Source organism: Phocoena sinus, chromosome 8, assembly GCF_008692025.1.
Source record: "Phocoena sinus isolate mPhoSin1 chromosome 8, mPhoSin1.pri, whole genome shotgun sequence".
NCBI lineage: Eukaryota > Metazoa > Chordata > Mammalia > Artiodactyla > Phocoenidae > Phocoena > Phocoena sinus.
In genome coordinates, this window is record NC_045770.1 from 75,829,985 (window position 1) to 75,902,073 (window position 72,089).

Genomic DNA, 72,089 nt, shown 5'->3' on the forward strand with positions numbered 1-72,089 from the left:
TTAATTAAATGGGGTTCATTGACTCAAAAATTTGGAAGATCAGTCTAGTTAGAGGGCAGGTTTCAGGTATGGTTTGATAAGAGCTCTGACTCTGCTTCTCCACAATGAATGACCGAACGTATTGGCACTCTGTATCCAGAGTCTCAGTGAATGACCACAGCCTCTCCATTTTACACAATAAAACCTACCCACTGTGGTTCTCACCACGGTATAATGGTGTATTTACTGTTATTATAATCCCACTGACAAGCACAAAAAATTGTGTAAATTGCACAATTATTCAATCCTGATTTATCAGTGCCCTTTTATTCTTTGTATTAGGAAAAAAGCCATACATATAATATAAATATTATTTGAAGCATGTTTTCCTGCTGACTTTCAAAAAATTAAAATCAACTAGCTGTAGATTAGCCTTTTTACGTCAAAGAAAATTTTCTATTTGATCACTAGAGGGCAGCAGTTCGAAAACATTTATAGCTGCCATTGCATTTCATTACATTTTTGTTGTTCCTTCTCCAAAATTATGATTAGAGTATGCTTATAGCAGTTAAATATTCTGTATTTTAAATATTCTATCCTATTATCAAACTATGTATTCAGATATTTACTCTGGAAAGGGTAACTTTAAATATTCTAGAAATGAAATTTTTTACCTTCTGCCTCTCACAGTATGACTTAGAAAACAGTGTGAAGAAGTTAAACAGACAATCTCTAGGTGTTTGCAGCCAAGTGGGTAATTTCAATAATGTTATGTGCTTTCTTCCAAGGAATACCATATTCCACAATCTGGAATGATAAGCATAATGGTACCCAAAGGGAATCAGTAACCCAGGATGATGAAAGCAAAATAGCATCCCTATAGGACTCAAAGAGAGCGAGCGAGCGAGAGAGAGATTTCAATTAGGTAATATTTCATCAGACCCGAAGAACATTACATATTACTTGTCATTTAATCTATTTATTAGTCTGTAAAATACCTTAAGTCAGGGTGATCTCTGTTTTAGGCTCCTTCATGTTGAAGTGTGTATTTCTTTAATTCTCTTTACAAGTTGCATCTCTTTTCTATTAATTTTTTTCCAGTATTCTCTTATACAATCACAGCTTTTACTTTAAGAAAAATATTTTTTGAGAGTTTAAAGAGGCTAATACTTTCAAAGTCCTTTTGTAATTTATCGCATTGCTCTATGTATATAGTGTGGGATTCAAAACTAGGAATACTTTTCTGGCATTAGAAGAGAAATAGTTGGTCTTCATTCACTTTAACACTTGGGTTTTTCCAAGGGACAATGTTGTGTAAGTGAATGAGAATTTTTTCCTCTTGGGTACACGAAGAAAGAAATGGAATAAAATGTATACATCTTTCTAATGGTAAATTATAAAGAGTAAGATGCACACAAAAAGGACACATTACGTATATGACTATATACATGTATTTTGGTAGTTAATTATATATACTTAAGATTACAGTTTATTTAGAACTCCCTACTTCCAAATTTTAAATCAGACAGACCACAGGTAAATCAAAAGATAATTTATATTAGGCCATTGAATATAGCAGTGCAAAGTACTGAGTTATGTACACAGATGTGGGTAAGACAAACTAAATTATTTCTTCTATCTCTGTTTCTCTAGAAATTGTATAATCATAATTTCTTGGAAATGTCTCTGAAGCTAACACTGCAAAGTCAAATAAAGCTGAACTAAAATCCATCCACTTAAAAACCCTTGGTAAGAAAAAAGTCACAGATGAATCCTAGGGCTTATTTGTATAGCCTCAACCTGAAAGAAGGGTGTAATTAGAATGAACATTGGTTTAAGTATTCAAAGTCAAATAAAGCCATACTATAAAATACCTTTCCAACGCAGTTTTCTCTTTAGGAATGTGCACGCTGTACAACTGCTATGAAAAGCTATAAAACTGTGCTGAGTCAACTGGTTTACTACATCCTAGAGAGAACCTAGCCCACAGTGAGTGCAAATATCTGTTGAGTGAATATTTGTTGATAAATATTTTTTGAAATAAATTTGCCTTAAAAACACCTTACCAGTGATTTATAAATAGCCCTAATTATAATGTCTTTAAGTATATATAGTATATATATATATATATATATATATGCATATTTGGTGATGAGAAAGGAAGCTTATCAAACTTATATAACTATTTCAAAATACTTATAAAATTATCACAATTTATTCTGTTGGGACTGAAAACATTAACCCATTTTTACCCCATGATTACCACGTCATTTCTAAATCTTAACAGAGTGAAGTTTCTTTATAATGACTCTTTCATTAACTGAGGGACTCCCAGACAACCAAGTTATTTCTAAGGACATTTAGTATTTTGTCAGGTAATTGCAAACATATTGCCCACAGAGGATGCTTCATATTTTTAGGTGTAGATTTTAATTTAACAAGTGCCAAGAAAGAAGGAGAAGGAGGAGGGAGAGGAAGAGAAGAAAAGAAGAAGAGGAGGAAGAGGAAGAGGAAGAAGAAGGAGGAGGAGAAGGAGAGAAAGAAGGAAGGAAGGAAGGAAGGAAAATAGGAAGGAAGGAAGGAAGGAAGGGAAGGGCAAGGATGAAAGAAAGAAAAAGAAAGAAAGAAAGGAAAGAAAGAAAGGAAGGAAGGAAGGGAAGGGAAGGGAAAGGAAGAAAGAAAGAAAAGAAAGAAAGAAAGAGAGAAAGAAAGAAAGGAAAGAAAGAAAGGAAGGAAGGAAGAAAGGGGGAAGGAAGGAAGGGAAGGGAAGGGAAAGGAAGAAAGAAAGAAAGAAAGAGAGAAAGAGAAAGAAAGAAAGAAAGGAAGGAAGGAAGGAAGGAAGAAAAACAGTTTTAATTACATAATTAAAGACAATTGCTTCTAAAATAATAACATATCCTTCCACCAGAGGGCAACATTTGCAAGACATTTAAATGATCTCTCAAAAGTATTTCCTACCACAAAGATATAAACAAATGCAAACGTAACATTGCTATTGGGTAATATCGTATGTAAATTTCAAAGACTACTATGATGACAATTATTTAAACAATTGCTTATAAAACTTAAAAATACTCAGTAAAACACAAACAATAAATTGACTTCTTTAAATATGTAAGAACTTTCAGAAAGGAACATATTTCTCTATATCATTGGCATTTTTTTTCAGTTCATTATTAGCTGTTTAGTTCAAATACAATAAAAAAAATCTTAGGGTGGAAGAAATGAAGAAAATAGTGTTCTACATCAATGAATAAATTAATGAAAAAGTCAGAGACTTTTATAAGTGGAAGGGCTGATAGAGATCACTTACTGCAAGCCTTCATTTGTACAAATAAGGAAACCAAAGTTTATTAAAGTTAAGTAATTGATTCAAAGTTGCAGGGATGCTAATCAGCAGAGCCAGGACCCAAACGCAGGTCAGTTGATTTCACATTTCATAATCTACACCATTGATATTCAAATCGTGATCCACAGATGCAGCCCTGAACTTGTTAGAATTGCTGAATTTTGGGCTCCACTGTAGAGCTATGGAATCAGAATCTGTATTTTAACAAAATCTTAAATGGTGAAAAACTACTCTAACCCATACTGCTTCTTCATCACTGGTTGCATGACTTCAGGCAATTCATTAAATCTCATTTCCCTCCTCAATAAACTGGGAATGAAATTAGTTATTTTGAAGAATCATTCCAAAGAATAAATGAGATAATGTAAATGAAAGTCATTCATAAATTGTAACACTACACATGTTAGTTATAGTCAATGAAACCTTCTCCTTTTATTGCTAAGAGTGCTTGGATAAAGGGGACAATTCTACCAGAGAAAGAATTGCCTAATAATGTAATTTAAGGCTAAAATTGGATGGAAAATATTAACAGTAAGGGAAGGTGTCCAGAGAATGGAAGACTTTTTCAATGTCCCTAAATGAATGCCATATGTATAACTACTAATATTTCCTTGCATAAAGATAAATCTGGTGAAAGTAAGGTCACAAAAGTACATGTTCAGTGTTTGGATTTGGGGACCATGCATGAAGAAAATATGTTGGATTAGTAAGTAATATGTAAATATGTGTCTCTAATATTGGGTGTAGCTGTTAAGAATAGCCTAAATTGTAGCCTAGCAACAATTCTTGTAATTTTTCACATACAACATTTTCCCCTTGTTTATGACTTTGCTCAAGATGTCTCTCCTCTGGCTGGGATCTCCCCAAGTGCCACCATCATTCCCCACCCAATTTCCTGGGCTGTCATCATTTTTACAGGACTAAGTTTCTCTTCAAGTCTTAAGACAGACAAGGAAATATCACCTCCTGAAATCTTTTCTGTACACTTTATACTCCCAGGCTGGGTTACTTAACTTGTCCAGTTTCACCCAGAAGTATCTGTCATTGTATTTATGTGTCTATTTCCCATGCAGCTTGTGAGATCTTTCAGGGAACAGCCTCAGAACCTAGTGAAATTTTTAGCACTAAATAAATATTTTTAGTATGAATAGATTAATATTAGCAGTAATTCTGATTTAAACACTCACACTTTTATCAAGAGAATGGAGGAGAGAGCCAAATGACATTGATTTCAATAAGATGAATGTAATTATTTTACTCTACAAACAATGCTTTTGTGTTGGATTTGTATCATTCATATATATGTGCATATATGAATATACACACACACATACACACACACACATGACTTAGCAATCAAGTTTGCCAGTGGTTTAAATCTCTAATCATTTTGGGTGAAACTTAGGCAGGAATGCTTGGAAAAATCATTTTTATGTCACCATCGTAGCTTCACAGATATCTGTTTGACTTCTATTTTTTATATAACTTTCTGGAATTTCAAAATAATGGATATCCCTAAATGAATTAAATTTAATGAACTTGGTCACTAAAGATTTGAAAAACTTAGATATTTTGAAAAACACTTGATGAGTCAAGTCCTGACTAGCTTGAATCTTTTGTTTGGAGGAAGGTAGTTTAATGAGTTTTCTTTTTTCCCTTTTTACAGTTGATCACCTTGGGGGTAGATACTATTTCGAGGCATTCCAGAGTTTTAGAAAAATCTTGTTCAGTATTGTAATAGGCAATATATATTTTAATGCATAACAAAATAAGAGAAAGATGCTTCCGGTATCCTTTTCTTTATTATAATTCATAGAAAATATAATTTGATAAATATTAAATTTAGTAATGGTAGTTTTAGCTACTTTTGAAATTTTTTTCAGCTATCCATTCAGTGTATGCATATTCATTGTATTATTTGGCCTATTTGGGTAATATTCTTACATGTTTCTGTACTTGGATCCATACTTCTGAGATATGGTAACAGAATCCCTAAGAAAAATCTACTCCCCCTGTTGGCTTAAAGGAAATTCAAGGATTTTGACTTTGCGAATGTGTTTCAAGGACAATCTGTTTTGTAACTATTTGCCTGAATTTCATCTAAGAGGTCCGTGATTCATGTCAAATGCATTAATAATTAACATTAAGCTTGCATTGTTTTCTTGCTTTGCTTAATGAAATAGATTCATTGATGCTATTCCTATATATGTGAAAGCAAATATCTTACATGAATTTCTCTCTGTAGTTCTGCTTTAGGAGAAGATGGTACAAAATAAAAATTACATTTTAAACGATTATAAATAATTTTAAATAAATCTTGAAAATATCATCAATGATAATTTGTTAACAAGCACAAGGTATAGCCACAAATTTCATCAGTATATTGGTATTTCAGTAGTGTGCTGAAAATTAGTTAAGTGAAGAAGTATACAATTCCAAGGAATTTATATTAAACTGCTTTTCTTTTATTTAACCAAGAACACAGGAAAACTATTCTTTTTTTAATTATTTCTCTATTCCCTCCCCCACCTCCCTCCTTCCCTCTATCCCTCTTTCTTGCTTCCTCCTTCTCTATCTTCCTTTCTTCCTTCCTTTTTTTCTTACCTATCAGGGGTTAAAACAAAACACAGGAACAATATAATTATGCACTTTGTATACATATATTTTATATTCAAGGGAGCCCCGGTGCCCCGAATAACACAAACATAAGTAAAATGTGCTGTAATCTTCCTTCCCTGCAACACTGTCAGAGCTGGCATCAGCGTGCTGGGCAAAACATAGGAAACTAGAAGTAACTTGTCAATTTTTAATAAAGTCTTTCTCTTTTGCAGAGCTAAATGCACCATGCTCCCTGCAAACCCTGGCGATGATGACTTCTTCTCACTTGGTTTCCATAGCATCCATTCCTGAAGATCCCCAGTATAGTCTTTGGTCAGGGCCATCCTCCCAGTTCCCCTAGAAAGTTGGCAACCTGGCCAGCCAAAAGAAACCTCCCCTTTTCCTGAAACTTACTCTGTCCTTGGTGCTGAACCATTTTTCCGAGAAGCGCCCAGACGGGCTCTGTCAGCGGTGCTGAAAACAAAATCTTCCCTGACGCTGCCCAAATCAGAACAGTGTATCTGTTATTTACTCACGTCCTCAAAGAGCAGCAAGCTTTCTCCATCTTAATTCGACACTACCGCAGAGCGGAGTTTGCGCCGGCGTGATGGGAGGAGATCGTGGGCAAGGAGGAAAAACTAAAGCAGTATCGCTCACTTGAGACCTAAGATGCTCCCATGAGTCTTGGAATTGCTCTGCTCCTTACCGCAAAGGCACCATTTTTAAAAGTACTATTCTTTTGACTTTGTCCTTACACAAGGGTTCTGTGGTATTTCCGCCCACGTTTAAAAGGCAGAAGATTTGACAGCAACAAGGCTTTCAAAACCGGGAATTTACATTGTTTTCCAGTGGACTGACTTCCAGGACAAGGACTCATCTGCACCCGCCCAAATACCATGGCACTGCGTGCGCCCTTTGCCACCGGATCCTCCCCTTCCAATGAGACTTTCTGATTGTGTCTACCAACTCTCCTATTAGGAAACCCGTGGGTTGCATGCAGCTATTCTGTTGTATTCTCATTCTCACTCTCCCTCCCCTCTCACTCGCACTCTTGCAAGAGGCACACCGATACCGTTCTGCTGAGAAGAAAAAACCTACAACTACCTTAAGCGATTAAGACAATATGCGCAACTCTCCCCTTTCCTAGCGATTTCTATTTAAATCTGGCAAGAGCCGACACCACGCTTTGCAGGAATGGAGTCGGTAAAACAAAGGATTTTGACCCCAGGAAAAGAGGGACTAAAGAATTTTGCTGGAAAATCCCTCGGCCAGATCTACAGGTAAGGAAAAGCAAACCTCTGTTTGCCTGGGACTCAGCCTGAAAAAAAAATCTGCAGAGCTATTTCCTTAAATCCTGGTTGCTTAGAGAGATTGTAATATGTTCGGAAAATCTTTTTTGTTGCTCATTGCTGAAGCGGGGCTGCTCTGGAAACCTACTTAGTAATTCAGGAATGTTGCACTAAATTAACCTGTCTGGTGTGTGTGTGTGTGTGTGATTTTTGTTTTGGTACCTGCAGATTCTTATCCTTTCCTACCGAGGATTTATCCTCTTTACAATTAAGAAATGACCTGCACCTGTTCAAAGAGCCTTTCTTGTGTTGCTTATAGTGACACCAAAGTAAATTCCTTTAATGCAGAAAAATGAATAAAAAACACAACCACCTAAAAAATTAAACAATAAAATTCCGAAGAGTAGTGGTGAAAAGAAAGCTGGGTCTCAGCTTTAAAACCACTTGAGTAGAGAATCCCCCAGTGGAATCTTCCTTCTGTACTGAAGGAAGAAGAATCAAAATATATCAATAATTGATAGCTGAAACAGTTCCTCTCTTTAAATCTGAAACAATGTATATGCATTTTTAATTATTTGACCTCTCCTAGAAGTCTATTTCTTGCATGGGAAATGTCACAGTGCTTTTAAGAAAAGCCATAATAATAACCAGCAAAATGACTTTGGAAGTACTAGAAATGATTTAAAATTTTAATCTTCCCTGTAGTCACTATACTAATTATTCTGTAAATTTTACAACTTTAAATTTTTTCAAGAATATTAAATGAATACACATTTTCTTAATAATGTGAAAATCAAGAAGAAGGGGCAGAAACAAAAGGATAAATGATTCTAAGAGAGCGCTAATATTTGCATTTGAGAAATTGAAGCCTTTGGAAATGTATAGGATATGTAAAGAAAATGACCAAGGCACCTCCCAATTTTCCAAATCTCTCTGGTCCTGGTGGGCTTCTTGTAGGCACCATCATGCACCTATGCGGCAGTAGATACTGCAAAGGCCCTGCAGTCCCGCAGCTACCCTGGAAAGAGCTGTTCTTTCCCAGCTCAACTGCCATCAGGTGGGGAGTTCAGGTGCAGAGTTTAACTTTGCATATATGAGCACATGAAGCCAATATGAAAAAAAATCACATTTGTTGAATTTTTCTCTCTTAGAATAAATTGCTCTGTACGCTAACATTGGAATTGGGCTTTAGGAATAAGTATTAACATAACCGCAAATACAGTTATGATGTTTCCCCAGTTGGTATTTTGTAGAATTTGGAAGTTTGACATTTTTTTTCTGGTAGTCTCAGATTGCTTGACAGCTGTCTCCCAAGCTATGCATTCTTGAAATTGATCTAAAATTTTCATTCGCTTTACCTGCGGGTATGAAAACAATTGTGTGTGGATATAATCATTTAAAGGGGCACACATAGAAAAAAGATATATGGTGGATTGGAAAACATCTACAAATCGTAAACAGAGAGGTTCTTTGTTTAAATATCCATCTCAAGGGTCCACGGTGTGTTACCCTTCACATTCCTCTTCTTTTAAACAGAAATTTCGCTGATATATTGCGGACCAAAACAACACTATCAGCTTTTAGTAAAACCATTCTATCACTCTGCTTTCCCCTTTCCCCTCCCCACAAGGAAGAAAGCCTAAAAGCAACTGAATCAGTGGGGTGAAATCTTAGGAAATACTATGCAAGTTAAAAAACACAAAACGAAACATAAATGTGAGATCTTCTACCTTGGTGTGGAACATCTTACCAGAGTTGATTTGCGGGTGCATTGGTATAATCTGGGAGTCTCATTTTACTTCTTTGGAAATGGGTCCATGACATTTTTCGGTGTTTGTAACTGAGATAGTAGTGACACAAGATTGTGAATAATTAATTATTCATGTTCTGGCAGTAGGAATCTTAGGTGTCGGCCATATGTTGTGGAGGCCTTTGTTTCAAACTCAAGTAACAAGGGATAAAAGAGTAAGCTGTGTAACAGGAGAGTAAATGTTGAACTGGCATCCTAGGAGCTGGAGGAGGGGAAAGGAGAGTGCGTGACACTGAAAGAGTGTTCGCAGACCTTCTCCGCTTGGGCACCGGACGGGACAGGCCTTGGTGCCAGGGGCTCCCGGGCTTAGCTGGCGGGTAGGGGGTTGGATCCCGGTGTCCTCAACCCGGAAAGCTTCAACTTGGCTGGGAAGGAAGGAGTAGCGTGGGTGCAGGACTGTGCCTGGGCCCGCCCACCAGGGAGCAGCCCTCGGGAGGCTGGGTGGCTGGATGAAAGCGGCTGTCGCCTGGGCAGAGCACTGCACGCGGGAGGTGTCTATACAGGCGCTGAGAAGGCGCCTTTCGGGTCACCCTTACAAACTGCAGACCCCGCAAGAAAGTTAGGCTCAGGCGGTGTACGTGAATCAAGGCGCTGTGGGGTGGATCCCGAGGGAATGGGCACTGGTTGCCATAGGACAGAAGATATTAAAGTTGAAGAGATGTTGCCGCGGGGAGGGAGCCTGGAAGAAGGCTGGAGAGCCCGGGAGGTCCTGAAGCCTGGTGGCGCCCCAGCACCCTAACCCCTGAGGGAGGGGAAGCAGGTCAGGGCCCATCCCCCGAGTCCTGACCGGTCCTGGGAACTGGTAACGGGCCGGCGTCGGGGTGCCTAACCCGTGGCGTCCTTGCCTCCCCACGGTGTGCCGCGCAGGGTGCTGGAGAAGAAGCAGGAGACCGGGGAGACCATCGAGCTGACGGAGGATGGGAAGCCCCTGGAGGTGCCTGAGAAGAAGGCGCCGCTGTGCGACTGCAGGTGCTTCGGTCTGCCACGTCGCTATATCATCGCCATCATGAGCGGCCTGGGCTTCTGCATCTCCTTCGGCATCCGCTGCAACCTGGGCGTGGCCATCGTGGACATGGTCAACAACAGCACCATCCACCGCGGGGGCAAGGTCATCAAGGAGGTGGGCAACAGCTGGCCCTGTGGTTTCGCAAAGCCACTTCACCTGTTTGAGCCCCACTATCCCCATTGAATGAGGAAGGCTTGTCCGGCCCCTCGAGCACTGCCCTTCTAGATTGGGACGCGACAGTATAATCAAGCCCTTTTCAGGCTGGAGCAAGTCTCTTCTGTTCTCTGGGCCTTCCTCTTCTCCCCTGCAAAGTGTAAAATAAAACATCTGGCTCACTAGGTTTTTGAGGAGAGTGACTTTATACAAGGAATTGGTCCTTAATACTGTCCGCTAAATCTAAATCGAACTATTTTCTTTTACTCGGAAGAATAGAGCAGCAGATTAGTTATAATTTTCCCCGGCTTCCAATTCTCGCCAACATTCTCCATAACCAAAATGAAACGAAACCGAAAAACAAATCAAACAACTGTGCACACATATGGGCAGTTTTAGCCGAGGGGTCTTTAGGAGCGTCCCACCTGACTGTCGGAGAGGAGCCGATGCAGCTCAGGACAGTCTCGGGGTCACGGGGAAGCCAGTCCCGTAATCTTAGGATGTGCGTTGGGTGACGATTAGGGAGAGGAGGGTCGACGTCAAGGTCAAAGAAACCCGTGGGTCCTGACTTCCTGTTTAGTGATCTGAGCTAACGTAAGCCAAGCAGAGCAAGGGTTGGGGGTTGGAATGCAAAATTTGGGACGGGCTGTGGATGGGAAGCTGTGAGCGCTGATGGGCCCTGGGTATTCCGGGAAACAGTGCAAAGTGCGTTTGGTTTCATAATTTTATTCAAAGGGGGGAAAAATAAGAGTCCCCAGTTCCCCAGGCCGGATAAGGGCTCTTTCATCTTTCCTGCGCAGAGAGTTCACCCCAGTGTACTGTAAGGTTCACCTTGTGCGGCGGACCAGGCTGGTGAGGGCGGAGTTAGGCCCCGACCTTCAGACACACCCTCTCCCGCTCTTCTGACCACCTCTGAACAACCCCTTCCCCTCCACTGAGTCCCCCAGTTTCCCCGGGCTTTTCCAAATCTTTCTGGCCTATGCCCATCCCCATTGTGCTGGGACCATCCTTCCTACTAGGTCCTCCGACTTCAGCACCTTCCATCCCAAGCTCCCCACCTCCCTTCCCCAGAATTTCTCCAGCTGGGTTCCATTCTCCAAGCGATTCCACTACTGCGTGGTCGGCGTCGGCTAAGTGGACCCGCGTCAGGTGTCTCTTTCCCCAGCCAGCGAACAGAATCCCTTTGTGGGGAGTCCTCATTTCCCAAACTCAAGCCCTGATGACTCCTCGCTCGCAGAGGTGATCCGACCTTCCTGGCAGTCGTCGGGGAGCAAAGCCAGGGCGCCCAACTTCGCTATTAATCACAATCCATTTCAAACGAGCACGGTTTTTCAGTTAAAAGAGGCATTTCTTCTCCGTAAGAAGATACAGCTTCAACTTTGTTACGAAACGAAAATTAAGCCACCCCCATGCTCAGAATGCTGGGAGTACCCCGGGCGGTGAGGGCTGTTCGACCGAGAATTACTGAACATGAATTTTCAGCCCAAGCACTAACTCTACTCTCTCCCTCCACCTGTTTTTTGTTTTGTTGTTTTCCTACTCCCCTAGAAAGCCAAATTCAACTGGGACCCGGAAACCGTGGGGATGATCCACGGTTCTTTCTTTTGGGGCTACATCATCACCCAGATTCCGGGCGGCTACATCGCTTCTCGGCTGGCCGCCAACAGGTAAAGCATCGAGCCCGGCGGGGGCTCGGGGAGGTGGGACTTATACCCTCCGAGGGGCAGCGGAGGCCGCGGGCAGGGGCGACGGCCCCGAGGGGTTGGGGAACTCCTGGGCGAGGTCTCCTAGTACCCTGGAACCCACTCGCGGGGCTCGAACACTGTGCCTCGTTCCAGAATAAGGCGCCCCAAAGGATTTGGGTTTTCCACGGCGGGCGCACTTTGTCGCCGCCGCCTCCCTGCCCTGGCGTAACCTGCTTCTCGAGAAATGGTCGACGTGCCTCCGTGGCTGCTAGGGGCTGAGGCCAGGCGGGGAGCCGGGGAGCAGAGACGGCGCCGCCGAGCGCACAAAGGGATGGGGGGCGTCACTGCGCTCTGGTGTGCACGTCCTTCGGGTGCCCCTGCTCCGTGTGATGCTGACCTCCCCGTAGAGCGCAAAAAACAGCCCGCCCAGATGGTGCTCTGGGTCTGCAGGATTTGTTTCTATGGAGCCAGGCGGGATTTCAGGCGCCCCGGGTGCGACTCCACCTGTTAATGAGCTCTGCTGAGTAGGGGCGGGGGTGGGGAAGGCGCTCAGCTGCTGCCAGAGGCCTCCAGCCTGGCCGCGGTGGTGGCTGCAGCCGAGGTCCTAGCGCCAGCCCTCAGCAGTGCCCCCAGCGCCACCTGCAGAGGCACCCCGAAATACGAGGCGAAAGGACTGATGGGATGGGGGTGTCAAGGAGCATAGCCTGGCACGCCGACTGTGAGAGACAGCTTCATTTGCTTCATTGTGTGTATTTTGATAAATAAAACTAAATGCTTCTTGAATCTAAGTGTTAAGCTGAGAAAGAAAAGATGCACTCCACCCTTTCAGTTATTGCTACATAGAGACCCCAAATAAAGACTTTGGGCCTTCTTTCAGACCCTGTACCTATGACTTCACCCCTCTCGCTCCCCGCAAAAGGTCAAGTGTTCCTGGGAAGTAATCTAGAACTGGGCACCTCTCTAGTCTTGATCTCCTCTTTGCTTTCCTAAACTGGTCTCTCCCTATCCCTCAGTGAAATCTCCAAGGCCCCTTCCCTGGCTTTTGTCACCTACAATCCATTCACCAGAGGTGTTTTCCTGTGCAAGATTTCTCAGTCATCTCCAAGGCCTAGGGAGAGATTCTTGGAAATTTATTTTAGGCTTAATGCCCCTAGGGTGAGGATTTTTGGACTGACCTTCAAAATGTCGAGAGGAGAGTGCAATAGATTAGGAATAGTGCCTTTTGAATATCATCTTTACCTTGACATGATTATGGTTAATACTCAGACCCAACAGGAGAAAAAAATATTCTTTTAAAAAATGAATCAGTTTAAACTGAAAATTATTAACTGTGTAGAGAACCCAATTTTATGGATGGGATAAATTTTAAAAATTGATATAACGCAGAAAAATGTAAAGGAATATTACTGGTAATGAACATGTTAGAGTTTTGGCTTTTATATCCAAAATGCAGTGTCTCGAATCTCTTTTTTTCCTAAAAATATTTTCTAAAGCAAAACAAACTTCCCAGAAAGATACTCCAAACATACATATGTAAAATATTTTCACTTCAGTGGGAAAACATCCAACAAGTCACCAAAAAAGAAAACTCAATAAAATGTGAAATAAAAATACAATGGCTGTGCCTTTAAGTTTTTTTTCAGAGTCAAAACCTTCAGCTTGCCAAATGTTAAAATGCTAACATTTTCCTGCCAGGAAAAAACACCAGGGATACTCCAGCGTTCCCTCTTTCTAACACTGGGAGGTCAGTAAACAGGTTTTCTTAGTTAAAAAAAAAAAAAATCAAGCTCATTGCTAGCATTTGTGTCATGTTTAGTAAAGAAAAGACTGATGTTGACTCAGGTTCTAATTTGTTCGGTAGATTTTCCTCAAGGGAAAAATTTTCTGAATTTTAGAATTATTATTTGAATCCAAAATCACCTTACCTTTAAGTGGATATTTAGGGAAGAGAAACAATATTTTCATACACAATGCTTTGTATTCTCCAAGACTGAGAAAATAAAGTAAAAATTTATTGTAAAATCTTGTGAACAGATAGAAGAGTATAGATTCACTTCCTTATCACATTTTAAGATTTTTACATACTTGCTTTATTTTGAAAATAATATTACAAAACATACAGTGAGAAATATATAGCCCCCTGTGAAAACAGGTTTAAAATGTATAACATTCCCTTTTCTGATTATAAAAGTATTACATATCAAATAAAAATATATTAAAAAGAGGATAATAAAAAATCATAAATAACTTAATCACCCAGAAACACCTTTATTGACAAGTTGGTGAATGTCCAATTAGTCCTATACATGCTACATAGAATTTTATCTTGGAAGACTTTTTTAATACAAAATTTTAAAGATTTTTAGAATTTGCTTGAAAGATGTATATTTCCTTTTTCAAAAACAGTAAAAACAACACAGCAAGACCAGTTTTCCACCTACAGGCATTGTATACCCATTCTCCCTTCCCTATAAATCATTTAATAATAGAACAAGATTTCCCTTGGGTGAGATACTGGGGACAGAGTCCTTTCCCTCTAGGTGTAAAAGAAGCTCATTTTGGAAAGTTTTTACCATCAGCATTGTGGGTGGAACTAGAGCAGAGGAACTGAAGTGTGTGGAGACAGTTCCTCTAGAGAGAGGGGCTTCTGGTTACACTTCCTGGCAGATTTCTCAATGAAAAACAAATGATAATTTGGCTTCTCCATTTCATGGATTAAGCAAAAGCAGCCCTACTCTTGGTCAGAATACAGATTCTTGGTCCTTTTTCTTGTCCTATTCTAAGTATGCTTGCTGTCCTGCTCAATGAGGAGAGAAGGTGGGAGAGTAGTGGCGAAAGGAAACTGGGTCTCAGGGAGACCTCTTGCATCATTTTTTTCTTTTGCCTTTCCTTAAAGGGCTAATGCACATCCTGGGCCGGAGAATTTAGTCAAATCCATGGAGGACTTTAGAGTGGGGAATCAAAGGAAGATTCCTCACAAAATCTGTAATGTTTAAGATGAGAACATTTAATACAGTGATAAGAAGGTATTGGAGGTAAATTAATTTTGTCTTTAAACAATAAAGAGCATAGGGCTTACAGTAACTCAAAAATTTATGAACGTGAAATTGCTAAAAAAAACTATCTTTATCTTGCATTTAGAGAGTGATGAGGAACCTGGTCAAGTATTTAGTGGGAGAAACAACACAATTTTTACAAAGGAATAACCAAAGAGGTTCAGATTTACCAAAGGAAGTTTGGTCAACACTATATTTTTAATGGATGATATTGTATTCACAAAGACTATTCTTGCCTCTGTCTAGGTGGCAATATTATTTAAGCCCTATTTAAAAATTTTTCCTGTTCTGCTCCTGTCCTCCTGACTTCCCAACTCTGCTTTAATTATTTATGTAACACTATTGCCAGCTATCATACCGCTATTTTTCTTTCTGATCTATAACTAAGAAGTAACTGCCTTCTTACAATAAAATGTAAGCTCCATGAGTGCAAGCAGTTTTGTCCTTGTTATTTACACTGCTCTATCCAACGAGACCCTGACCCATAATAGATACCTGTGGAATAAATGAAATAGACATCACAACAAAGTGTTTTGCACCTTTTACAAAAGGCAATATTACATAGTGGTTAAGATACAGGATCTAAAGCCAAATGGCATGGGTTCAGACTTCTGAATGTATTACTTAATAACTGAATGACTTAAAACATTATTTAACATCTCTGAGCCTCAGTTTGCATTTCTGTAAAAGGGAGCTAATCAAACTATCTACCTGATATGAGCATCATGACAGCTAATTAAGAGAATACGTGTAAAGTTCTTAGATATGCCTGGCACTCAATAATTGTTGGCTGTTATCATTTATTTTCAATCACATCTTAATTCAGAAAAAATTGAAAGAAAAAACCTCTTATGAGCACTCGATATCACTTGTGTTTAAATTTGTTCTAAGTATTAGTAATGCAAAAAGATTATTTCTATTGTGATAAAAATACCTCTTTTCACATGTCAGATTTCTGCCTTTAAAATTATTTTCCCATACACACTATTCACAATTAAAATTATTGTTCACTGAAAATGTCATAAGTCTCATTTGAAGGCTTGTAAAGGGCTGTCTTAAAAAATTACTTATAGCCAAGAGTGTAGTATTTCAGTGCATGCAATCTTTGAATTCTGGCCAGGTATTATAAATGTGCTTAGAGAAATCCATTTAAGTTTGAGGTTAGTCTTCTCTGATGAAAATTAAAGATTATTTCCCCCACCCCTATCCTTTATTCAAAGAGGGTTCAGTTCCAAGTGCAACATTTTACCTTTTCAGGCATTTCTTGAGTTTCTAACTTGACTTTTGTTAAAGAGAAAACAGTTCTTTATTCAGATAAGAGATTGAGGATCACATGTATCTGTAGCATATAGTGAACTCCCTATAACAGAAAGAAGCCATATTAGACCTGGACAGGGCTCATCTAATCCAATCCTCTCACTTTATCCACCAGGAAAGGAAATAGAGAATCAGGGAGGCAGTGACTGGCTCAAAGTCACAAAGAGATTGTGACTAAAACTCAGGTGTCCAGTAATACATGACCACAGGCTCTCTCTACGTTGAAATTTATCATCCCTGCCTCATATTATGTGCTTTATCGCAAAGTTCACTTTCAGTAGCAAGCTGAGCCCTCTGCTCTCTGAATGAGTGCCTGCAATCTATCATGTCCCAAATCCAGGACAGAAATCCACGAATCAGAGAGAGAAGGCTTTAGCAGGCCCAAGGGATTCTTAGATTTTTGTGGCAGGAGAAACATACTGTATTTTTGTGTGTGTACTGGCTCCCAAATGATTTGGCCATAACATGAGTGCTTCTGTTCTTTTCCCTGCAAAAGGCAAAATCCAAACTTGATAATGACTTAGACAAATAGTGTGATTTTTCTGGAGGAAAAAACATGGTATTTGGAACTTTTTCTCCTGATGCAGCCCTTTGGGAGTTTGAGCTTCTAGAAGATTGCCGAGGTTTGAACGTGACTGGGATAGTTTAAAGCTTTTGTCTACAAGAAAGAAGAGGTTCTTCCTTGCAATTTTGATTGATACAGCTCAATTTGTACTACTGATATAAAAAAGAGAAGATTTATACTTAAAAATGAACAAATTTTAATACATGGATTATAGAACTGTTTACTAATGTGCATTTATGTAAGTGGAATTTGATATACTTTAGGTAAATATCTGGCTTGCCTGATTATGAAAATGTGAGAATGATCTTTAGGAAGATGAACAAAGATATTTTAAACACATCTTCATGTTTTAAGTCCAGAAAGAAATAATTTTACTGGTGTTATTCTGTCATTTTTCTTTCACAGAAATAAAATAATGAAGATGTGCTTTATATATAGTAATAAGCATTGGAAATAGATTCTTAAGTCTCATCACCAAACACTCTCTCCCTCTCCCTCTCTCCCTCTCTCCCTCTCTCCCTCTCTCCCTCTCTCCTTCTCTCCCTCTCTCCCTCTCTCCCTCTCTCCCTCTCACTCTCTCACTCTCTCTCTCCTATCATCTTTTTTCCTCTACACTTACTTATCCATTGTAACGTGGGTTGCAAGCAGGGGTTTCTTAACACTTCCAGTGAGAAATATTTGCAAATTCCTTTTGGTGAGAAAATAATTCAGATTATTTTCATAAAGCCTGCTGCAAGAGACCACCATCCTGCTATGATGGAATTGGTTTATAGTCCTCCAGTCTTTTAGGGCCAGAGGTGACTATCTCTATTTCACTCATCTAGCTGCCTATCAAACATCTAGCCATCTTCCCATTGTGGGCTCTATAGGTTAGGTATCTGGGGCAATGCAGAAGAGGCCTTCTTTTCTTCTGACAAAAGAAAATACCCTTTCCAGGAGATGAATAGATGTATCTGGGAGGAGGGGTCCCTAAGGGCTTGCACGTGGTTTGCTGACACACGCTTCTCTCTCCTTCCATCCTCCTCTCCTCCCACCCTTACTAGGTCTGCCTTCCCCTGCGGCTGCCACAGCCTACTACTGCAGTGCAGAAGCAGCCTCTGGGGGGAGGGACGTGATTTTGAGGGAGGAGAGAGTCAGGTGGGCAGCTGGTAGAATGACTCTCCCGCTGCCATATGCCACTGTTGGGGCTGTCTAATTTCTCTGTCATGAGTGATGAAGTCATTTTTACAACATAATGAGGTACCAAGGGACCCAGAGGGCTGGCTTGTGCTTGTGTATTCCTTTTTTAATTTGGGAATGGGGGCATCAGATGTGACAAAGGGAGGCACTGGAGTCCTGATTTGATTAGATTAAATCCATTAAACAGCCTGAATCAGTCTATTCCTGCAGACCCTCTAGAAGAGGATTAGTGCCACACCTGGGGTGAGGAACACTAGATCCCTGTTAAGTGACAAGCCCCTACGCAAATGGAAACTGATTGATTGATTCCGGGAAAATAGATATCATCTGTAGAAATGACAAGTCACCAGTGTTCCTGTCACATCTTCCGGGCAAATCCTTGTCGGGTGGGCTTGATATGTGAGGTTGTTTGTGGCTATGGGTCATAGAAAAAGAAGATGACTGGGAATTTCACAGCTAACTCACTCTGGGTCACAATGAATGTTAATCATCAGGCAGGGCGTGATGCCGGTTCTCAGCAACTGCATTTGCTTTTCCAAACATTTCTGTATCAGGGATACTATATGCCTCTCAATTCTGGCAATCCGTTTGGTAATATAGAACCTCCTCTCCCTCTCTCTATCTTCTCTCTCTTTCTCTCTCTCTCTCTCTCTCTCTCTCTCTCTCACACACACACACACACACACACACACTTCTTTTCCCTTTTTTGTCTTACAGTGTGAAATGATTATATTATCTTACATATAATCACTTTAAGAACACTGGAGTGTACGTGTGTGTGTGTATGTGTGTGTATATAACAAGCAGAAGAGAAACAAGTAAAATGAGGTTTTAACTTGAAAATAAGCAAATTGAATTCATCTTAGTATGTCATTTGCTGCAAGAGAAATCATGAGGAAAACAACAATTTTAAGTAGCTTTCAAGTGGTTATCGTTTTGAAAATCAATCTTAATAAGCAAATGGCTCTTATTTCATTTCACAGAAATTGTAACGATGTTCTTTGAGACATTTAGAGCACCCATCAGTTTCTAATCCTGTTCTTCAGGCACAGAAAACTTCAGATTTTTCATATTTAGTTTGCACATTTCTTTGCTTTTCTTTCTCAACCCAGTTACTTACTTATGTTTGCACCAGGAGTGGGTTTTTAAGGTAGCACTTTAGCTGCCAATTATAAGGAGAAGGGCTTTAAACAGAATAAAATATCATTTTAGTTGAGATTCATCTTATTACTTGGAACTTCAAGTTCAGCAATATTTATCTAATTACTAATTAGATAGTTTGACTATTTGTTCAGCAAAAGCAATATATTAGTTTCATTTATTGCTAAAAAATTCGTGTAATTTGCTAGAATTTTCACTGATGGTTTATTTTTATATATGGTATTAACATAAATATAAGTACACTGATATAAATATACTGCCTGATATTACATATACTGATATAAATACTGCCTGATATTATAGATAACCTAGATTTACAAGCCAGAAAATCAAAAATTTATTTAAAAATGGAAAAATATTTATTTGGGAGAATTTATTTCTAAAAAAGTTTTTTAATGTAAAATATAATATTTCTTTATTTTTCTTCACATTATTCACCTTTATTTGGAAGAAGCAGTGATCAGACCTTATGTGAGTTTCTTAACTGAAATGGATTATAAAGCAAAAAACAAAACAAATGTAAAACCCAGGCTATAAATCAGAAATTGGATTAATTTTACAAATGTGTAATTGGTTAATTATATTGAATAGAGTCTTAAATGTCTATTCTATAATCACCAATTCATTAAAACGTTCTCAGATAAACTACATTATTATTTGATATGTTTTAAAGTTTAACATTTAACCTATGGCGAGGCATTGAAAAATGCACCTGAAAAAATCCACAATGGAATTTCAAAAGACAAAAAGGTTGTAAAAATGAATCTGAAAAACAGCACAAATTTTCTCTTTGAGCCTCCTGATGTCAAGCAGTAGCATGACTGTTTAATTTATATGATGGAGTAGAGGACAGCCTTCTCCTAATCCATAGTTAAAAAGAGTCCAGAAATCTAGCTTTTAGATTAAAATGGGGAAAAATAGAAAGCCAGCTCCATTGCACGGAAACACAGAAGAGACACTCTAATTATGTGAAGTGGAAAGGGGTGAGTGAATATCAGAAGAGCTTTTCAATCAATGTGAAGTAGATCATTCAGGTATAAAATTTCTACCTCACCCTAAACAGTACATTTGTATTGGGGGTGGGAAGAGAGAGGATATGAAATATAAATTGTCTTCATAATTGCCTTAGTTTTCCATTTCAGGAGGCAGATGCAATTAGAATTAAATAGAATAATAAATATATGTATCACTAAACTTTTTATACATATCATCATTCTTCCTTATAGCAACTCTATAAGGCAGACATTATTATACTTGTTTTACTGATGAGAGAACTGAACACAGAATAGCAGAGTTATTTTTCCAAAGATCACTATCTGGTAAGAGGAAGATCTGGCATATGAACCCCAGTATGTCTGATTTCAAATGATGTGCTTCTTTACTAAATATATTTTTCCTATTGAATAGATTTGTGTGTATGTTCTTTAAAAAAATCTATTTTATAGTCTCTTTTTAAAAAAAATTACTATATTACTTAGTGCAGGGCTAGGTCCATAGGAAAGAGCAGCACAGCTGTGGAATAATTTAAAATATCTATTTATTTGCATGGCTTTGATTTTTAGACAAGTCTTTTGATAAACTTGAAAAACAGGTAATGCTGGGTAATATTTTCAGGGCAATATTGCCGTGAAGTGTAATTGTGTGTCGGAGACTGGTGCTAGGGAAAATAAAACTCACATGAATATTAAATGTTTCTTAGTATGTAATCTATTTCCTTCTGTTGAATTATCAAAAATATATTCAATGCTTATATTTGTTTTTGTAACATCAAGCCAAACAAAAATCATGACTATCAAGCATAATACAACATACACAACTATGTTAAATATTGATAAATGGAGAGATTCTTTAAGAGAACAATATATCACCTCTGAAGCATTACCACCTAGTTTAATTTTGAAAGCAGAGCTTCAAAGACAGTGGTTTCAAAAGCTAATGAGGATGTTGTGCTGAACAGAAAGTGTAATGGCAGTTGGTTTCAGGAGATTCCACAATGTTGTCTGGAAGACTTAAGGATGAGGCCAGACTGGGTCATGTACTTGAACTCAGCAACTATTTCAAGTGAGGATTTATCCACAGGAGTACTCTAAATTCTATAGTCCATAGCTACCATCCTACAGTTATTCTATGAGAGTAACTCAGCTTCCTAGAATTCTTAGGATACCCAGAACAGCAGTTTGTCCCCATTAAAAACTCAAGAACAAATAAATGGTCAATTGATTTTAAGGCTATTGGGATAAAGAAAGCTCAAAGAAAAAAGACCTGTTATCACCTACGTATATCTCAGGAAGGGAAGATTTCATTTCCCTCGATTTAAAATCTTTATAAAAAAGTAACTGGTGATCATTTCTTAAGAGCATGCCACAAGCAAAGTATTCTACTACCATCAAGGAGTTTGAAGAAATGAAAGACCTAGACTATGCCCTCCAAGAGACACAAATAACGTGGGGGATGGAGGAACACATGATATCTTGGGTTAAGTCTTATAAAAATGATCTACAGTGCTTTAGGAATATCTGAGAGAGGCAATTAGCTGGAAAAGAAAGGCATGCATGCGTGTATGGTGCGTAGGTATTGGGGGCAAGTCTGTGGGGATTCCAAGACAAGTAAAATTGATCTGAAGAAGGCTGTCAATTTTTGTTTGTTTGTTTCCTGTCAGGTATTTTAGATGGACTATTGAGGCACAGATTGAGAGGCTGACGCATTTTAATCAATTCTATATGCCCCAGAATGGGAGCTAGAATTCATGCACTTTAAGCTTCTAGAATTTCAGGATAATACAGAATGACTTTGAATCCGTGGTCACAGAAATAGCATTATTAATTAGGGCAAAAATATTCTGGAAGAAAAAGACAGAGAATAAAACTTCTCTGAAAATTCTGTTTAATGTTAGAGAATTTCTATATCATGATAACTGATATTATAAACTATTTACTGTTAACCAGATACTGTCTCCTTTCATAACTGACTTATTTAATCTTCGTGATAATCCCTTGAATTATGAAGACATATTATCTCCATTTTACAAATGGAGAAGGTAAGGCTTAGAGAACTCAAGTATTAACAACTTGCACAAGGTCAGACATAGTAAGAAATTAGAGTTGGAAATTGAATTCATACAGTGTAACCATAGAACGTGTATTCTTAACTAATGTTATGTCATGCTGTTTATATGTCCCCGAGAAAAATATGGCAGCTGCTCGGTCAATTTGGTTAATGAAGACAATCAAAACCAGGTCAAAGAACTTCACTTTGGGTCTTGATCAAATGATCTAATTATGATTTATGTTTTGTAAGGGACATTGTCCTTTTCAGCAGGTGTTTCCATTCCACCCATGCTGCTCCCCGCTATAATAAAAGGTAAGGCTCTTACTTCAGCTGTGGTGACAAGCTCTGTTCTCTCTGGGCCTGTCCCTTGCCCCAGATCTGTCTCTTGTGTGATGGCTGGGGGAATATCTAGCATAGTACTGCTAAATCAATGATTCTAATATCAGGAAAAGCGACATCAGCCTCACCAGGGAACTTGTTAGAAATGCAGATTCTCAGGCACCGTGCAAACCTAGGGAATCAGAAGCTCTGGCACCCAGCACTCCGTGTTTGAACAAACTTCCTAAGATGCTGATCATACATGAGGAACTCTGGAAATCATAGTGCTGAACTATGTTATATCCTAGAACTTCTTTTCCATACTCAGTTTTACTATTTCTTCCACTTCTTTTGTGAAGCTTAGATTTTGTTCATAAAAAGACAACCCTCCTGAAATGGGCTTCTCCATTTAACTACTTACTTCAAAGCCAACTACTAGGTATAAATTAAATAAGTTGCAAGGATGTAAGTACAGCACAGAGACTATAGGCATTATTTTATAATAACTTTGTATGGAGTTTAATCTATAAAAATATTGAATCACTGTGTTGTACACCTGAAACTAATATAATGTTGTAAGTCAACTATACTAAATAAATAAACAAACAAACAAACCATAGGAAGGATAGAGTAGAATTCTGCTCTCACTCCCCACTGCTTTGACAATCCATCTTTCAATAATGTTTTGGTCTTTCAGAGTGTTTGTTATTTTATCTGTTGCTGCTGGCACTATTAGTGCTAGTATTAGTTCTGTCCCTATTAAAGTGCAATAGAGCTTAGTGGTTAAATACCTAGGATCTACAATCAGACTGAGTCATTATAAATCATAGTTCCCCACTTAATGTCTATGTGACCTTAGCAACATATTTAACTCACTGGGACTTGGTTATTTTATCTGTGAAATAAGAATAGTAGTGGTGGCCCTCTAATATAGTTGTTAGATTAAAATGAGAATTTAGAATAGTGTCTGGCACACACTAGCATAACACCATTGGCTATGATTATTTCTACTTGACTGACTCACATTTATGGATTTACTTTTATGTGCCAGGCACCAGACTAAGCCTTTTAGGTATATTATTTCATTTAGCCTCACAGCAATCCTATGAAATATAATAGATTAATATAATCATTGAACGACTAATACCTCTTAAATGATTAGGATATGCCAGACATTCTTCTGGGTGCTTAATTTGTAATAACTCATAGGTTCTGTAAATATCCATGTTTTGTAGATGAGGAATGAAGCATAGATAGTAAAATAAACTGTTGAAGATCACTCAACTAATAAGTAACAGAAATGGGCTTTGAATCCCAGGTGTCTGGCCTAGTAACCATGCTCTAGACCATTACACAGCACTGCCCTTTTTATAGACAAGGAATCAGAAGCCTAGAGAGATTAAATAACTTTCCAGTCACATTTATTAAGCAATAAGGCTAAAGTTTTACAAAAATTTCTGTACAATATTTATGTCATCTTCTTTTTCTTTACCAACTTTATTGACCTTGGCCCCTTTACTCCCCTGCAAGCCTTCATCTTACTTGAACTTACATGCATGCTGGTCACCTTCTCTCTCCCTCACTTCATAGTTTCCTCTCTTCTCAATTTCAGTAAGCTTCATATTTACTTGACTTTAGGGGCATAATTGATTTCCCTCTATGATCACCCTAAACTCCATCATCTCCAAGATGTCATGGACTTATGGTCTCTTCTCTTGCCTTCCTTATCCTATCTACATTTCATCAAACCCTCTTCACAACTTCCCTTTTCATCACCTCACTCCTGACGTTCTTACTTCTATTCACGTGTACTACTGTGTCCAGCCATTTCCAATACTGCCCGAGTTTTTGGTATGTAATTTAATCTCTTCTATGTTTCAAAACTTTGCTGATCCATTTCCTCTTTGGAATTTCTTCATTCATTTTTAGATTAATCTTCCAAAGCCCAACTTTAAAGTTTCCTCCTGATGGACTTGTTTCCTGGTCACCCCAGCTGGAATGGACTTTTCTCTCCTTTGCTTTCCATTTGTACTCTTGTTTTGGCCTTTGGCATATGTTGTCTCTTGGCCACTTGTCTTTCTTTTTTTTTTCTATTACACCAAGGACATCCTTGCCTTTTTCTAGCTGCCTAGTTGCATCATGTAGATGAAAGAGCACAGATTTACAGATTTCTGTATCTGACAGTTCTGGATTCAAATATCAGCTCTATTGCTTGCTTTTTTCTTGCAGTCTGTCTCTATTCTCTGATTTATAAAATGAAAAGAAAGTATAACTCAGAGAGTTGTTGTGAGGATTAAGTGAATTAATGTAGGTGGAGAAAGTATAGTAAGTGCTCTGTAAATTGTAGCTCCCTTCTCCTCCACACAGTACCTTAAATATAGTCTCACAGAGGTTTGGAGTGTGAATGCATAAATGAGTGTTGAATGAAGTGGCTGCTTCAGTTTTGGCTGTATGTAGTACATCAAGAAAAAGTATAAAGTCTTCCCATATTGGCCAAGAATTTTGATAACCATAATTTTAATAACTTGGCTTTTGATTTGGATATCATTTTCATGAAATTAGAAAAGAAGACTAGGTTCTGAAAATTTCGATGGATTGTATTCTTAAATAGTTAGAAAAAAGTCAATCCATTTATTTATTTATTTATTTATTTATGGCTGTGTTGGGTCTTCGTTTCTGTGCAAGGGCTTTCTCTAGTTGCGGTGAGCAGGGGCCACTCTTCATCGCGATGCGCAGGCCTCTCACTATCGCGGCCTCTTTTATTGCGGAGCACGGGCTCCAGACGCACAGGCTCAGTAGTTGTGACTCATGGGCCTAGTTGCTCCGCGGCATGTGGGATCTTCCCAGACCAGGGCTCGAACCCGTATCCCCTGCATTGGCAGGCAGATTCTCAACCACTGCGCCACCAGGGAAGCCCAGTCAATCCATTTTTATGATGCAATGGCCACTAATAATGAAAGTGGATTGTTAAACAGATTAAGAAAGTTAAAAGTAGGAAGCATTTAGAAATGTCACAGATTATATAATTGGAAACACTATATTCAGGGTAAGAGTGGAAAATAAACATCTAAAGTGATCTATTGACATTTTATCTCAGGAATAGTAGTGTGATTTCAAGTAGCTTTGTGAAGATGATTATTTAAATTTATGGTTAGAATACTGAAACACATTACTAACTACATATTATGTGCATAATTAGGTATAAACCCCAGTGGCAAAACCCACTGACTTTGGAATCAGACTAGATTTGAAACAAGGCTCCTCTACCTAGGGCTGGTTAACAACTTGGGCAAGTGATTTCACTTATCTCAGGTTTAGTTTCTTCATCTATAAGATGGGTGTATTAATAATGCCCATGTCATTAGGTTGTTAGATGGTTGTGGGTTTTATGGCATGTGAAATGTTAGTGTCCTGTCTAGCAAGTTAAATAAGCACTTATTAAATTTAGCTCTGACTATAGTATGAGTTGAGTAACAAATAGTTCATAATTGATTCAGCTCTACTAGCAGGTGATTTTATCCCCCAAGGGATATTTTGCAATTGCTGGAGACGGTTTTGGTTGTCACAACTTGGAGGCCTGTGCTACTGCCATATAGTACATAAAGGTCAGGGGTGCTGTTAACACGATACAATGCACAGGACTACATCCCACAGCAAAGAATTAACCATCCTAAAATATCAATGTGTGGAGGTTGAGAAATCTTGAGCTAAAGAATGGATAAAATTCATCTCTCTCTAGTTTATCTAGAGATAGCAGTATTTTAAACTCTTTCAAATAGGGAGAAAGAAACTGATGATTAAAAGCTATATTCATAGAAAATAAACATCATGCATCATTCTTTCAAAATAAGTACAGTATTAGAAAAGAAGACACATGTTAGATAAACCTGGATTTTAAAAAGTACAGTGTTTTTTTTTCTTGTTGTTTTTATTTTTTTTGTAAAACTTAGCATGCAAAATTAGCACCTGGACTACTTATTAGAACAGATTTCCAGGCTTCACTCCTAGCACATTCTGGTTTGGAAAGTCTGGAGTGAGAAATCTACATTTTTAATAGCACTCCAGGGAATTCTAATGCAGCTGGTTCATAGATGACAGTTTGAAGGAATTCTTCCAAAGGGCTGAATGGGGTGGATGCATAACTCATATAGACAATTTTGAAAATCCTTTAGCACCATGTAGCTCTGGTTCTCTTTATCCTTGATGTCTTAAGCAGCCCCAGTCTCGTTATTATCAAGCATAATAAGCAAAATGGGATGGATCTACAGAAAGATACTCTCAACACTGGTTTTTCAGTATCAAGACAGCCTACCCATATGCCCAAAACTCCTGTGTCATTTGCACTTGCTGCCTTCATCCTCTCTGTTGTGTATGTTCAACATTCAAACTCCCAGAACAGGAGAAACATATGTTTTCCTCATTGGGCTTTGGGATCAGGTACCATTTACCACTAGGTCCAGGAAACTTGCTACATACATTTCCTTCTATCTAGTTCCTCTCAACCCTAAAGGAAACCTCCAAAGTGTTCTGGGGTTTGCACACAAGAACATGCGTTATTTCAGTCTTAAAAGAGGTGAAAATTCCTTTAACTTGAAAGTAATCAAGCATGAAAATACATTTTAAATCAATTTAAATAACAATTTTGGATTTTTATTTTATAAAGACAGGTTATGGGATTTTTGCATTTATTTTCTAAAAAATAAATCCATATTTGGCAGAAGCTTAATATCACTGCATGTGTGGCATTTTAATGGGAATAATCATTTCTAGGAATAGAAAGTTTCTATTTTGTGCTAAACGTTTAGGAAATAAGTTATTCTTTGACTCAAACTCAAAGATACCTATTCAGCAAACAGCACAGAGGAAGAATGGAACAGAATATTCACCTCCTGAGTGACTAGTTACCTCTGAAGAGAAGCCATTGAGGACAGGTACATATTAGGCTACATTAAGTAAATAAATGTATTTGGCCCAGTCTTTGATTCATAGAAAAAGAGCTGATCCGCTTCAGCCCTTCATAAAGCCATTTCTCAAATTTCAGGGGCAAATTAATAATGATCAAGACTCCTTTCAGAAACTCATGTCTTTAACAGTTACATTTCAATGTGCCCTTGGAAAAATGAGAGCTTCTATGAGGCAACTAATCTTGACTGAATCCAAGGCTCAAAGTTTGACTTGAAAAAACTTGCACAGAACACACAGCCTAGCTCATTAGATATAATGTGTCCCCAAATTTCTTTGCCAGAAAATATTTCTAAATTTACCCAGTTAAGGGGATGTTTTTCTTGCTTGGTATTAGCATTATGGAAGATTTTTCGGTTGATGATGGAATGGAATTTTTACTTGCAGATGGATAAAAGTGTTAGCAATTTTGAATCATGGTTTATATGTATGCAAGGACAGGTGTACCTCAGACAGAATCCCACCACCTACCCATCTACACAGAAAGACAGACAAACCTGAGATAGATATATTAAGTGATCATGATTTCTATTATAAACATGTCCTGAGGGAGCTGATCATGAGATTTGTTTCATAAAATTTTATGAGTGGAATCATATTTACCATACTTCATGGTATCACATGAGTTACAATTCCATTTAGGCATTTATTATTTCTTCAACAACTCTTCAGTGAGTATCTACTATGTATCAGGCACTGTGCTGTGCATTAGAGATACAAAAGTGTATCTAAAAAACAAGCTCTTGCCCTTAAGCACCTTACATTGTAGACTGATATATAGACCAAAAACATATACAATGATTAATTATCTATTTGCAATTTGTAATTAGGTCTGTGAAAAAATTAAGTATAACCAGATTTATTGGGTCCTTCTTTTATTTCTTGTGCTTCAAATGATGTAGCAATGCAAGGTAGTCCAAGTATCTATTTGCAGTGGCTAGCCAATCAAGTTCAGAACATTCTTATTCTTTTAGAATAAAACAGTCTACCTTGGGCTTCCCTGGTGGCGCAGTGGTTGAGAGTCCGCCTGCCGATGCAGGAGACATGGGTTCGTGCCCCGGTCCGGGAGGATCCCACATGCCGCGGAGCTGCTGGCCCCGAGAGCCATGACCGCTGAGCCTGCGCATCCGGAGCCTGTGCTCCGCAGTGGGAGAGGCCACAACAGTGAGAGGCCCGCCTACCGCAAAAAAAAAAAAAAAACAAAAAAAAACAGTCTACCTTAAAGTTGCTTGCAATTAACCTTGATCTGAGAAATGTAGATCTATTAATTCCTTTTATTTTTCAGGGTTTTTGGAGCTGCCATACTTCTTACCTCTACCCTGAATATGCTAATCCCATCAGCAGCCAGAGTGCATTATGGGTGTGTCATCTTTGTTAGGATACTGCAGGGACTTGTTGAGGTATGCAACTACAGGATGACATCATTTTAAGGTTGGCATGCTAGTAAGAATCAGAAGATTATCTCTGTTTTGATCTACAAATATATTTTATTAGGTTGTGTCTACAGAGTGCTAAAAAAATTGGAAAATTAGAAATCAGATGTCTTTAAATGATGACAAACTACAACTGTGACAGCTTACCCCTACTTCTCTAGAATTTAGTGGTGTTAAAGAAATGTCTAGTGACTATTTGACTTAAAAAAAAAACAACAGGCACTTTTGTTAATGTGCTGTGATAAAAATTTTGAGTCCATCCTCTGCTGGTGATAACCTTGAATTAATACCTTTGGAGAGTTTTATAACAAGTCCCTGTTGGCTTTAAATCACGATCTGAGTTTTCACTAAAACATTTCATTGAATGTATACTTTTGGCATCTAACTCTAATGATTGACTTTTGCTCCATCAGCCTGTAGCCTTTGAAAGAACATCATTTAAAAACTTGAGAATGGCATACCTGTTGCCCCTTCTCTTTCCATGAAGTATGGTGGGAGTAGACAAGCCAGATAAAGTGTTAAGGCACTGAAAACAATTTCCTGTCTCTCCATAAAGAAAGAAGAAATGATGGGATCAAGATAACAGAAAAAGAATATTTTAAAGGTTTTAAGTTCTAGACACTAATTTCAGGAAGTATGACCTTCAAGGATCTAAGCGTCACCATCCTCTGTAGGGATTTCTTATAGTTAGGAATAACTGAGTTTAACACCTCACAAAAATGTGTCTCAAATTACTCAAACTGTTCAGAATTGCAGATGAACTGAGTAATAAAGGACCTTTTCTTTGGCCTTAATCAGAAGAAACTTGAGGCAGCAGGAAGTCTTGAAGGGTGGGAAGAATTTGAACAGTTGACTAAAACCGAGGCCATGTCTTACCTGGTCTGGGCTGAAAGTTTTTAAAATGGAATTTCATGGAATGAGCAAAGAAAGGCCCATGAGTGGCAGCTTTTCCTAAGACCTTGCACCCATTCTAAGGAAACAGCATTGCATCAGAGAAGTGAATGTACTTATTTTCCAATGATCCTGCATCCTAAATGGTGATGGATATTTTCTCCCATCATAGGGCGTCACCTACCCAGCATGTCATGGGATATGGAGCAAATGGGCCCCTCCTCTAGAGAGGAGTAGACTGGCAACCACCTCCTTTTGTGGTGAGTATTATGTGCAGATATAGTTATGGCAGGTAAAAGCTTAGGAACAACTTTGATAAGAGTTGGAAGTTGGTAAAGCTCACCTGTAAAACCATTTGTGGTGTATCTGTATGTATATGTGAGGAAAGGTTTTTGACCCACCATTTCAATTTCTGTAATTATTATTGGTCTCCTCAAATCCTCTATTCCTTCTTACATTTTGTATTTTATAGTAGTTTGTTCATTTCATCTGGTTTTCAAATATATTCATGAATAATTTTTATTATAGTCTTTTAAATGTTTTTTTAAATTATAGTATTGTATTGTTTTTATATATCTGACTTGGGTATGTAGGTAATATTCACTTGTGTAGTCTTGTACTCCTAAGGCTAAGTACATAGACATATGTATGTGCTTGGATGTGCATGGGTGTGAGTGCACACGTACCCAAGTGTGCAAGGGTGTGTTTATGTGATCCAACCAAGAAACATGAAATGAAGTCAAGAATTTTATTGATTTCACTTACCTTCCTCCAATTTTCTCTTCTACTTTAGGTTCCTATGCTGGAGCTGTGATTGCAATGCCTTTAGCTGGCATTCTTGTACAGTATACTGGCTGGTCTTCAGTATTCTATGTCTATGGTATGTTGCATTTCTATACAATAGAGTTAAAAGAAATGTGCATAAGCTAAAACAGTAAGATAGATCAGTGACTATACTGTGTTTACTAATTATTATTTTTTCATTAAGATTCCTTTCCTTTTATTCTGAGAAGATCAAGGAAAATGTTTTATCTCTGTGATTTTCTCTACACTGTTATTTTTTGTTTTTCAAAGCAACCACATTGCTGATGGAAACTTTGTAATGTATGGTATGTGTTGTCCTTGATTATGAAATAATTAAATTAGCTCTTGATTCAAAGCTGATTAGGAGGAAGAAGCTGGGCAGCACCCACTTCTCTTTTTCGGCTACTGCTTTTTTGGTCATTTCCCTAATCCTGCTTCCTCAAGACTCAATAGGGGTAGAAAGCTGAAAGGTGGTATTAGTGCTAATGCAAAAATTCAGTTTTGTGATGAACTATTAGCAGTCAGCTGCAGCAGCAGCACATTTTAGTCCATATTTCCCCAGAATTAAAGATTAAGTGGAAAAAAATGACACGAAACCCAAAGTCCAAACTCCCTTTCTGTTCACTTTCTAACCAGAACCTGGAAGCTTACTACTTGAAAGTATCCCTGTAGTCTCTCTCTAAGAGATTCTTTTTTAATAAAAAGGAAAGAAGAAATATAAGAGATCTGGATTCCAACTGATGTTGTCACTGATTAATACCATTTTTGAACATGGGCAGGAGAATCTGAAAGATTAATGAAGTCATGGTGAGCAGAACAGGACCTGGCTGCTTCCAAATTTGCTATGATCCATTCTAATTTTGAAATGTTCTCATCAAAGCAAGTTCTTGTATTTGCAGGATGTTGTTAAATGTACTTTATGGTAGGGTCTCTTATCCTTGTTAAAAAGCCATGGTTGGTTCCCACTAGCTATCTATTTTACATTTGGTAGTGTATATGTGTCAGTGCTACTCTCTCACTTTGGGAAGCAACTGCATAGCACAGGGACATCAGCTCGGTGCTTTGTGACCACCTAGAGGGGTGGGATAGGGAGGGTGGGAGGGAGACTCAAGAGGGAGGGGGTATGGGGATGTATGTATACATATAGCTGATTCACTTTGTTATACAGCAGAAACTAACACAACATTGTAAAGCAATTATACTCCAATAAAGATGTTAAAAAAAAAAAGCCGTGGTTGGGTTTTGGATTCATGAATGCCCTAAATGGTAAGCCATACATGTACTTGTACATATTTTTGTGTTCTAGGGAAATCTTTTTATCAGATTTTAATCCATACCTTTTGTTTGATTTTTTTAAAAGCCCATAATTCAAAGAGGTTTAAAGCACTTACTTATAGGGTATATATTACAAGTTGGCCATCCATTAAATTCTCTGATTTGTGCCTTAGTCCATTACTTAATTGAAGATGTGATGTGACTTTAAAGTAAGAATATTAATTTCCACAGAGGACTCATGACAACCAACCTCATTATTTCAAGTTATATCTCAATATTTATCATTGAATGCTACAAAGTTTAAATATCAATCTGAAAATGTCATATAATTGTACTTGTTGACTTGCTGTGTGTAACAAAAATTTGGTCTTTGAGCCACACATTCAATATTCATATTTTAAAAATTAATGAGATATGACCCATATGGCAGCTTAAGTTAAAAAAATATAATGCATATATAGCAATTAGCAGAGTGTCTGGCATTTTAGATGTATTCAGTTAGTGGAAATGATAATTATTACTAAATTACAAGAGTTCTCATTTATTGAGTGCTTATTTTGTGCCATCCTCTGTGCTAGTTGCTTTATGTATTACCTCCTTTAACTTCTGTTTGCAACAATCTTATAAAAAGGAATTATTTCATAGCGGAGATTTTCAGAGATTTAGTTACTGATTAGAAGATGTAGCTAATGAGTGACACAGCCAGGATTCTCATCTGGGAAGAGCCATACTCCATAACTGCTACACTATACCAAATTTTCATACACCATCTGATTCCAAATAGTGTTTGCTGTCATGTTCAGTAATTGAAAGGGCACAGCACATCAGAAGTTATGGTATTCAGGAACACTTGGAGATTGAACAGTCAAAAAAAACCAAAACAGTATTATAGAGGTCAGGGGCATTTATATTGTTACCCAGGGGGGAAATAGAACAGCATGAGGCAGAAATGAAATGGCCAGTTACTGGGAAACCAGAATAAATTATGTGAAAGTTTTCTATTATTAATGCTTCAGATTTATATTGCACAATAAGGGTATATTTTAATGGTGAGAGTGCTATATAAAGGCATGAAAAAGAACTTGCAGTAGTATATTTATTATATTGGAATTCATAACTTTCATCTGCCCAAACCAATGATCAATAGGCAATAGTATGTGCTGTGGTATACAGTCACATAAACTGCTGAATGTTATCACATTAATTACAGAAGCCCATTTTTCATGTATAATAGTTATTCAGACTAAAATATTCTTCTAGATTTTATTTAATAGTCTGTTTACTAGATCTGGAAGTGCTAACAGGAGAGGGAAACAAGCATTTCTTTTCCCTGGAAATGCAGACCACTGGCACATATTAAAGACAGACAAAAATAAAAGGATTCACTCCTAGAGAAATTTTTTGAGGACAGGACTTTTGTCTTGTTTATCATATTTCTCTCACTCAGCAGAGTGCCTGGAATAGTAGCTTCTCAGTAAATCTTTGTTGGTTGTATGAACATGTTCCAAACTACACCATTCAATAATTGTTTATTGTGAATTTCCTGTGTATCCACATTATTTAATAGTGACAAAGAGATAAAACTACAGGACCAATCTTCAGGATGCTTGAAGTCTGGTGCAAAAGACAAGCAAAGATGGCTAGATTCATTTGGAGAAACATAAGCTTGAATTCATATTCTATGGAATATCACAGATTATTGTAGTTTTATTCCAGTAAATGACTGTTAAATGGAAGTATTTATGATGGCTTTTCCTTTTGAACTTTTGCTTTCAGGAAGCTTGGAATGATCTGGTACATGTTTTGGCTTTTGGTGTCTTATGAGAGCCTGCAAAGCATCCTACTATTACAGATGAAGAACGTAGGTACATAGAAGAAAGCATTGGAGAGAGTGCAAATCTTTTAGGTGCAATGGAAGTAAGAACTTTATTATGGTGTAGTATTTCCTATTCTTTTTCTCCATCTCACCTCCCTTCGACCAACAAGATTATTTTATGAGTCCCTATTCAACAAAACTAATTTGGTATCAATCATGATTGTTTTCTTTACTCCATGCATATTCCCTGATTTAGAAATTATTGCTACTTCCTCCATCTATGATTTCTTTTCTTTTCCTTATCTTTTCTTATGTATCTTCAAATTTCAACTGAATTATAGCTATGACTGTAAACCTCAGCAAGTTTTTAAAAACAGTTCAACATAGCTCATAATTGAAACAAATTCAACCAATATTGGTTAAATTTAGATTATAGGAAATGTCAAATCACCTAACACAGTCATGAAAAGGGCTAGTTTTTTTTTTTTTTGTTTTGTTTTTTTGTGGTACGTGGGCCTCTCTCTGTTGTGGTCTCTCCCATTGCAGAGCACAGGCTCCGGACGCGCAGGCTCAGCGGCCATGGCTCACAGGCCCAGCCGTGCCGCGGCATGTGGGATCTTCCCAGACCGGGGCACGAACCCGTGTCCCCTGCATCGGAGGCGGACTCTCAACCACTGCACCACCAGGGAAGCCCAAAAGGGCTAGTTTTGTTCATTGAATATTCTAAATCTAAGTTTTATACATGTGTATTTCTATGTGATTTAGTAAGCATTAGTAAGCATTAGCATGCCAACCATAGGTAGCTAACCTGAAAAGTATTCTTAATATAATATAACTTTTTATTGATAAAATGTTACCAATTTTTTAGGACTACTATATGAAGATCAAGTATTATAAAGATAATGTTGTGAAGCCTTTTTCTGATTATGGTTTAGTTTCTTGGGCAGGATTTGCTGATGTAGAGGGAAATGCAGTTGTATATCAATAAGTAAATGTTTTAGCACACATATTAATACATCATAAATAGTAATTCATGAATAGCCATCTGATGCTACAAAAAAGAAAAGAAAAGAAAACTGTTAAGCAAAAGTAATGTATTTAGACGGGTTCAGTAATTCAGCACCTAATCAGTAGCTCAATTTCTTTATGCTAAGAGTTGGAAGTTACTCTGGCTGAGGAAGTTACATTGGCTGAGGAACAAATGCCCCTCATGCATTATGCTTCTCCTCTTTCTTTTAAAGGCTTCTCTCCAATTTCAACTCTATTTTATTTCACCTCTGATTCTCTACTTCATTTATTAGGGAAGGCCTGTCTTTGACATCTCATCCTAGGTAAAAAAAAAGGTCTGTCACCCATTGTTGCTGAGGGTATCTTGGCCTTTAATGAATAAGAAAAATGCCATATTGGATATCATTCAGAAGTCAAACCAGTACTTAAAAAAAATCTTACATTATAATTGTTCCATTAGCTAAATAGAGTGGCATTAGAACGTGCCCTTCCTGTTTCTTTCTGTAAAGAGACTGGTCATTTCCTTCTAATGGTAGCTACTCAAGAAGCAAGTGGTGATGTGCGGGGTGGTGTGGATGTTGGCAGTAAGCTCTGGTGCCCACCAGCTCCAGTTGCTCTGAATGGAATCTAAACATAGACTAATCTATGGTGAGTTCAGTACTTTGCTTCAATTTCTAGTCAAAAATAGTCTGATTGGCCCATATCTTCAGTGATCAAATATACTTCTTTTATTTACCAGTTCTCGAGAGGTTGTGTGTCAAGGTCAGGCACAAATTTTTTAAAACAATAAGAAATTTAGTCTAATTGAAAACCAATTTCTGGAAATGAGCCAAAAAGGAATAATTGGTAGATTGATAAAACAGTATAGATAAGCTCAAACTCCCCATTTTCTACACCTTACTGTGTTTCTAGACACAATATTTTACTTCTTACTGATGTTTTTTACTTTCCTGAAGTAAATTTAAAAATGAGATCAAGTGGGTATAGGACTTGTACTTTAGTTATTTTGAGCTTTTTGCGATCAATTTAAATAATAATTGAAAGAATAAGTAACAGGAACATCCATATATCCACTGTATAGAAACAAGTTTTTAACATCTTGCCTTATTTATTTCACTTTTCTTTTTGCTGAACGATTTTAAAGTAAATGAGGTATCATAACTCTTTACCCAAAAATACATGCATCTCTAGAAAAATAAGAATATTCTCCTTCACAGTCTAAGTACTATCATCCTACCTAACACAACTGAAAATAATTCTCTAACATTATCTAATAACTAGATCATTTTCAAGTTTCTGATACCCGATTCAAATCCTAATACCTAGTCAATAGTCATGTCTTTTGTAGCCATTTGTTTTGAGTCTGGATCCAATTAAGGATCACATATTGCAGTTGACTCTAATGTCTTTTAAATCTCTATTTTTTTCTTTACAAGATAATTAAATATAAATACATACAGAAAAGTGCACAAATCGTAAGCAAATAGCTTGCTGATTTTTTATAAACTAAACACACCTGTGAAGCAAACAGCAGTTCAGTAAATAGAATGTTATCAGAATACCATAAGCCCTCCTACAGCTACCAACAATTTTTTAAGATATATGATTAGACACTTTTCTCTTATATTTGTTGAAATGTTTTGCAGCCTGAAGAAAAAGTACTTAATAGAGATGATCCTGGTATGAATTAAAAACAACACCTTCTCAGCAGGAAAAAAATATTTTCTTATAATGTTCTGAAGTTATTACTTATTCAACTATAATGCTATAACAGACATTCCTGCATTTGGCCATCTTTGAAATAAGTAGATTCATCTGGCACCACTTTTCCAGAACACATCAGAAAAAAATTCTTTTAACTCTGCACTTTTTGAATCTATCTATGATGGTGTCACTAGAACTTTTATCTAAAGCCACAATACTCACTGTTTATTATTAGGACAGGTTTTTGTGTTTTGATTTGTTCCTTGTGAGCACCACAATATATCTTCCTACTATATTGCTTTAAAGTGATCTGTAAGAAGTTTCATTAGATTCACAATTAATACTAGCAATTATGAGGTTCTACATCCAAGAATAATTACTAAATCTGTGTAAAATATGTATGCCACCTCTTTTACTAATTTGGTCAGGTTAATAATCCAAAGCTAGCATTAAACACAGTTAGAGTAGGCTATTGTTTCTTCACCAAACAGTATTTCAGTGCTCAAAATAAAGAATTGAGAAAGTGTTTGGAACTGTGAGAGATATGTTAAGGTCTAAAAATACTAGTCTTGGGGAAAGATACTTGTTTTATATTTGGGCATACACAGGATCTTTAAGTATACTAGGTGTAATTTTTTGAGTGTCATAAGCAAAGCCAATCATATTTAAGTTAATTTTGAATGTCTTGAATATCATAAATAACTAGTTATGATGTATCCATGGTGTGCTGGGTGGCCACATGCTTTAACCCAGATGTATACCATGTGAATTTTACCGAATCTTGCACTCCAGTGTTACAGAGTTTATACTGATATGCGCTGGCTATCAAGAGAATTTGTAGTTAGGTAGTGTTATCATTGACTTTTGATAGCGCCTAGGATATTGCACTCTTAATTCTTCTTATTTTTCTCCTCCTAACTATTGATACATTGAATTTTCAACATTTTAAATAAAATATGTCAGATACCAACAAGGTCACTGATTTGGCAGTGAGTTTTAGCTGAGACCTGATCTATCACTGCCAAAACAAAACAAAGATCTTGGAAACTAGGATCTATGCTTTGGGAATTACTTTTCTATAAATATAGGATCTTGTATATTTCTAAAACTAAATCAATTTAATCAGAAGGAGAGACTGATATCCTTTTCTCTTCTTTCAACAATTATTCATGCAGCTAAGGTTGACTGGACTCTTGCAATTAATGATTCACTACCTCCTGCCTACCTCCTACTCATGTACATATCCTAAAAATGCGAAGTATCTATTATTCCCATTTAAGTTAGAAAATACTTATAATGGTCAGAATGGCTCTCTTTTTGGGATTTCAGAAATTCAGGACTCCATGGAGGAAATTTTTTACATCTATGCCAGTCTATGCAATAATTGTTGCAAACTTCTGCAGAAGCTGGACTTTTTATTTATTGCTTATTAGTCAGCCAGCATATTTTGAGGAAGTCTTTGGATTTGAAATCAGCAAGGTATGTAAAAATTATCCTTCTTTAACTAGAGCATTATTTTTTTACTTAAGTGACCATTAAGTTCCTTTGCCAAGATTTTATCTTCTAAATTTCATGAGTTATTCATTTATTTATTCAACAAATAACTTCTAATAAACAAAGACTAAGTAAGATGTTTGAGTGCCTACTACAATCAAGTGCCTGATAGAAATGGCTCTTTGTTGCTGGGAGCACAGACAAAACAGACCTCGTCTCTGCCCTCAGAGAGCTTACATCCTGATTGAGGTGGGTAGCAGTATAGCCTTTTCCCTGTAAATAAACATAATTCCCTTTAAGTTTCAGGTCAAAGACAATACAACAGTGAACAAAAATTCTTTTATTACAATAGAATTGTATTTATATAATTATCAATCTAACTCTTCTTCAATGCTCTCAGAAATCTGTCTGGCTAAAAGATTTGAGGATAGCAAAAATATCTGAAAACACTCTTGTATGTTATTTATCCAGTTTAATCATTGAGCAAGCATTTGTGGAACATGATATGTGAAGATTTATGTGTTAGATTCAGAAATAAAAACGTGGTTCCTTTCCTCAAGAGTTCACAGCTTGGTGGTGTAGACAAAAATAATACATTTCCAATTATAGCACAGCATTCTCAATGCTACAGACATTTATTTGTCGCTATGAAAATATAATCATTTTGAGATTTTTAGAAGGATAAAATGAACATAAAAATACTACTTTACATGAAATTTGCAAGGTCCTTTCATACTCATGAACAACTTGTTTGGTCTACCAGCTGGATAACTTTCGTCATTTCTATGGAAATGACGGAGAAACAGAGACTAGGGAAGGTATTTAAATTGCCTAAGGCCAAGCTAACAATAAGTGACAGAATCAAGTGTAAGCCCATATCCTTTGATTTATGTTTCAGTTCCCTTTACTATGCCATTCAAATTCAGGTAAACCGTAATTCATTTAAGCATTTCACAAGTATTTGTTCAATGCCATCTCTGTGCCAAGCCCTTTGCTGAACCCATTTGTCTATACTGGCCATGGACTTGCTATTTCTCTTCATGTCATTACGTAAGTCCAGCTGGGCTCGCTATTCATATTATGTCTCTACTTGAAAGACTATCTAAGGCCTGGAACTGAAGAAAACCTGAATTTAGGAGTCTCTATTCTAAGAGCTCTTTTGTAATCCCTGTTTCTAAGGAAACTGTTTCCTCCATTCTTGAGAAGAATGACTGCTTTAGACAGGGCTCCTCTCTCTGGAGCTGATCAAACATTGCAGGGTAGCCTTTGGGAGCTCTGAGAGGTGTTATACTTCTCAACAAAGGCTGCTGGAGGTGTGAGTCCATTTTCACAATCTAGGACAAATATGACACTGAGAGGCTATTAATAAAGTGAGGTCTCGTCGGGGAGAGTGAAGGAGCCAATTGATGTTAATGAAACTGTGTGGTCATTCTGGCCTTGTAGCTCCAATTAATTGAAAATGCCTGAGTAAAAGCAACGATCTCTTGCAAAAACTAAATATAATCAGATATGTTGCTCTGATTCACTTACCATATTTTTAACTAAAGTTTTGGATAAATGCTACACACACAGATTGGCCTGAATCTTTTAATTATACTGGTTAAAAAAAATTACTGACTTAACCTGAAAAATGTGAAAAAGAGGTGATTGAGGAAATAAAGCATGGGCTTTGGAGCCAGGAGCCAGGCTGACATGGTCCCAAATCCAAGCTCTGCAAGAGACTGTTGATACATAACATAATCTTGGGCCTGCTCTTGAATAATTGTCATCCTCAGTTTTCTTACCTGTAAATAATGGTATTAAGACCATCTTTCAGAAGTGCAACAAAATTTAAGTGAACTAAAATATTTACATGGAGAATGGTTCTAACCAACCTTAGTTAAATTGAGTGTCCTGTAGACAAAACCACAAGTGCAATGGCTTTTTCATACACACACACACACAGAGTCTCAGCCTATACTCATATATAAAACTTCTCAACCCCTTGAGAATGGCATAACCCTCCTCTAAGTCACAGTTTCTTCGTCAATGCACTGAGAATAATAATATTAAAAATTTTCCATCTGGAGTGAAAGAGATAATTAAAGTGCTTGGATATTTAAGGTATTTTAGAGTCTTTTACTACCTTAATTACTAACCATACCAAGTCAATGGTCGTGACACCACAGTATACAGCATAATAAAATAGAATATTTTCTCAAACCTTCAGTAATCTAGTTCGGAAGGGCATGTTTATACAAATAATAAACATTTATCTAATACTTAACATTTTCCAGGAATTGCGCTTCAAAGTATACTTAGTAAAAATCTTCCTTGTATCTTTATACATACAAAATGTACTAAGTCCATATATGTGATAATATACAATTAACATGTATTTTGTTCATAATTTCTGCCCCCGTGATGTCCAGAGGACAATGTCTTACATATAATTATTGATCAGAACGTGTGTTTAATTGATGCTGGCAGGTTAGGCTTTAGATTGGGCCATTTACTATGAAATTAGTACAGAAACTATATACCGCTCTATGACAATGTGACCAAGTATTGGTATTTGACAAGGAAATGCCTAAAACTGAGAATTGATTTGCATTTTTCTGGGCTCTTAATCTTTAGAAACTAAATATAAAACTCATAAGAGATATATATTTAAAATGGAATTAGGGTTTTAGCCTTATTATAAATTAAAATGAATTTTAAAATAGTCTCTTCAAGGTTTGTCTAATGTATCTCTCTTCTCTCTGACTCTGTCTCTGTCTCTCTTTCTCTCCCGCTCTCATGCTAATGATGAGATTTTGCAAACATATTTAAGACTATAAAAAGGATACATAAATGTGAATCACTCTGTGATAAAATTCAGGATAGTTTACTCATAAACTCAAAATTTACTGACTCAGAAAAAAAGTATTAGCTTCTAGAAGATAAAAATGGATCAAAATAACTTTGCTTAGCTTTTCTCACTTATTCTGTGGAAGTTATTGCTTATTCTGGGACTAAGTAAGTAAGTGGTCATTTAGAGGCAGTATTTTTTTTCTTCCTTGTCCATAAAGAGCTTATGAGACTATTAAATTGCCCATATTACTTATGGACGCGTATATTTCTCCCCTTTCTGTTTTTCATCAGGTTGGCATGCTATCTGCTGTGCCACACTTAGTAATGACAATTATTGTGCCTATTGGAGGGCAGATTGCAGATTTTCTAAGAAGCAAGCAAATTCTTTCAACTACTACAGTAAGAAAGATCATGAATTGTGGTGGTAAGTACATAAATGATGTTAAGAATGTGTGTTTATTTCATGAAGTTCCAACTGACGTGAGTGAGTCAACCTTTTCCATGCGTATCAAATATGCTGTTAAATTTGCACCCTCACTGTTCATTCATAATCATTCTCCCATCTTCAAATTTTCATAACTCCTAGTTTTAAATAATTGCATGACTAACTTTACCTTTCCCACCATTGAAACTTAAGGTTGTTTTTGATGTTTTTATTAAAACACAAAGAAGGCTTCAGTAACCTCTGTGCATAAATTATTACTGTTATTATTATTTTTTAAGATAGGCTCCCTGAAGTGGTTTTCTAGGTCAAGTATTGATGTGTGATCATTTTTAACAGTTTTGACTCATCAGAAGAATTTACATAAATTTCTGAAATATTTTCATGTGTCTGTTTCTGAAGGTTTTGGCATGGAAGCAACGCTGCTTCTGGTTGTTGGTTATTCTCATACTAGAGGGGTAGCAATCTCGTTCTTGGTACTTGCAGTGGGATTCAGTGGATTTGCTATCTCTGGTAAGATACTTTTTAAAAAAATATGCACTTGTAACACTTTGACTTTTGTTAGTGATAAAAAGTCTATACATTGTACTTTCCCCTTTAACATTTTGAATGTTGAGAAGGTTTACTCAACATATTTCCACTAGAAAATAAAAATAATAAAACATTTAGAAATTATTATTTGGATATGTTACGACTCACTACTCACTTTTCCCCTGCTTACCCTTACTCTTTTTTTTAAGTGAATATCTCCTCCTCTCTGTGGAGTGACTATCACATATTAAGTATTGGATAACAAATCATACCTCCTTTCATTCTCATTATACCCCTGAGCTAAATTATCAAAAAGTAGTTATTAAGCACATGCTATGAGCCTGGTATCTTTTAAGGAGGGTGGTGAATGTGGTAGAGGATACTCTATAGTCACCCACTTCTTAGAAGTTTGGGATTCTCTGAGCCACATCTTCTGTGTGTATTTCAGGTTTCAACGTTAACCACTTGGATATTGCTCCGAGATATGCCAGTATCTTAATGGGCATTTCAAATGGTGTTGGCACATTGTCAGGAATGGTTTGCCCTATTATTGTTGGTGCAATGACAAAGAATAAGGTAAGATAGAGCAAAAGAGATGTTCACTTGTAGAATATCTCTCTCATGTTGGGGAAAAGCATTAAAATATTCTCTTTGGCATTCTCTTTGTGACCCAGTCGCCACACCTCTGAGTAGGGGAGATAACTGAGGTTCAGAAGAGAATTTAACTCTAAGAGCTCTGAGGGAATCCTCTTCCTCAACCAATAAGTGTATGCTTTTCAACACCTTTTAATATTTGTGATATCCCTGGTGAGGCAAAACAACCACCACCTAGCTCATTATTATAAACAAATGGAAGTCTTCTGAGCTTTATTTGTAAACATCAATTCAGACTTCTCTGCAGTAATTGATGGAAGAATATTGTTATCAGCTATTTGTCTTTATAGGTAGAGCTTCTAAATTATGGTTTACCAAAAGGAAATAAAAGAAGTGGGAGAAAAAATATGTAACTCAATGGAAATTAAAAGATAGGTTATGAATCTTTTAAAAATTAGCAGACCTTAGATATATTTGGAGTTCTATTTCAGAACTTTAGATTAAAATTTTTTTTTAATTTTTTGAATGAAAGTCATAGTATTATAGAGCATTTCTATCACATTATTTGCTTTGTGTGATCAGAACAGGTGTTTCCCCTGAAGATAACATTTTATGAAAAGCTTGATGGTGGAACATTCAGAGATGTTAGGCTTTTCAAACATGGGGAGTTTGTTCTCACAGTGCCACTTTTTGTCACTGCAGTCACGTGAAGAGTGGCAGTATGTCTTCCTGATCGCTGCCCTAGTCCACTATGGTGGAGTTATATTTTATGCAATATTCGCCTCAGGAGAGAAGCAACCCTGGGCAGACCCTGAGGAAACAAGTGAAGAAAAATGTGGATTTATCCATGAAGATGAGCTTGATGAAGAAACAGGGGACATTACTCAAAATTATATAAATTATGGTACCACCAAGTCTTACGGTGCCACAACACAAGCCAACGGAGGTTGGCCTAATGATTGGGAAAAGAAAGAGGAATTTGTACAAGAAGACGTACAAGACTCATACACTTACAAGGACCGAGGTGATTATTCATAACAAAGCTAATTGCTGGATTTATTTTTAGTGTTTGTGATTAAATTAACTGTGATTGCACAAAAATTTTTTAAAAAATGTGGTGTAAACATGTAAACATATCAGCCAGGCAAGTCTTGCTGTAAAAATGAAATCAAAACAAACTCATGAAGTTACCACCAAGTGCAATCTATAGAAGTTGTGAAATTCCATCATTTCCATTCAAGTCATCCATTCTTGCATTTGTGATTTAAAGGTTGACTGGTCAAAACTGTAGAAGCAAGTAGTTAATCATTGGATTCATATGAGCGAAAACTCATCACCATTTAATAAAGCACAACTAAAACAGTTGGCACAACCCATCCTACAGAGGTTAGGAAGCCAAAGCTATTTGATCATGCAAAATGCACTTACGTATTTCTTACACTGTAGGGCAAGATATCGTGCAGAAATCCTGCTAAAAAAAAGTGAAGTTGTCATGTTGTCTGCATTAGATGTTGGCGACATTTACTGACTTAAATCATGGAGTTGAGCTATCTGTCATGCAGAGAAGAATGTTGTGGGCTAGCAACTAGCAAGGTGTACTAAATAATTATTATTACATAATGTAGAATATTTTGTTGATTCTCAGGAGGAATATCTTGCAGTGTTTTATATGAAATGCTTTGGCACAAACATTTATATCTGTGAAAAGGAACTTGTAAAGTGAGGGGTATGCTTCATGTTCTTCCCTTCATTTACCTAACAGTATAAAACACTTCACACTTCAATAAAATCTGACTTTTCATGTAGCATATCACTTAACTTTTTTGCAAAAGATATTAAAAATAAACTCCAATGTATTTTTTATTACAACTTTGTACTGGTTGTAACTGGCATTAGAAAAAAAAAGATGCATACACCATAAAGAACCTAATAAGAAATTTAATATGGAGATATAGCCCTTAAAATGCAATATTAACAACAAAAGAAATAGAAATGATATAGATATCCTTCTTCCTTAGTAATTAAATATAGATAAAACTTGTGCCACAGAGCTATATATAATATGAAAAGATAAACTTAATAGAGATATTGTAAGTAGACAATTTTATTACTTAAATTCCCATTAAAATATTTGTCTTAAATATATAGGACAATAAATTATATTAAAATTATATCTATCTATATATCTGTATATCTTATACATATCCATACACAGATACATAATAAACAATCTTCAGAAAAAACCAAAAATAGCATACACCTAATGTTGGGTTAGGGGACTGCAATTTCTACTTTCATAGAGTCATAGAATTTTAGATGGGGCAGAGGCATTTTGCTTGTCATTTCTTAATATAACTCAACAGGAATTGCAACATTTGTGTACCGAGCAATAAGTGCAATGAATAAAATTTCCTGTCTGTATATTATCTTCATTTTGCTTGTGGTAGCTGTTCGGGTGGTTGGAATGATTTTTTTCCTTTAAAAAGTTAACATCAGACCTCTTTATAATGTTCTAAAATGACAGTGATGCATTTCCCAATTCAACTTAAAATACTATTGGTGTGTTTAATTGTCTATTCTGAATATTTGATCTGTTCATTGTATTGTGCTAGTGACTGGAGGCCCTGCTAATGCAAATATAAAACATAAAGTTTGTTTTAAAAATGCAAACGATTCTTGACCTTAAGATAATAAAAATATCTTTTGCTTTGCGTCTCAAAGTGATGTAACGTGATCATCGCTTCTGTTGTGTTGAATGAAAAGATGTGGACTATCATTTTGCTGCAGCAAAAAAAAAAAAAGTGTTAATAAAATGTTCTATTTATCCTTTTGCAAAAAAACAGTACATTAATTTGGGTTTATTTTATGTTGTTGTAGCTTGGCTTTGTATAGTTTAGCTTGTGTAAGTCCCAACAAAATCAAATGCAGGCTCAAGAACATCAGCCTTTTCAGCCACTTGAGGTTTAATGGAAGAACATGGCATTCTTTAGATTGTGTGGGATGTGGTTCCACAAAGAGAGTTTTACATCAAGAAATAGGAGGTCCCTGAGTCAAACTCTTATCTTTCAATGCCTGTCTTCTCACAACTTGTGCTAAGCTTTAAAAAAATTAGGAAAAAACTCAACACTTGTCAGATCAATGATACTACCCAATTTTATTTTTAATTTTATTTATTTATTTATGGCTGTGTTGGGTCTTCATTCCTGTGCGAGGGCTTTCTCTAGTTGCGGCAAGCGGAGACCACTCTTCATCGCGGTGCGCGGGCCTCTCACCATCGCGGCCTCTCTTGTTGCGGAGCACAGGCTCGAGACGCGCAGGCTCAGTAATTGTGGCTCACGGGCCTAGATGCTCCGCGGCATGTGGGATCTTCCCAGACTCAGGGCTCGAACCCATATCCCCTGCATTGGCAGGTAGATTCTCACACTGCGCCACCAGGGAAGCCCCAATACTGCCTAATTTTGACTTTACATATACCTTGTGCGGGAACTGCTCTAACCATTTTGTGTGGAGTATCTTATGGAACACCACAAAGGACCCTCCAAAGTAGGTACTCTTTTTGTTCCCAGATTACAAATGAAGGAATTGAAGCTCACAAAGTTTCAATAACTTTCCCAAGGTAAAATTGAGTCATGATATTTTAGTATAACGTGTCAGCCAAACCAGCAAATAGTGAGCAAGGTTTCTCAGGGAAGCCAATGGAATGTCTATGTCACTGGAAAGGTGATCATTTGCCCTGATTTCCAATTTTACAGATGTGTAGAAAGGGAAGACCATCATTATATAACATTGGTAACTGAGATTCATAGAACTTATTACTTAACGGGACTCACAGGATGATTTAGTTGACACTCCTTATTTAACAAATGAGAACACTGAAGGTCAATAAGGGAAACTGACTTGATCAAGAGGACACAGAGGATATTATGGATTTGGAAAGAAGTTGTTATGATTAGCTGTGCTTTTGCTTTTACTTTGATTTTTTTAAACTGGTTTTTACTTAAGGAATTAAATAAGAACATTTATTGGTTCAACCACTACCCCATATCCACCACTCACATAACCTCAGAGTGGGAGGTGAGGGAATATATTTTCTCTTCCCGTAATCCTCTGCATAAAGAAACAACAGCCAGAGGCCTAGCCTAATTTTTAAGGAGGCCCACAAGCCATCTCTGCGTAACTTGAGGGCAGGAATGAAAATGTCTTAATCTAACACTCTGGAATTTTTCCAGTTCCATAATACAAAAGTTTACAGTTCCTATAAGAAAATTGTTCTAATGATGTCTCTAAATTTTATCACTGGCCACACTCACTTACTCTGATCTCAATCATGCAAAGTCACTTTCCCTTTCATTTTCCCCCTCATCCCAATGCCCACCCCCATCTATACTGTTGTATGCATCTAGTATTTTGCAATTTACAAAATGCTTTCCCATGCATTCCCTCATTCCATCCACACATCTGCCTTGTAAAATCGAAAGGCCCCATATCAATATTAGTATTTCTATTCTCCAAGTAAAGGAACGGTCTAAGCAGTATAGTTAACTTCCTAAAGATTCCACAGACAGGATTAGAACAAGAATACAGGCTATCTGGCTACAGCAAGAGAGTAATTTATTTTTTACTTTTAAATCACTTTATTAATCTTCTGATTATAAATGTAGGATGGGGGAGGGGATCTTCATTAAGGAAAGAACAGTATTAAGAACAGTGAAAATAAGGGTAATCAAAAATCTTACTATCCAGAGATAAGCACTGTTTAAAATTTTTAGGTTATTTTATTTTTTTTTTTTTTTTTTTTTTTGTGGTACGTGGGCCTCTCACTGTTGTGGCCTCTCCCGTTGCGGAGCACAGGCTCCGGATACACAGGCTCAGCGGCCATGGCTCACGGGGCCAGCAGCTCCGCGGCATGTGGGATCCTCCCGGACTGGGGCACGAACCCGCGTCCCCTGCATCAGCAGGCGGACTCTCAACCACTGCGCCACCAGGGAAGCCCTAGGTTATTTTCTATGAAAAATACACAGAAAACTCTCATATACTTTGTGATTTACAAATTTGAAGTCATACTTGATCTACTGTTGCCAACTACTTTTTTCGTTTAACAGTGTGGCATGCATATTTTCCTATTTGATTATTGGAGTTCTATAGTCTAATATATTACATAGCATAGGCTATATTTAATCTATTTATGCAATACCTTAGTTATGAACATTTCATTTTTGCACCCTTTTCCCTTTATCCTTCTGCTTGCATGGTGTTTTGGGGAAACCTGACGTCACATATACATATACCTTTAACTTCTATAACCATGATGGATATTTAAGTTACTATTTGTAGTTTATTGTTCCTGTGTTTGTCTACAGAGAGTACTACTGGCAATTGGCTTTTCGGGGATTCATTTACTAGTTATTCACTCAATAAATGTCTACTAAGCAGCTACACTGTGCAATCAGGGGGGATACAGGGGGGAGAAAACTGCCCCTGTTCTCTTGAACCCTAAAGTCCAGTCCCCTTCTTGAGATGTTGGCGACACCCCCAGCTGCCCAGTCAGGCCACACAGACATGACGGAGAGACGAAGCTCCTGCCTAGACACCAGAAACTTGCTAACTTTCCTGAGAAAGGATTTTTCTTAATCCCCTAAAGACCTAAAGTGGGCTGCATTCAATGTGCTCCCTACATCAATTTTTTAAAAGTTTCAGGTGAGGAAACTTTTCTCAGCCTCAGAGATGCCTGTGCTGCAAGGAGCCTAGGCTGTGGGGTTGGGCTGGGGTGGAAATCAGTATCAACCATCTCCAGTGCCTGACTCTCTGCAGGAGGGGAGAGGGATGGATTGAACTTCTAAGTGCATTTTTTTCTTTTCTAAATTTCTTTCTGTTTGTGCTCCTCCCCTGGGTTTTTAAGGACCTATATATTTTCTCTTTTCATTATTTTCCCCTTTATCTACATGCTGCCTCCCTAAGTTTTAACCTCAAATAGGGGCTATTGACATTTAATTCTACTCTAGTGATGTAATTAGCAGGTTTTTCTTTTCTCTCCGTCTTCATCTCATGCAAGACCTCAAACCTCAATTTTCATTCACCAGCTGTCAAAAGTACTTTATTAATGCGAAGGTTATCGGTCTATGCTATACAGTCCCTTTAAATGCTCAAGCTTCTCCAAGCTTTCCCCTGAATGCAGCAGGCACCTGAAAGCTGCATAATATGGTCTCTTACCCTGTCTCTTGTCCAAATTCAGTAGCTTTCATGAAATGAAACCCTTGGCTTTCACGAAGAGCAAACAAAATGAAGAAACCCCTCCAGTTTTGTGAAATCACATTTGAGAACACGTTTTATTATTTTACCTAATACGCGTTAGATAAAGATCTAAGAGTTTGAGGAATGCTTTTCCTGATTCATTAGAGCACTGTCAACGATTAGATAGGAAAGGACTTGGGATCCACCATGGCTCCTTTGTCTGCTTCTCAAGGAGCTTAGAGACACTCTTTTTGGCTCAATTGCTGCTTTTATCTCCCTTTCTCATTTTCATTTAGTTTTCATCTTTTACAGTTTGTTGGTTTGTTTAGGTGTTATTTACCTTTGATTTTATTTTGAAGGAGGATGTGAATGAAGGATCAAGTATAAAAATTATGATAATAGGAATTATTTATAGCTTATGAAATGCCAGATAGTATTCTCAGGATTTTATTTGTATTAATTCACATAATGTTCACAATAGCACTTGATGGTAGATACTACTATCAACCACATTTATAAATGAGGGAACTTTGGCACAGAGAAGTTAAGTAACTTATCTGGGGTCATACAACTAATGGAGTAAAGTTAGAAAGTGAACACAAGCCATCTGGCTCCAGACCCTGTACTCTTCATCACTACCGTACACTGCCTCTAAATAGGTGTGTGACTTTGGGAAGTTACTTAAGTCTACTGATGCTTAATTTTTTAATTTGTAAAATGACAATCTAACACCTCATTAGTAGCTGGTTTTGCAACTAAATCAAATAACAGAGAGCTTGTTAGCACAGCAAGCTGCACTTAGTGTTTAACAAATGTCCTTTCCCTTTCCCTTTCCTCATTATACTAAGTAAACACTAGACATTAACTCTTCCAGTATAACTTTGTCGGATTCATCAAAATGGACCATTTTGGAAACTATCTTTAGAGAAATTTTTATTTTCACCATAACTAAATTACTCATATTTGTTCTCTAAATTACTTTTTTGAATTTGTATGTTATCAGTTATTTGACACAAGTGCAGAACATTAAACACTGTTGGATGCGACTTATGTAAAATATAATATATACTTATACAAATTTAAGAAAGTATATACTGCATAATGAAAGGATAAAAACATAGGTTGGAAGGATACACACAAAAGTATTCATAGCAAAGGACAGACTCTTCAATAAGTGGTGCTGGGAAAACTGGACAGCTGCATGTAAAAGTATGAGATTAGATCACTCCCTAACACCATACACAAAAATAAGCTCAAAATGGATTAAAGACCTACATGTAAGGCCAGAAACTCTCAAACTCTTAGAGGAAAACATAGGCAGAACACTCTATGACATAAATCACAGCAAGATCCTTTTTGACCCACCTCCTAGAGAAATGGAAATAAAAACAAAAATAAACAAATGGGACCTAATGAAACTTCAAAGCTTTTGCACAGCAAAGGAAACCATAAACAAGACCAAAAGACAACCCTCAGAATGGCAGAAAATATTTGCAAATGAAGCAACTGACAAAGGATTAATCTCCAAAATTTATAAGCAGCTCATGCAGCTCCATAACAAAAAACCAAACAACCCAATCCAAAAATGGGCAGAAGACCTAAATAGACATTTCTCCAAAGAAGATATACAGACTGCCAACAAACACTTGAAAGAATGCTCAACATCATTAATCATTAGAGAAATGCAAATCAAAACTACAATGAGATATCACCTCACACCAGTCAGAATGGCCATCATCAAAAAATCTAGAAACAATAAATGCTGGAGAGGGTGTGGAGAAAAGGGAACCCTCTTGCACTGCTGGTGGGAATGTGAATTGGTGCAGCCACTATGGAGAACAGTATGGAGGTTCCTTAAAAAACTACAAATAGAATTACCATATGACCCAGCAATCCCACTACTGGGCATATACCCTGAGAAAACCATAATTCAAAAAGAGTCATGTACCAAAATATTCACTGCAACTCTATTTACAATAGCCTGGAGATGGAAACAACCTAAGTGTCCATCATCAGATGAATGGATAAAGAAGATGTGGCACATATATACAATGGAATATTACTCAGCCTTAAAAAGAAACGAAATTGAGCTATTTGTAATGAGGTGGATAGACCTAGAGTCTGTCATACAGAGTGAAGTAAGTCAGAAAGAGAAAGACAAATACCATAATGCTAACACATATATATGGAATTTAAGAAAATAAATGTCATGAAGAACCTAGGGGTAAGACAGGAATAAAGACACAGACCTACTAGAGAATGGACTTGAGGATATGGGGAGGGGGAAGGGTAAGCTGTGACAAAGCGAGAGAGAGGCATGGACATATACACAGTACCAAACGTAAGGTAGATAGCTAGTGGGAAGCAGCCGCATAGCACAGGGAGATCAGCTCGGTGCTTTGTGACCGCCTGGAGGGGTGGGATAGAGTGGGTGGGAGGGAGGGAGATGCAAGAAGGAAGTGATATGGGAACATATGTATAAGTATAACTGATTCACTTTGTTATAAAGCAGAAACTAACACACCATTGTAAAGCAATTATACTCCAATAAAGATGTTAAAAAAAAAGTATTCATAGCAATTGCATCTGGAAAGGAAGGAAGGGAATGGACCTGGGAAAAGCATAAAATAAACTTCAAAATTGCCATATTTTAATTTCAAAGAAGATCTGAAGCAAATATGAGAAAATATCAATATTCATTTATTTTCAGAATTCACATGTGGCTTTTAATTATATTTTCATGGTACTTTTCTATATTTTAAAGTGTAAAAACAAGCAAACCAGATAAGATATATTTCCCAGAGAACACAAGTCTTATCTCTCTCCAGTTTTTTTTTTTTTTTAAATCTCTGGGCTGCCAATGGAGATATTGTCATGATCTTCAAGAGCATTTGACAGTTTTCTGAAGCCACAGAACTTAGTACGACAGTTTTGGGAGAATGTTTTTATTTTATAAAGTCGAGGTAAAGGTAGAATTATATGTGTTCATGAACAGATTTATGAATCCAAATGAAGATCTTCTGTACAAAGCCAACAAAAGGGTGCATGAGAATAAATGTCACAGATGAAAGCCATTGTTCTTGACAGATCTCATCATAGTCTATTGGACTGCTTCTCAAAGATTAAAACAAAGGAGTGCTGGCGGGTGGAGGGGCATGTCTATCACTATGAATTCAGGGTGGAAATTAGTATATTGCCATTAGTCTAAAGGCACATTAACTTTCAATTCCAGTTGCAATGGGATCACAGATAAAACAAAATTATTGGGGTTCATGCCCTAGACCTGCCACTGCCCCTTTATATAATCCAAGACAAGTCATGTTGGCTCCCTGGGCTTGGGCTTTCCCATCTGGAGAAAAGGGATTGGTTATCCTGAGTGGTTTTTGAACATCCTCCCAGCTCTGAAGCTCTGAAATTTTCTGACTTTATTCTTGCTGACAAATAGCTGAGTTCCTCAAGTTAACTTGATGAAATATAACTGTTCTCAGAATTCTGCTGAATAGAAGACTAAACATTTTCTGCTTACATTCCTATTGACTTTTTAAAAAAATTAGCCACCCATCTCAATAGCTAACAGGATGGACACTATTGAAGGCTCCCTTCATCCTAGTGGGCTTCTTACTGAGACGCTCCTTTCATTCTGACTTGAGATTTGGGAATTTCATGAAACCATTTATTAACTAAACACCCTGCAGTGAGTTGAAATACTTGTATGACAGACATGAGTCAAAGTTTCCATAAGAGGTCACACTCAGCTTTTAATGGTGTAATGGAATGTGTTATGGAGTCCTGGCACTGGAAGGGATGGAAATACATGCTCAAACCCCCTCTTTCTATAGATGGGGAAGCTGTAGGTAGAAAAATGAAAAGACAGGCTTAAGTCTACACAACTAGTTAGTGACAGAGGGGTAACTTGGACTTATATCTTGGGATTCAAAACAGTGCTCTTGAGATAAAAACCACTCTTTCATTAAGTTAGTTTTTCAAACAATAAATATTTATTGATAATGTATTATATGGCTGGTCCTAGGAATACAGTGGGGAAAATGACTAAATGGTCCTGCCTTCATAGAACCCTTAATACAGTGGGGTGACAGATGGTAAAAATAACGGACAAAAAAATCTATTGCTATTGTGATAGATGCTATAAAATAGAAGTATAGGTGCTCTGAGGATTTCAAATGGGGACTTGATCTAGTCCATGTGTTGAGGAAAATTTCTTCCGAGATGTGACATACAATGTGAGACCTCAGAGGTGAGAAGGAGTTAGCCTGACAGCACTATGTGCAAAGACCCCAATGTGGGAAGATCTTGGCAAGTATTTTAGTATTTAGTGTTAGCATTCCCCAAATGTTAATGAGTATATATGGGATTTAACTAATACATAGAAATGCTAATCAACTAATGCTTAAATCTAGCATGCTAAAACATTTTTTTCAAGAGCTACAATGTTTGCCTATTCATGACCTCATTCAACATCTATGAAGCTATGTGCAAGCATATATTACACTATGAGGATACAAGAAGGAATTAAACATGGTCTCTGCTCTGAGAAATGCTTCATTTAGAGGAGAAGAATGATACACATAGAAATAGGTATAGAATGTCTTCAGAGCAAATGAAAGATAACTTCATGTATATAGAATCTGTCATTTGGGCAGCGAATCCTGCATATCAACAGATTTCACAATTATTCCTTACATAAGTATACCACTTAAAGTTTTCAGGATACTCTTAAATATGATTTATCACAATTTGCACTTAGACATTTCTTTGTTTATAACTTTATCATATATTTCTCCCACTAAACCATAAACGCTATGCAGTATATCTTTTGTTCTCTATACTGTATCCAAGGTCTAACATAGATTAAGAACTCAACTAATACTTAATGAATGGAAAAATGCATGGTCATATTTGATATGCACAGAAAATTATACAGATAGGCAGAAGGATATTATCCTCATTAAATTAATTCTTCTTTCCAGAAAGGAAGACAGAGAAAGAAAGAAGACATAGAACTAGAATTTGAAAGTGGAATAGATATTTGTCTACCTTATAAATGGAGAACAGGCATAGAGGCAGAGGCCCCATCATTGGCAGATCATGCAGGTGCATCTACCATAATGTGTCTGGAGGAGTGAGTGTGGTTGGACTATCAAGTGTGCTTAGGAGCAGGTATGAGGCTAGATAGGATGGTTAAGCTAGCTGTGCAGTGCCATAGATGCCAGGCTAAGGTGTTCAGATGTTTTCTTATAGTTGAAAGAATTTTAAGTGGGGACTGAGTGATAAGCTCTGTCTGGTAGAATGTTGCACAGGAGTGGGAAGAGACTGGAAGCAGGTTCTGGACAAGAGTGTCAAGGAAGACGTGGTGGGGTTGTGTGTGGGGGTGGCACGCCCTGGGGACCATGGTGTATTTACAGACGTCAAGACAAAAGCTTGGCATATTTATTTCCATATCTACCCACTCACAACTCAAACCCCAGAGCAAGATGTGGATAATGCAAATATATTAACGAATACACAATTCATGCTTTCCGCACCTTGAATAATGATTCCAAGGCAGCGTGATCCGCTTGTCCCTGGCTTCTACAGCTCTAGACAGATAGAACCATGCACAATATTTATGAGACAATACTTTCTTCTTTTTCAAAATTCAGTATGAAACTCAAGGTTTATACACAAGAAGAAGAAAATGTATCTCAATTTTGACTTTGTTTTCTCTCTCATGTCAAGGGGCATATTTATTCCAGAAGTATCCCCAGGTTAATCTCTTTCCTCAAGGAAATTGATGCATTCAACCAAGGGAACAATAGCCTTAATGGTAGATTCACATTAAACTTTGGCCATATCCCCATCGTTTTTTGTGCTTTATTTCCCCCTTGTATTTCTTCCTTTTTCCTTGACAGAGCATAATTATTCGTGATGTGTCTAGAAACCCATATGAAAACTTAATGTATCACGAGGGCTTTCAAGGTCAAAATCACACTTTTTCATCAGTAATGATGGACATTATGGTTGCCTGTATTGGGATTTATTTTTAAAAAAACATAGAAAGGCCTGGGTGATCCAAAATATCCCCCTTACTAGGTGTTGCCAAGTGCAATGATCTGAGCATTGGACTTGCCTCCACTTAACATCTCTAATCATACATAAGCAAACCATTTCATTTCTCTGAGCTCAGTATCCTCATTTGCAAATGGGAATAACAATGCATATTTCACCCAACTATGGTAAAAATTGAGTGAGATGATTTGATTTGCATGTTTTGTAAATCTTTATAAGGTGTCAAACAAATACAGTGTTTTCAAGTTCTTCCATTTAGTTGAAGGTAATACTCTCCCAGAGGCTCCCAGTAAAAGTGAAATATAAACTGGATGCCAATATATTAGGCCACTAATAACTATGAATATTTTATGGTCTATTATATGTTTTCAGAGTTCCTCTAGACATGCTCTCTTATTTGATCCTCACTCCAATGCTCTGAGGCAGAATGGAGAAGGATCATTATTCTCCGTTTTTTTTTCCAAATTAAAAAAAAAAATCAAGACTCAGAGAGAATATTTGATTTGTCCAATGTGGGGTTAAAACCCAAGACTAGTGCTAATTCAGATACACCACAGTACTCATTCTTAGATCAGAGACCCAAGTGAAATAACTCCCAAGAGGGGTGGTAGTTGGGAAAGGCTGCTCTCTAGGAAGGGTAGGTTTGGTAGGGAGACCTCAGGCAGGGGTAGGCAGGAGAAGCCATGTGACTACATGGGAGCCCTGTGTGGGGTGAGGAGAAAGGGAGCACTGAGAAGGAAGGGAATCGGTCTGGTACATCATGCTTTCCTCTGCTCACTGACAGCAAGTTACTTTTATTTCCATGTAGCCCTTATTTATCATTGTCTCATTATTTGTGCCTAAATTAGTGTTCCCCAGAGAACTCACTGAAAGTAGGAATCAGGTCTTATTTTCTTTTCATATGTTCCATGTTACCAAAAACTATGTCTCCCACCTAATAAATACAGAATTGAGAGGAGGGAAGGTCAGAATACCTCTGTACAAGTTTCTTCAGGCTGTTGTAATGAAGTACCACAAACTGGATGGCTCAGAACAACAGAAGTTTATTGTCTCAGGGTTCTGGAGGTCAGAAGTCTGAAATCAAGGTGTTCCTGAAGTCAACAGGCCCATGTTCTTCCTGAAGGCACTATGGAAGGATGGCTGTTCCAGGCCTCTCTCCTAGTTTTGGGTATTTCCTTGACTTATTGGCAGCATAACTCCAATCTTCACATGGCATTCTTCTCCCTGTGTGCATGTCTGTCTCTTCACGTGGAATTCGTTTTCTAAAGGTACTGGTCACATTGGATTGGGGACCCACCCTAGCCCAGTATGACCTCATCTTAACTCAACTAGTTACCTCAGCAATGGCTCTATTTCCAAATAAGGTCACATTCTGAGGTACTGGAGGTCAGGAATTCTACATATGAATTCAACCTATCACAACCTCCCTCTGGTCTTAAGAGAGCCTACCAGGCTCTCCATTTTTCAGAGCTTGTTCAGTTAGTGATAACGAAGCAGCTATTTTTTATACTCTTTCTCCATTACTCCTCTTTACTATGGGTAATAAGACTCTTGCAAAATGTTGCTACACTTGGCTTATTGTGGGCATTGGTTTCCCAGCATTTTCTCTAAGACATGCAGGAATGTGACCATCTCATCTTACCGCTAACATGTCCAGAAATGGGAGAGTGAACACGCATTCTGGACAGGAAGGAAAACATCACAGAGACACTGCACGGCCATTCTGCTGACAAGGAGTCCATCTGACAAGACATGTTGTCGATCCCCTCAAGGATCAGATGGTAGAAGTCCTAGATCAAAGGGCAAGAAAGAAAATGAGCGCTGAAGACAAGGGCATGAAACAAGTGTACTTGGCTGTGTGACTGGTTTCTCAAATCACTCAAGAGGCTGATTTCTTCCATTTGGCAGTTTGTGTCTTACACTATGCTTAATGTCACTCAGAAAATGCAGCAAAGCTATTCAATATAATGGCAACAGCAGTCAATGCACGCGGTAGAGCATTTATTTGGTGCAAGTATTTACTTAAGAATCAACAACTGTGTATATCTCAATGTGAGATATGCAGAGTATATGAAACTGAATAGTTGCCTGAAAATCAAATAAAACCTGGAAGTATTCTTCTAGGTCATTCTGCTTCTGGGGTCTAATGAGGTCACACAACAGTTAAACCTGAAGTTCCCTCCTGTCTCAATGTCCAACTTTCTTTTGGGGGAGCTTCCCTTGGGCTGCCATAAGCATCTGAGTGGCTGACGGGGCCTCTGCTGTATTTGGTACCAGGGAGCTGATTCACCCACTGGTCAGTGACAGTGCTACTGCTGGAAGTTTCATCAGGGACTCTTCCTGCTACCACCATGCTGACCTGAGGGGGTATGGTTCTCCCACAGACATAGCTTCTACATATGGCCTGTCTGTGACTAATGAATTACAAAAGGGCAGATAAGATTTGAAAGGGACATTGTTCCTTCCGGTTCAGGTGGACTGATGTCAGGGTATATTGCCTGGCACACAGGATTCTAGCTGGGTTTCAGCCCTCGATGGCTCCCTCAGCCTGGCCCCTTTGTGCAGGCTATGCCTTGCACCAAGCTATGAGATGGTTCTACAAGCTCCTTTTTACCACTCCAATCTTCCCTATAGTCACTCACAGCACACATCAAGACAAACTGAAGATTTTACAAAGAATTAATAAAGGAAGGATCCAGGATTATAGATGAAGTTTTCAATACAGAGATTTTCAACTGATCACTACCGGGATTAGAAACTCAGTAGGTACCAAGCATATTATGCAAAAGAAAGAGGAAGGCTAGTGTGGATATGATGGTAGGGAAAACTCATGCCCAGCCGAAAGGGGGCAGCAACTCCTCAGTTCCAGTAGACTGTGGCCATGTAGGAACAATGCCACTTTTTTTCCAAGAGACTGAAAATCTATGTGACATCTCACAATTTTTTTTTTAATGTTGGCAAACATATCGGCAGCTTAACAATCTATGTTACCTTACAAAATTTCTCCAGGACAATTTGGCCCGCGGGTTCCAACTTGGAAATTTCTGGGCTAACAATTTTGGAGGCTTGGAAATTCCTCAGGCATCTCTTAGGATACCCCACACTCATTACAGGCCTGATTTGCTGGCAATATCTAGGGATACCTCCCTACATTCCTCTTAGCCTATCTTCCAGTGGCAGAGACCACAGTTTTCCTTTACCTGCAACTGTGCTCAAAAACATCTACCCACATCAGAGGCCAGGCTCGAGAGACCAAAGTCCAGAGAGAGAAAGCATTTCCCTCCTTATCTAAGTCTAAAGCCTGAATTCCATTTATCCAACAAATATAGACTACGTGGCCACACATCGATCGGCAGGTATTGTTCCAAAGATATGTATGTATGTCATGGAGTTTATTACATGTCTAGGAGACAGACTTTTCTAGGTAAATAAATTAAAAAGATAGTTTCAGAATGGTATGTGTTAGGGCAAAAATTAAACAGGGTAGTGAGATAGAGGAGAATGGTGGGAAGGTGAATTTCTACTTTAGATCCAGCTGTCAAGAAAGCCTCTGAGGAGGAATCTTAAGGTTTTCAGAAGTAAAGCCTGCGATGGGGATTCCTGAGTGATTTGTTGAAAGTATACTCTGAGGAGAAGGGGAATTAGGGAAAAAAGAGAGTAGGAAAAGAAAGCAAATCAGGGATGTGGTCTCAGCTGTAGGTCCCGTAATCCTCATCCCACCAGGAGCTCTAGAACATGAACTGCACCACAACTGGTACCATCTTGAATTAAGAGGGCTGACGTCAGTCATTGACTTCAGTCTGCCCCTTGGTGAGGGGAGCACAACCTCTTAGGCTAGGGGACTGAGGGCAGTTCTTTGTAAAAGGTGTCAGCTGTGAGCTATTAACGAGCAATATACCCAACAGTTGAGAATGGGTGCACTGGCATAGCAATGGGTAAGTGCCAGCCATGTTCACTATGGGGAATAATATTTGATCTTGGCCCTGGAAGTAAGAAACAGTCAGTCATGCAAATATCTGGAGGAAGAGTACTTCAGGCAGAAGAAAGGGCAAGTGCCCTTTCCATCATGGGAATGAGTTTGACCAATGCTTTTGGGGCCCAGTGAAAATGTGGGCCGTGGGATGAAATGTAGCTGGAGAAGTAGATGGGGAAACAATACCTGTATGTATTTTCTTGTGCTATGGGAAACTCACTATAAAGTTTTAAGTGAGTAGTGACATGATTTGACTTAAATTTCAGAATAAGATCTGAGGTTCCCTTGTGGAGGATAACTTGTAGGGGAAGCATGAATGAAAGCAAGAGACCAGTTAGGTTACCTTAGGGTCTAGTTGACAGACAATGGGGCTTGGACTAGGAAGGTAGCCATAGAAAAGGTGAGAAACTTTTAGAGTTGCAAGATATGCTGAAGGGAAAACTGACAGGTTTCCTGGTGGATTAGATGTTGAGGTGAGGAAAAAAGAGGAGTGAGTAACGACCTCTAGAATTTCTGGTGTTTGGATAGTTGGTGGTGTTATTAGTTAACTCAGGTTAATATGGTAGATAAAAGAAAGTTTAGAGTAGGGAGATGAATAATTCTATATTGGACATCCTAAATATGAGATACCTATTCAACATTCAACTGTAGACGTTGTATAAAAAGTTGGATAAATGAGTCTAAAGCTCAAGGTGAAGTCAGGGCTAGAGATATAAATCTGAGAGTCACTAACCAATAGATAATAAAGTTATGGGAGAAAGTGAGATCAGCCAGGGAAACAGTATAGAAAAGAGAAGGAGGTCCAGGACAAAGCTCTGGATTGTGCAATATTTACAGCTTGGGTAGGGGAGGGGAGCCAGTAATGGACAATAAGAAGGAAACGTGTGGAAAAAGAAGAGACTATCTTACCAAAGTTGTATTTGACTAACCTTGACTAATGGTCATCAATTTCATCCCTTCATGGTGTGGCAGCCACGAAATTTGGGGGGGATTGACTCCACCCCATAAAATGTGTTCCAAGTGAATATGTAGGGATAATCTCATCCCCCTTGACTCAGTACCTAATTGGGTTTGTTGCCCTGGTTTAAGTCAGGTAGTGCATGACATTATCTTGACTACAGGATTCCATTCTAGTCTGTTCTAGTCAATATGAAACAGACATCTTAATTTTTTCATAGTTAAAGAAAAGCTGACTTTTCTTCCTGGTTGTAAGTGAGGGAGCTCTTAATCCTAGATGTGTCTGGAAGTATGTATAACCATAAAAAGCACACCTGTGGATGAAGCTGACTCTTGGAGAGAGGTAGAGGTGAAAGAACTGTGTATAAATGGAGTCTGAGCCTGGACCAAACTCTACCTGAATCTATCCTATGCTATCTCTGAAAGTTTTATACTTGTATAAGCCAATAAATCCCTTTTATTTTTTGAGTCAGATTTTATAGCTTTAGTAACTTGCAATACAAGGTCTTCTAGTTGATGCATAATTCAGAAGAGAAGAGTAATTCAAAAAAGAAGGGGTTACCACAGTGTCAAATGCTGCTGAGAGTAATTTAAAGGAGGACAGAAATTAATGCTTAGATTTTGAAACATGGAAATTGTCAGTGATGTTAATAAATGTTCTTCTCTTGTGAAAAAGTAGTCCAAAGGAAGCACATATAAATCCATGAGATATTTTGGAGTCACACCACTCTAAATCCATACTTGGAAATTAGATCTTCTCTGAATGAAGCACAGGATTCAGAGATGCAACTCTGTCCAACATCAACAAACATTCACATCAAACAGTTCATCGCCTCAATTCCACAGCTTCTGAGACACCTCTATTTCTGATTATAATCTCTAAAAAGTACTTGCATAAGTAAATAACCCATTTGCATGGTTTCCCAAGAACCAAGAAATGGCCTACCACAAAGGTATAGTTATATTATAGTTAAACTCCCACCTCGTGTTATAGGAAGGTAACTGTTGTGACAATTTCTCCATTAAGGTTTAAACAACCTAAGGGATAATATCAGCCAGATTTTAACTGTAAACTGTCACATGTTTCCCTTCATCTAACAATCCCTGCAAAAGGAAAACCCTTCCTAAATCCATGACCCAGGAAGACATCTAAGCACTGAGACAATGACAATGGAGAATCCATTTTTCTTTTCCATGTCTTTCCCTGAGGAATCATTGCCTTTTCCCTAGGCATTTGGTAGCTGACCTCTGGCCAAGTCCACACTCAATTTCTGTTCAGGTTGAGCTGGAACACCCTATTAAACAATTTTTTTTGGCAACTTGAGATATGAAGCCTAATCTTACAAAAATAGAGAGATTATGTGGACGTTACACTTTAGGAATATACCTGCGTTTTAACTAGTGAAGCTTACCTAGCTGAGCTTAAAAGGATTCCACAACAGATGCTCGATATTCTTGGAATTAATTACTGAACCAGCTTTGAAACTTTATCTGCTATACGATGGACTTGTTCTAATACTCTCTTCCTCTTTTGCTTTACTCTTTCAGTTTACTGAGTTGCTCAATAAGAATGCTTTTAGGGCTTCCCTGGTGGCGCAGTGGTTGGGAGTCCGCCTGCCGATGCAGGGGACACGGGTTCATGCCCCGGTCTGGGAGGATCCCATATGCCGCAGAGCGGCTGGGCCCGTGAACCTTGGTCGCTGAGCCTGCGCGTCTGGAGCCTGTGCTTCCCAACGGCAGGGGTCACAACAGTGAGAGGCCCGCGTACTGCAAAAAAAAAAAAGAATGTTTTTAATTTTTTTCATTTTTTAACGTGTTCTGCTATTTACTAGATGTCACTTTATTTTCTTTTCCTGGAGTCATAACTCCTTGAACTGATAAAACCTTAACTACTCCCCATGTCTCCATATTTATTATCAGTTGGGCCTCTTTATTAAAAGAGGCAGACACCCAATCCAAATTGGAATGTGCTGGTTTACAAAAAACTTAAAAATCCATTGGCATACAGATTTCAGAAATCTGAAATCATGTATCCAATAATTAAAATGTTGAAATTAAGAATCTGTCTACTTTCCTCTTGAGTTTCAGACTTTCTTACACACACTCTCCTTTCTCTTTGAAGAAGAGAATATGATGTTCTAATCAACCAGACATGGGCTTGAATTCTATCCCTGGACTTATGGGTAGAATCAGTTCCATTTGAAGTTCATGATCTGAGAGCAGTGGATGGGGATAGTATCTCCAAATAAAATAGGGAGCTATTCACAAACGAAGAAAGGTGAATGGTTGACAGATTCCAGATATTCCTCCTACTTCCCATTTCTCCAAATGAACATCAACTTTTGGAGCTAATTAGGTTTCTGCAGGCTCAAATTGGGAGTAGAAAATTCTTCATGAACACTGTGATGAGATGCTGAAGCAAGAAGAGAGAACAGAATCAAGAAATGGATAGAAAGACAACATGGAAATTTAATGGTACTTCTAAAACCAGGAATGGAAGCTGGGATACACAGTCAGCAATACAAGAACCAGGGATATGAGTATCTGAATAAGCAGGAAGCAAACCTATGTAATCATTTAAAGTCACATTTTCAAAGAATATTTAAGTCACATGGGAAAATACTATGTTGTAGAGATAAAAGAGACGCTCATCAAAGCTGTGACCTTTCCTTCCTCAGCACACAGCTAAACTGCATTCCCCAGACTCTTGAATTTAAGTGATCCTAAATGTCTGAGTTTCAGTCAATAGAATGTAGTCAGAAGTCATGGGTGCCACTTTTAAACCTGACTCCTGAAATCTCCTATGATCCTATGAGATCCTCCATGCATTCAGTTTAACTCTTATCTCCCTGCCAGATCCAGAGAATTTCGTGTAGGACTTCTGAAGCACCAGAAGATGGCATAGCCACTAGATGGAAGGAGCTGGGTCTCTGAATGACTGAATGGAGTAAATGTCCCAACTAAGCCATATTCTGCTATTAGTTACATGAGAAATACACCTTTGTTACATTAAGCACTGCAACTGGAGTTGTTTGTTATAGCAGTTAACACGCTCTAATACACATGATATAGAGTTTAGTTAGTTTTTAAATATGAAAAATTTATATTGGTATTACATTTATTTTGAAAAATAACAGAAACAAAACAGGAAGATATACACCAAAAATACTATGAATGGTTAATACAAAATACTATGAACGATGCCAGGCTTATTGGCAATTTTGTTATCTTTTTTTCTGGGATTTAAGATGATTTTTAATGAAAATGAACTAATGTTATATACTGTAAACAAAGTTTTCAGAAGGGTGTAGGGAAATTGTTTAAACTTTGCACTCCTCTTTATTGGTTTGATTTTGTACGCTATCTGGAAGGCAGAGCACAAGCAGAGGGATTGAGTTTAAAAGACCAGGGATGGTACAGACATATACTCCCCAAAGATTCTCCATTTGCACATTCAGGAAACCTCCATACCTGCAAGCTTCTCTTCCAGAATGTCTATGAAAACAAGGAAAGATTATTTCCTGCATGTGAAACAGATTATAGTAGGTACATTGGAATGAAGAAACTCTTATTTAAATTTGGTTGGTGGCAACTCTAAAACCCAAATTTGGGCAATTACAAACCAAGAGCTTGATTAATAGTAAAAGATCCTGGTACCTGGAGTGACCAATCCAATGAAAAATGGTGTGGGGGCTTCCCTGGTGGCGCAGGGGTTGAGAGTCCGCCTGCCGATGCAGGGGACACGGGTTTGTGCCCCGGTCCGGGAAGATCTCACATGCCGCGGAGTGGCTGGGCCCGTGAGCCATGGCTGCTGAACCTGCACGTCCGGAGCCTGTGCTCCGCAACAGGAGAGGCCACAACAGTGAGAGGCCCACGTACCGCAAAAAAAAAAAAAAAAAAAAAAAAAAAAAAAAACTGGTGTGAGACAAGAACACAATATAGTTGTTAGGATGTAGGCTTGCTTGTTGTAAGAATAAGACTCCAAACATAATGGCTTGAACAGTACGAAAGTTTACTTTGCTCTCATCTCTGAGCAGGAAGTCATGTCCAAGGCTGGTAGGGTGACTTTGACCATATTGAGGACCGAGACCCACTCATTCTGTTGCTCTTCTCTCTTGAGGGTATTGCCTTGTCTGCGCGTTCACAGATGGCTCTCCTTCACTTCCACAGGACAGTCTGCAGGAAAAGGCATGTTCCAGAAGTTAAACATATTGCCTTGACAAATTCCATTCGTCAAACCCTAATCACATGGCCATACATATCTGCAAGGGAGGCTGGAAAATGTAGACTTTATCTGGGTGACCACATACACAGCTAAAATTTCTCTTATTAAAAAAAAAATAAGGAAGAATGGGTATTAGGAGTTAACTACCATTATGCAATAAATGCACAGAGAAAGATCCTTGTCAATCAGGGAAGGGAAAGAGCAAGAAAGAATCAGATAAAACCAGAACTAACAGTAGTGGAGAAGGAAGATGATTTAAAATTAAATCTACACTGTGTATTATTTATAGTTCATTGCATATAGTTGTGTTAAAATTATCTTTCTTGTTTAAAAAAAGTTCTTAGGTGGATTTTATGACTTTCAAAGTCCTAGATAAGTGACGGAAATATTCATAATACATTGATAAATGGAGTTGTCGGACTATATTGACTTTTGTCATGAATTTTAGGCATGTCACTTATTAGGTAAACAGAACTTTGGGGGGACTCAGGAGCTGATGTAACAGTGGTTAAAGAGTCTGAGAGAGAAGTCATTAGCTAGGAGATTCAGAGAAACAAAGAAATACTTTTTGGTATACCCAAAATACCTTTTGGTAGCCAAAACAGGTAAAACAAGGAAAAGACCTTGATGCCAATACTGCTGCTAACCACAGCATTTGCAGCATTTATACAAAGCCCCTCATCCTGGTAAGATGCAATTCCCCCAAGGCAAGACATTGTCTAGTAAGTGACAGATAGGACTTAGAGAAGGATTCAGACTCTTCTGGCAGGATCTTTCCCTAGACCCTAAGAAAACCTTCCTTGGAGGGACTATGCTTTGGACCTGCCCTTTTCAGTTCTACAAATATGGACAGTAATAAGAATTAGATTACCTTCCTCCTTACATTCATCAACCCTGACTGTCCACCATTGATCCAAATGTCTTCCCGCTGGGTCTGCTATTTCCTTCTGCCACAAATCCCCACTCCTTTCCCTTGCCATTTCTCCCCTCTTCCACTTGTAATTTATCTTGGTGTGACCTTCTGATAAGCTTAAGAACCACAGCAATATGTGCTCTTTAAATACTAAAGCAGAGCACATATTTAAAAGAAAGGTTTGATTAAGACAGTTTAAATTTCAGCCATTTTTCAAACCCAGTTGATCTGAATGATACTGCCTATAAAATCGTGATCAAGAAAAATTTCACAATTAGTCCTTTGATTTACAAGGTACTTTGTCTCTTTTGTTTGCAAAAACAACTGGAATAAAGAAGAGAAATCCAGGTCCTATTGGAACAGAGACCATTTTCTAGCTAAGAGTTTCCACAAATTTCTCTATGTATTAGAATTTCTCTATGTATTAGAATCTATGTATTAAACAACTGTTCATTGGACACCTTAAGACTACAGGACAACGCAGAATTTAAGTGCACTGTCTCTCATGTTAAATAGACCTCCTTTACTATCTCAGCGGCTTAAAAGTTGTGTTGCTTGAGAAGAAAACCTCTTTGGTGTCTCAGAAACTTCATCTATGAAGCAGGGATAGAGTATCTACATGATAGCAGTTGTGAAGATTAAATGTGAGAGAATGCATGAAGGATTTAAGGCAGAGCCTGGCATATAGTAGGTACTCAATAAACAAGGGTTATTGGTATAAAATGGTGCTATGACTTGGAGATTCAGTGATGCGTCAAGATTCTCAGCTTTGGGAGTCTTTGATGTGCCAGTATTAAGAGGATTCAAGGACATAGGGAAGAATATTGAAATAAATTAAGATGGAATTTCAAGTTTTATTGGTAAATGAAATATGAATGAAAAGCAAAGGATTGAGGATAGGTTTTGAGAGAAAAACAGGATGTTAGGCATGTGATAGGAAGGTGTTTAAATCTTAACTGAGAAGAACTTGTCTAATTCCCAATGTTTCTGAGGGCCATATCTGGCCTGGATATGACAGAGATTTTCTTTGTTTTCTTGTCTTTTCCTTTCCCTGTTCGTCTGTAAAATTCTAGGTGTGCAGACAGTGTCAGAAATAATGAAATTCAACAATATGGCTATTTTTTGAATTTTGGGGAAAAGAACTTAATTAAAAAAACAGCAATTCTATAAATCATATATTCTACACATGGCAATATACACATGGCCATATAAATATTTAAGAACTTGAGCATTATTTACTTTTTTTTTTTTTTTTGCGGTACGCGGGCCTCTCACTGCTGCGGCCCGCCCCCATCCCGTCGTGAAGCACAAGCTCCGGACGCGCAGGCCCAGCGCCACGGCCCACGGGCCTAGCCGCTCCGTGGCATGTGGGATCCCCCCGGATCGGGGCACGAACCCGCGTCCCCCACATCGGCAGGCGGACTCCCAACCACTGCGCCACCAGGGAAGCGCGAACTTGAGCATTTTTAATGTTCAGAACAGTCTTTCTGATTAACACAATGATGTGTACATTACAACCTAGCACTTAATCTCTTAAAATGTCAGGACTAACTACAGAGAGGCTTACTATTTGACTTCGTTACAAATTGAAAGTATTTCTTGACAGCTGAATAATCAGTTTAAAATTTTGAGCTTATTCATTACAATGTGGAAAGTCAAATTAACGTCTGCATTTATTTAAGCAATAATTTCCAGATGCTTCTCTTCACTGCTTTAAATATATGTATACACGCACACCTCGGATATATTGTGGGTTTGGTTCCAAACCATAGCACTAAAGTGAGTATCACAATAAATTGAGTCACACAAATGTTCTGGTTTCCCAGTATATATGAAAGTTATGTTTACACTCTTCTGTAGTCTATTAAGTGTGCAATAGCATTGTCTAAAAAACAAAGTTCATACCTTAATTAAATAATACTTCATTGCTAAAAAATGGTAACCATCACCTGAGCCTTCAGCCAGTTGTTATCTTTTTGCTGGTGAAGGGTATGAAACATTTCAAGAATTACCAAAATGAGGCACAGAGACCCTTAGTGAGCAAATGCTGTTGAAAAATGGCGCTGATATACTTGCTTGATGCAGGTTGCCACAAACCTTCAATTTGTAATAAAAAAAAAAAGTAATATCTGCCAAGCATAATAAAGCAAAGACTGCATATATAAAATATATATTTATGTGTTTATGTACAAATCCAGGTTTGCATCAGGAAGCAGCACACTCAAGCAAGGTAAATGAAAAGAATTTGATTACAGGGTGTACTTACAAAGCTCGAACTTGGTTAAAGGAAACCACCAAAAGATGGTGAAGCCCTCTTGAGTTAACAGCCTCTGGGAGGCAAGGAGGCATTATCAGCCTTAGACTCAAAGGGGCAAGATGAAGAAGCATTTAACTGACCTGGAGAGAGTTACTGTAGATGCAGCTGTAGGGGAAGACGCAGTGAGAAGTGTTACCTGTCCGCAACTACAGCCTTGGAAGAGGGACATGGCTAATCCACTGTGGCCCTTGCAGAGAGGAAGTACTTGAAGGAGTATAATACCTCATTTACTCCCTTTCCACCCTCTATCCTCCTAGATCTTCCTTGGGCCAAACCCAACCAGACGCCAAAGGACAGGGGAATACAATGAAGTAGTCCATAGAAGTCATATCAAGAAGTTGAATTGTACTTTTGGAAAAGAATGGCTTGTTTAATATTTCCCTCTTTGAATTATATTTTTGCATTATATTGCCTGTTCTATTTTCTCTTTGTTAACATTGACTTATATAATTTTTTCTATTCTTTATTTCCAAATTTTGTTTTATTTTGGTTTTGTGCCTTTCCTAGATATGTGCCTGGGTTTTTAACACAAGATTTGACTCTTTGAGTTTAATTGTGAGAATCTAACCCATTCAAAATTATTATTCCTTGTTGTGATATCCTGATTTATAATTCAAAACAATTTTATTTGGTCCTCATCCACTGTTCTTGGTTCACTTTTGAATTTCCAGAGTGATAAGAGTAAATGGAGCATCTTTTGCCATAATATTTGGTCTCTTGTCTTCAGTTTCTGAAATTGATTCAGAGCCATAAAGATAAAATAGGTATGTTGTTATTCATAACAAATGTCTTTCCACCACAATTGGGTTTATGTTTATGAGGTGACTTTTGGAAAGTGCCTAAGGATGGGGCTGGTGGCCATGGGAACCAACCACGAATAGAGGCTTAGAACTTTCAGTTCCAACTTCTGATTTCTGGGGAAGGGGCAAAGCTGGAGTTTGAATCAATTGCCAACTGCCAATGATTTAATCAATCATGCCTATGTAATGAAACCTCCATAAAAACACTAAAAAGGACAAGATTCAGAGAGCTTTTGGGTTGGTGAACACATGAAAATTTGGGGAGAATGGCAGGCTTGGAGAGGACATGGAAGCTCCTCACCCCTTTCCATATGGCTTGCTCTATGCATGTTTTCTGTTTGGATGTTTATCTGTATCCTTTATCATACCCTTTTATAATAAGCTGGTAAATGTAGGTAAATTTTCGTGAGTTTTGTGAGCTGCTCTAGCAAAGTAATTGAACCCAAGGAGGAGGACAGGGGAACCTCTGCTTTACACAGCCAATGTGTCAGAAGCACAGGTGACAACCTGGACTTGTGATTGGAATTTGAAGTGGGTGGAGGCAGTCTTATGTGACTGAACCCTTAACCTATAGGATCTGATGCTATCTCCAGGGAGATTGTATTAGAATTGAGTGAATTATAGGACAGTCACCTGGTATTGGAGACTGACTTGACTGGTATGTAATGCCCCCACGCACACACACATATTGTAATTTATACTAGAATCAGTTTTCTGGCATTAAAAACAAAATACTAATTAATACTGTATTTTTGTTTTCTACCCATCATGCTTTCATATTGTTTCTTTTCACTTTGTTTCTTTCATTGCCTGCCTTTGTTATGATTAAGTTTAAATGGAAAATTCCGTCATCTATTTTATGTCTATTTTCTAATGAATATTGTTAAAATTTGACAATGATATTTAAACTTAATCGCTCTATCAATATCTAGCATTAATCAATTCAAACAGAAAGACAGCATATTATATGGACTTTGGGTCAAATACAACTTTGCAAATGTTATGAGCTGAAAGGAGGTTAGTATGGTTGAAACATAGATCTAAGGAACTATTGATGTAAAAAAAGGGGCCAGGTGAGCAAGGACAATGGCAATAAAAAGAGTGGTTAGGGTGGGTTTAGGTCTCATGTCAATGTCACAACAATAATTCTGCTTAACAAACAACTATATATTCTCAGCGGGATACAAAAATAAACACTTATATCTGGCTCATGAGTCTATGAATGAACTGAGGCTGATCTGCTCCTAGTGTCTTTTATCCTTCTGGGAACAGCAAGCTCATGGTGCTGGCAGAAGTGCCAGAGGGCAAGCCTGACTGCCCACACACATTTAAACCCCATCACATCTGCTAACATCTCATTGGCTAAAGCAAGTCAGGTAGCTGAGGCCAAAGGTAAGGAGGGGGGTACTCCAACAACTGTGGTAGGAACTCCACAGTTACATGGCAAAGGACACGAATACAGGACAAGGTGATGAATGACAGCCAATAATTCAATCTACCGCACCTTACAATCTTCATTAGCTATATCTTGTTCTTGACATTTTATCAAATCTATGTAAGTCTTATGTAAGCAAATCAAGACAAATTGTGAACCTTACATGAAAGCCCTTCCTCTATAGAATTTCTAGAGCTACTATGGGCCAGGTGAAAAATTAGGTAAAGCCTGTGTTTCAAATTAAAATGTTGGATTTTATCCTAAATTCAGTTGGAACCATTGAAGGATTTTAAGCACAGGGTAAAGTAAGAGATCGACATTTTAAAATTATCAGTGTGGCTACTGGATTGGAGGGAGGGACAGGTATTAATTATTATAGAACATCTGCAGTGTTCAAATGGCACTGTGGCTGGAAAGTAGTGGAGATTATATATATATATATTTTTTTTTTCTGAATCATTTAGTCTATTATTGATTCCTTCTAGTGTGTTTTTCATTTCAGTTATTGTATTTTTCATCTTTGTTTGGTCATTCTTTATATTTTCTAACTTTTTGTTAAAAACTTCTAACTTCTCACTCTGTGCATCCATTTTCCTCCTGAGAGTTCTTTTACCATCTTTACGATCATTACTCTGAACTCTTTCTCAGGTAGATGGCCCATCTCCACTTTACTTAGTTCTTCTTCTGGGGTTTTATCTTGTTTCTTCATCTGTAACATATTCGTCTTCTGCCTCATTTTGTCTGAGTTGCTATTTGTATTTTTTTTAACTTTTTATTTTATATTGGAGTATAGTTGGTTAACAATGTTGTGTTAGTTTCAGGTGTACAGAAAAGTGTTGAAAAAGAATAGATACATGTATATGTATAACTGAATCACTTTGCCACTTGTATTTTAATGTATGTGGTAGGTTAGTTACATTTCTCAACCTTGGAGAAGTGGCCCCCTATAAGAGGCAACCTATGTGTCCCAGCAGTGCATTCCCCTTTTGTCACCTAAGCTACATGCTCTTAGGGGTTCCCCCTAAGAGGGGTGCATGGGTCCTTCTGTTGTGGTGGGCTGACTATGTGGGTGGTCTGGTAGGTGTTGGTTGCCAGGTCCTCCTGCCCTGTGTGGATGCTGCTGGCTGTTTAGCAGGGCCTAGTCACAAGGTGGCTGCAGAATCCTAGGGGACCCCAAGGCTAGTGCTGGCTCACTGGTGGACTGAGTCAGGGTCTCAAAGACTCTGGGACTGTTGCCCACCCAGTAGCAGATGAAGCCAGATCCTGGGGTTAGTACTGGACTACTTGCAGGCAGAGCTGACTCTTGGAGTCTGGCTTCAGGGCCCAGAGATCCCAGAGCTTGTTTCAGGTTGTTGGTGGGTGGGCACCAGTTCTTGACACAGTTGGGTATTGGGTATGGGGTCCAGGGTGTCCCAAAGATTGTGCTGGCCTGCTAGTGGACAGGGTCAGAGCCCAGCTGGTTCTAGGGTAAGGTCTGGCCTGTGTTGCAGGATTGAAGTTTACTTGCTACTGGTGTCTGCGCCCCCTGGTTGGTGAGGCTGGTCTAGAGGCTGTGCAGGCTTCCTGGTGGGAGGGGCTGATGCCTGCCCACTCCTGGGTGGAGCTGTGTCTTGGTTCTCTGATGGGCTGGCCCATGTCCAGGGCTGTGTCTAGAGGCAACTGTGGGTTCTTTAGTCTTTAGGCAGCATGTCTGCGGATGGGTGAGGCTGTGTCCACACTCAGTTGTTTGGCCTGCGGTGTCCCAGTGCTGGAGCCTACCGGCTGTTGGGTGGGGCCAGGTCTTGGCATTAATGAGCCAAGATGGTAGCCGCTGTGTTCACATGTTTAAATATTCCCCAGTGTATCTGACATCCATGCCTATGTCCCCAGAGTGAGCCACAACCACCCCTCGCCTCTCCAGGAGAGTCTCCAAGACCAGTAGGTAGGTCTGGCCCAGGGTCCTATCAAATTATTGATTTTGCTGTATAAGTCCAGGTATGTGTAAGTTTTTGTGTGTGCCCTTTAAGAATGAACTCTGTATTTCTCCCAGTTCTGTGGGACTCCTGCAATTAAGCCCCACTGGCTTTCAAAGCCAAATGCTCTGCAGAATCATCTTTCTGTTACTGGACCCCCAGGCCAGGGAGCCTGCCGTCGGGCTCAGAACTCACATTCCTGTGGGAAAATCTCTGCAATATAATTATTCTCCAGTTTGTGGGTCACCCACCTAGGGGGTATGGAATTTGATTATATTGTGAGGCTACCCCTCCTATCTGTCTCATTGTGGTTCCATCTTTATGTCTTTATTTATAGATCTTTTCTGCTAGCTTCCAGCCTTTTACATCGCTAGCTGTTCTGCACACAGGTGTGATGTTGGCATGCTCCTGAGAGGATGTGAACTCAGGGTCATCATTAGTCATCAGGGAAACGCAAATCTAAACTACAGTGTGATATCACTACTTCCCACCAGGACAGCTAAAAGTAAAATGTCTAGTAATGTGAAATACTGGTGAGTATGTGAAGGAACTGGACCTATTTCTTTGATGATTTGAATATAAATCCATACAATCACTTTAGAAAACCACTTAACAGTATCTACTACAGGTAAGCAAGGATATCATATGACCTAGTAATTCTACTCCAGAGTATATACCCAACAGAAACGAGTGCTTTTGTCTACCTGAAGACACTTACAAGAACATTCATAGCAGTATTATTCATAATAGCTAAAAGTAGAAGCAAAAAAAATATTCACAAGTAGTAGACTGAATAAATAAAATATAGTATAACCATTCAGGGGAATACTACAGCAACAAAAAGGATAAATATTACTAAAAATTCAATAATGTGGATGAATCTCACATAAAAAAGTCAGATACAAATGGATAAATTGATCA

General features: G+C 38.0%; 1 protein-coding gene across 1 annotated transcript; it reads left to right on the plus strand.

The window, feature by feature from the left end:
* The first annotated feature begins 7,120 nt into the window (after positions 1-7,120).
* SLC17A6 (solute carrier family 17 member 6) lies at positions 7,121-43,337 on the plus strand. The gene is given in 13 exon segments (XM_032640690.1): positions 7,121-7,206; positions 9,893-10,145; positions 11,733-11,851; positions 28,761-28,875; positions 29,972-30,059; positions 30,593-30,683; positions 33,655-33,701; positions 33,704-33,795; positions 37,736-37,885; positions 41,024-41,156; positions 41,577-41,687; positions 42,154-42,281; positions 43,002-43,337. Coding segments are annotated over 13 exon segments (1,749 nt in total).
* Positions 43,338-72,089: the final 28,752 nt, after the last annotated feature.